Below are 72,089 nucleotides of genomic sequence, written 5' to 3'. Positions count from 1 at the left end.
ATGTTAGTGGAGAGAGACAGCCCCAGGAACTGTGCCTAACAATGGCTGTAGTTGGAAAGTAAACAATCAGACAATATGCCTTTTATAAGATTTTCTTTTCTTTCTTTTTTTTTGTCATGTTGAGGTTGAACCCAGAGCTTTATATATACTAGGCAAGTAAGTGCTCTACCACTGAGCCACATTCCCAGCCCTCTTATAAGGTTTTCTTAGCATAAGGGGACATCAATGAATATTATGACTAGAATATATTTGCGGCTAAGTAAAAGATAACACTTCTTCCCTTCTGCCCCCTTCCCCCAATGAACCCCACTACCTTAAATTTGTTTGAAAGAAGATTTTTCAGATCCTGAAAAAAGGACTTGTGTGCAAACATCCCAGGATGCACAAGCAAAGCTGAGAAGGTGAGAGGAACTGGAGAAGAGCCACCAGAGGGTGCACTGACTGCAGCAGGCTACCTCTGTAGGCAGTGGGGGCAGATTCTGCTGGGGGATGCTCTCAGGACTTTAGAAGTATCCCTATGGAGACAAGGAAGTTGGGATATTGACCCTCATTGGTTGAGGGTTGCTCCTTGTGCTGGACTCCTGTCATTTTCAGGCTTCCTAAAAGTATGGATAAAAAGAGGGTTATATGCAGTAACTTTGTACCATTTCAGCAAGAATATAGAAATACAAAACACACCTGAAGTGCAATAATTAAGATTTTTGTATTGTTACCTGTGCATGTAAGTGACCTGAGCAATCTCCCATAGGGCAGAGAGAGCCTGCAGGTAGAGAAACAGGGGTGAGTGTTTGAGGTGGGGAATTGTCAATATTCTCCATGACAGATTCAGGTCTTAACTGGGGACAGAGAGGATATGGGTGGTGGTCAGGCCACAGGGTTTGTTATGGTTCTTAAAATATTTAGATTTTTACTTGGTGGAACTTGATCAACATTTAGATTGATGCTTCAGATTCTCCTAGTGGTTGCTCTTTCCTGTACTGTCTGCACATTTGAGGGGGACTGTGCCTTGTATATTGTACGTGTGTGTGCGCTAAGTCTGTGCAGCGAGGGGAAGCGTGCCTCTGTGTGTTGGTGTTACAGGGCAAGGGCCCATCACAGAGCCAGGGAAGCTGTGTTGGTTCTTGTGATTCCACCTGAAGGAATTCAAGTGAAACACAGAGAGTAGCAAGCAAAAGTTTAATAGAGTGGGTGAGAAGTGAGGGTGACACACAGCATTGAAACTGCACAGATGACCTTGAAGAGAGGACAGTGGGGTGCTCACAGAACTGGTTTTTAAGATTTGAATCCTCCTGTGCTTGCTTGAATTTTCCTGCCCCTTTCATCAGCTTGTAATCAGTTTGTAATAAGCCTTTGAATAACCTCAACGAGTTTTCTTGGTGAGTGTCTTGATGTTCTGGTTGGCAGGGTGGTTGGGCAGTTGTCACATAGTTTCATAATGTCGTATCTTTTCCTAATGAGCTGGTTATGAGAGAAACTGATGACATGGTCTGGAAGCAGTAGTTTCCCTTGAGGGGTTAGAATTAACTATAGCTGAGGGAGGTCTTGAAATTTAAAAAAAATTTATTCTAATTAGTTATTCATGACAGCAAAATGCATTTCCATTTATTGTACACAAATGGAGCACAACTTCTCATTTCTCTGGCTGAACATGATGCAAAACCACACAGTATAATCATACATGTACATAGGCTAACAATTTCTGTCTCATTCCACAGTTGTTCCTACTCCCATACCCCACACTCCTCCCCTTCCCTAGTCCCCTCTGCCCAATCCAAAGTTTCTCCATTCTTCCTTAGCTCCACTCCCCATTATGGATCAGCATCCACATATCAGAGAAAACATTTGGCTTTTGTTTTATTGGATTGGCTTATTTGGCTTAGCATGATATTCTCCAACTCCATCCACTTACCTGCAAATGCCATAATTGCATTCTTTTTAAGGCTGAGTAATATTCCATTGTGTATATATACTACATTTTCTTTATCTATTCACCTGATGAAGGGCATCTAGGCTGGTTCCATTGTTTAGGTACTATGAATTGAGCTGCTCTAAACACTGATGTGAGCTGGACATGGTGGCGCATGCCTGTAATCTCAGTGGCTTGGGAGGCTGAGGCAGGATGATCGCCAGTTCAAAGCCAGCCTCAGCAAAATTGAAGCACTTAGCAACTCAGTGAGACCCTGTCTCTAAATAAAATACAAAATAGGGATGGGGATGTGGCTCAATGGTTGAGTGACCCTGAGGTCAATCCCCTCCGTATCCTCCCTCCCCCCCTAAAAAATTGATGTGGCTGCATCACTTAAATGCTGATTTTAAGTCCTTTGGGTATAGACAAAGGAGTGCGATAGCTGGGTCAAATGGTGGTTCCATTTCAAGTTTTCTTTTTTTTTTTTTTTTTTTTTTTTAATTTTTTATTGTTGGCTGTTCAAAACATTACATAGTTCTTGATATATCATATTTCACAATTTGATTCAAGTGGGTTATGAGCTCCCCTTTTTACCCCATATACAGATTGCAGAATCACGTCAGTTACACATCCATTGATTTACATCTTGCCATACTAGTGTCTGTTGTATTCTGCTGTCTTTCCTATCCTCTACTATCCCCCCTCCCCTCCCCTCCCCTCCCCTCCCCTCCCCTCCCCTCTTCTCTCTCTGCCCCCTTTACTGACATTCGTTTGTCCCCCTTGTATTATTTTTCCCCTTCCCCTCACTTCCTCTTGTATGTACTTTTGTATACCTCTGAGGGTCTCCTTCCATTTCCATGCATTTTCCCTTCTCTCTCCCTTTCCCTCCCACCTCTCATCCCTGTTTAATGTTAATCTTCTTCTCATGCTCTTCGACCCTACTCTGTTCTTAGCTACTCTCCTTATATCAAAGAAGACATTTGACATTTGTTTTTTAGGGATTGGCTAGCTTCACTTAGCATAATCTGCTCTAATGCCATCCATTTCCCTGTAAATTCTATGATTTTGTCATTTTTTAATGCAGAGTAATACTCCATTGTGTATAAATGCCACATTTTTTTTATCCATTCATCCATTGAAGGGCATCTAGGTTGGTTCCACAGTCTAGCTATTGTGAATTGTGCTGCTATGAACATCGATGTAGCAGTGTCCCTGTAGCATGCTCTTTTTAGGTCTTTAGGGAATAGACCGAGAAGGGGAATAGCTGGGTCAAATGGTGGCTCCATTCCCAGCTTTCCAAGAAATCTCCATACTGCTTTCCAAATTGGCTGCACCAATTTGCAGTCCCACCAGCAATGTACAAGTGTACCCTTTTCCCCACATCCTCGCCAGCACTTGTTGTTGTTTGACTTCATAATGGCTGCCAATCTAACTGGAGTGAGATGGTATCTTAGGGTGGTTTTGATTTGCATTTCTCTGACTGCTAGAGATGGTGAGCATTTTTTCATGTACTTGTTGATTGACTGTATGTCCTCCTCTGAGAAGTGTCTGTTCAGGTCCTTGGCCCATTTGTTGATTGGGTTGTTTGTTCTCTTATTGTCTAATTTTTTGAGCTCTTTGTATACTCTGGATATTAGGGCTCTATCTGAAGTGTGAGGAGTAAAGATTTGTTCCCAGGATGTAGGCTCTCTATTTACCTCTCTTATTGTATCTTTTGCTGAGAAAAAACTTTTTAGTTTGAGTAAGTCCCATTTGTTGATTCTAGTTATTAACTTTTGTGCTATGGGTGTCCTATTGAGGAATTTGGAGCCCGACCCCACCGACTGTAGATCGTAGCCAACTTTTTCTTCTATCAGACGGCGTGTCTCTGATTTGATATCAAGCTCCTTGATCCATTTTGAATTAACTTTTGTGCATGGCGAGAGAAAGGGATTCAGTTTCATTTTGTTGCATATGGATTTCCAGTTTTCCCAGCACCATTTGTTGAAGATGCTATCCTTCCTCCAATGCATGCTTTTAGACCCTTTATCAAATATAAGATAGTTGTAGTTTTGTGGATTGGTTTCTGTGTCCTCTATTCTGTACCATTGGTCCACCCGCCTGTTTTGGTACCAGTACCATGCTGTTTTTGTTACTATTGCTCTGTAATATAGTTTGAAGTCTGGTATCGCTATACCGCCTGATTCACACTTCCTGCTTAGCATTGTTTTTGCTATTCTGGGTCTTTTATTTTTCCATATGAATTTCATGATTGCTTTCTCTATTTCTACAAGAAATGCCGTTGGGATTTTGATTGGCATTGCATTAAACCTATAGAGAACTTTTGGTAATATCGCCATTTTGATGATGTTAGTTCTGCCTATCCATGAACAGGGTATATTTTTCCATCTTCTAAGATCTTCTTCTATTTCTCTCTTTAGGGTTCTGTAGTTTTCATTGTATAAGTCTTTCACCTCTTTTGTTAGGTTGATTCCCAAGTATTTTATTTTTTTTGAAGATATTGTGAATGGAGTGGTTGTCCTCATTTCCATTTCAGAGGATTTGTCGCTGATATACAGGAATGCCTTTGATTTATGCGTGTTGATTTTATATCCTGCCACTTTGCTGAATTCATTTATTAGCTCTAATAGTTTCTTTGTAGACCCTTTTGGGTCTGCTAGGTATAGAATCATGTCATCTGCAAATAGTGATAATTTAAGTTCTTCTTTTCCTATTTTGATGCCTTTAATTTCTTTCGTCTGTCTAATTGCTCTGGCCAGTGTTTCGAGAACTATGTTGAACAGAAGTGGTGAGAGAGGGCATCCCTGTCTTGTTCCAGATTTTAGAGGGAATGCCTTCAATTTTTCTCCATTCAGAATGATGCTAGCCTGAGGCTTAGCATAGATTGCTTTTACAATATTGAGGTATGTTCCTGTTATCCCTAGTTTTTCTAGAGTTTTGAACATAAAGGGATGCTGTACTTTGTCGAATGCTTTTTCCGCATCTATCGAGATGATCATATGGTTCTTATTTTTAAGTCTATTGATGTGGTGAATAACATTTATTGATTTCCTTATATTGAACCAGCCTTGCATCCCAGGGATGAATCCTACTTGATCATGGTGCACAATTTTTTTGATGTGCCTTTGTATCCGAGTGGCCAGAATTTTATTGAGGATTTTTGCATCTAGGTTCATTAGAGATATTGGTCTGTAGTTTTCTTTCTTTGAAGTGTCTTTGTCTGGTTTAGGTATCAGGGTGATGTTGGCCTCGTAGAATGAATTTGGAAGTTCTCCCTCTTTTTCTATTTCCCGAAGTAGCTTGAAAAGTATTGGTATTAGTTCCTCTTTAAAGGTTTTGTAAAACTCTGCTGTATACCCATCCGGTCCTGGGCTTTTCTTAGTTGGTAGTCTTTTGATGGTTTCTTCTATTTCCTCAATTGATATTGGTCTGTTTAGGTTGTCTATGTCCTCCTGACTCAATCTGGGCAGATCATATGACTTAAGAAATTTATCTATGCCTTCACTATCTTCTAATTTATTGGAGTATAAGGATTCAAAATAATTTTTGATTATCTTCTGTATTTCTGAAGTGTCTGTTGTGATATTGCCTCTTTCATCCCGTATGTTAGTGATTTGAGTTCTCTCTCTTCTTCTCTTCGCTAGCATGGCTAAGGGTCTGTCGATTTTGTTTATTTTTTCAAAGAACCAACTTTTAGTTTTGTCAATTTTTTCAATTGTTTCTTTTGTTTCAATTTCATTGATTTCAGCTCTGATTTTAATTATTTCTTGCCTTCTACTTCTTTTGCTGTTGTTTTGCTCTTCTTTTTCTAGGATTTTGAGATGAAGTATGAGATCATTTATTTGTTGGTTTTTTCTTTTTTTAAGGAATGAACTCCAAGCAATGAATTTTCCTCTTAGAACTGCTTTCAATGTGTCCCATAGATTCCGATATGTTGTGTCTGTGTTTTCATTAATCTCTAAGAATTTTTTAATTTCCTCCTTGATGTCTTCTATAACCCATTGATCATTCAGTAACCTATTGTTCATTCTCCAAGTGATATATTCTTTTTCCTTCCTTCTTTTATCGTTGATTTTCAGTTCCATTCCATTATGATCAGATAGGATGCATGGTATTATCTCTACTCCTTTGTATTGTCTAAGAGTTTCCCTGTGACATAATATATGATCTATTTTTGAGAAGGATCCATGTGCTGCTGAGAAAAAAGTGTAACTGTTTGATGTTGGGTGGTATATTCTATATATGTCAATTAAATCTAGGTTATTAATTGTGTTATTGAGTTCTATAGTTTCCTTATTCAACTTTTGTTTGGAAGATCTGTCCAGTGGTGAGAGAGGTGTGTTGAAGTCTCCCATGATTATTGTATGGTGGTCTATTAGACTCTTGAACTTGAGAAGAGTTTGTTTGATGAACATAGCTGCACCATTGTTTGGGGCATATATATTTATGATTGTTATGTCTTGTTGGTGTATGGTTCCCTTGAGCAGTATGTAGTGTCCCTCTTTATCCCTTTTGATTAACTTTGGCTTAAAATCTATTTTATTTGATATGAGTATGGATACTCCTGCTTGTTTCCGAAGTCCATATGAGTGATATGATTTTTCCCAACCTTTCACCTTCAGCCTATGTATGTCTTTTCCTATCAAATGCGTCTCCTGTAGGCAGCATATTGTTGGGTCTTGTTTTGTGATCCATTCTACTAGCCTGTGTCTCTTAATTGGTGAGTTTAAGCCATTAACATTTAGGGTTATTATTGAGATATGGGTTGTTCTTCCAGCCATATTTGTTTATTTATGTTACTAAACATGGTTTGTTTTCCACTTTGATTATTTTCCCCCCTTTAGTGTCCTACCTCCCACTGTTGGTTTTCATTGTTATTTTCCATTTCCTCTTCCTGTAATGTTTTGCCAAGGATGTTTTGAAGAGATGGTTTTCTAGCTGCAAATTCTTTTAACTTTTGTTTATCGTGGAAGGTTTTAATTTCATCTTCCATCCTGAAGCTTAATTTCGCTGGAAACACAATTCTTGGTTGGAACCCATTTTCTTTCAGTGTTTGAAATATGTTATTCCAGGATCTTCTAGCTTTCAGAGTCTGTGTTGAAAGATCAGCTGTTATCCTGATTGGCTTACCCCTAAATGTGATCTGCTTCCTTTCTCTTGTAGCTTTTAAAATTCTCTCCTTGTTCTGTATGTTGGGCATCTTCATTATAATGTGTCTAGGTGTGGGTCTCTTATGATTTTGCACATTCGGCGTCCTGTAGGCTTCTAGGATTTGGGGTTCTGTCTCATTCTTCAAATCTGGGAAGTTTTCTCGAATTATTTCATTGAATAGATTGCTCATTCCTTTGGTTTGAAACTCTGTTCCTTCCTGTATCCCAATGACTCTTAAATTTGGTCTCTTGATGTTATCCCATATTTCTTGGATGTTCTGCTCATGGTTTCTTAACAGTCTTGCTGAGCTGTCTATGTTCTTTTCAAGTTGATATACTTTATCTTCATTGTCTGATGTTCTGTCTTCTAAGTGTTCTACTCTGCTGGTAGTATTCTCAATTGAGTTTTTAAGTTGGCTTATTGCTTCCTGCATTTCTAGGATTTCTGTTTGTTTGTTTTTTATAACCTCTATTTCCCTGTATAGTTGATCTTTTGCTTCTTGGATTTGTTTATGTAATTCATTGTTGAAGTGATCTTTCATTGTCTGATTTTGCTGTCTGATGTCTTCCTTGAGACTCCAGATCATCTGAAGCATGTATATCCTGAATTCTTTATCTGACATTCCATCAGCTGCAGCTATTACCTCTTCTAAAGTTGAGTTGACCTGCAATGCTTGTGGTCCTTTCTTTCCTTGTCTCTTCATACTGTTCGCGTTCCTTTCTTCTTGGTGAAACTGTTGTGCTATTGAATTTTCCCCCTATATATTTATATTGGTCTTGTATAGTTGCAAAGTCTCCCTCGCAGGCACAGGCGGCGGCTCTGCCCCTCCGCCAATTGGGGCAATGTGCCTACCACGCCGGCAGGCCGCTGGGCCTGCTCTGCCAGTCGGTAGCAGGTCCGCCGTCCTTGCAGGCGCGGGCGGCGGCTCTGTCCCTCTGCGGGCCGCTAGGCTTGTTCTGTCGGTGGTCGCAGTTCTGCCTACTTTGCAGGCGCAGGCAGCGGCACTGCCCCTCTGCAGGCCTCTGGGGCTGTACTGCCAGTGGGTCGCAGGTCCGCCTACTTTGCAGGCGTGTGGGGGGGGGCGGCTCTACCCTTCCTCAGGCCACTGGGCCTGTTCTGTCTCTCGGTTGCAGGTCTGACCTGTTCTGATGGTGGTCTCAGTTCCGACTACCTTGCAGGCGCGGGGGGGAGGGGGCGGCTCTGCCTCCCAGCAGGCCGCTGCTCCTCTTCTGCCGGTGGGTCGCAGGCCCGCCTACCTTGCAGGAGTGATTGGAAGCTCTGTCCCGCCCTGGGCCACTGGGCCTTTTCTGTTGGTGGTCCCCCTTCCCCTACCTGGCAGGCGAGGGGGGTGGGGGGCGGCTCTGCCCCTCAACAGGCTGCTGGGCCTGCTCTGTCTTTGGTCCCAGTTCCCTCTACTATGCCGGCGCAGGGGGAGGGGGCGGCTCAGCCTCTCAGCAGGCGACTGCTCCTCTTCTGCCGGTGGGTCGCAGGCCCGCCTACCTTGCAGGAGTGATTGGAAGCTCTGTCCCGCCCTGGGCCACTGGGCCTTTTCTGTCGGTGGTCACCCTTCCCCTACCTGGCAGGCGAGGGGGGTGGGGGGCGGCTCTGCCCCTCAGCAGGCCGCTGGGCCTGCTCTGTCTTTGGTCCCAGTTCCCTCTACTATGCCGGCGCAGGGGGAGGGGGCGGCTCAGCCTCTCAGCAGGCGACTGCTCCTCTTCTGCCGGTGGGTCGCAGGCCCGCCTACCTTGCAGGAGTGATTGGAAGCTCTGTCCCGCCCTGGGCCACTGGGCCTTTTCTGTTGATGGTCCCCCTTCCCCTACCTGGCAGGCGAGCCATTTCAAGTTTTCTAAGGAATCTCCATACTGCTTTTCATAGTGGTTGCACCAATTTGCAGTCCCACCAGCAATGTATGAGAGTACCTTTTCCCTCACATCCTTATTATTGCTTGTATTCTTGATAACTGCCATTCTGACTGGAGTGAGATGAAATCTTAGAGTGGTTTTGATTTACATTTCTCTAGTTGCTAGAGATGTTGAACATCTTTTCATATATTTATTGATTGAATGTATATGCTCTTCTGTGAAGTGTCTGTTCATTTTCTTAGTCCATTTATTGATTTGGTTATTTGGTTTTTTGGTGTTACATTTTTTGAGTTCTTTATATATCCTAGAGATAGTATTCTGTCTGATGTGCATGTGTAAAGATTATCTCCCATTCTGTAGGCTCTCTGTTCACTTTATTGATTGTTTTCTTTGTTGAAAAGAAGCTTTTTAGTTTGAATCAATCCTATTTATTGATTCTTGATTTTATTTCTTGCACTTTAGGAGACTTGTTAAGGAAGTCGGGGTGTAAGCTGATGTGATGAAGATTTGGGCCTGCTTTTTCTTCTATTATTTGCAGAATCCCTGGTTTAATTTCTAGGTCCTTGAGCCACTTTGAGTTGAGTTTTGTGCATGGTGAGAGACAGGGGTTTAATTTCATTTTACTACATATGGATTTCCAGTTTTCCCAGCACCATTTGTGGAAGAGGCTATCTTTTCTCCAATGTATGTTTTTGGCTCCTTTGTCTAGTATGAGGTAATTGCATTTATGTGGGTTTGTCTCTGTGTCTTCTATTCTGTACCATTGGTTTACATGTCTGCTTTGGTGCCCTGTAGTATTGTTTTAGCAGATCCTACTTTTCTGAAGCCTGTGTGCTTCAGTTAGGGTTCTCCATGATTCTATGTAATAATTCCCTCAAGAGATTATAGTTATCTACTATTTTGGGGAGGTTGGACATTCCCAATGCTTGACTCTTTTGATTAGGTTTCCTACAGCTTCAGTTTTATGACTCCTGGATTTTTCTCGATGCATAGGCCTAATGTCTGTTCTTCAGTGTCCTTTCCCCTTCCCCACTTGTTCATGACCAAATAACCTATCTAATACTGGGACAGCCATAGAGACCCTGTGGAAGGCTCTCAGTGTGAACTGCATGAGGAGAGTCAGGCCTTCATTGCCAGAGCTCATCCTACCCTCAGTGCAGGCTGCCAGCATCTTGCTCCTTTAAGAATCTCTCTTAACAGAGAAGCATACTGCAAAGGTCACTGAAATTATTCTTTGTATAACTTTTCAAAGATTCTTACCGGGAATTCTTTACCTTTTAAAAATTAAACAAAAAACTTCTAAAAATTATTATTTTGGTCATTTTTGGAAAGCAGTTTAAAAACTACTTGTTGATATAAACACACTTTTAACTTCTACATAATTATGTGTGTGTATATAGATATATATTCACTCACTTGGGTAGCTATTTTTCAAAAAAACTTTTAGTATAAACACACATTTAGGGTGAGCATGTGAAATGGAGTGGTTAAAACTATTGTTTTTGTCTGAATGACAATAAACTATTAACAGTAATCCAACAAAACAAGTGTAGCAAGAAAAAGCATGATTTATAGGCGGAAAGACAATGCTGGAGCTGGGAGTGTAGTTTTGTCGCAGAGCTCTTGCCTAGTGTGCATGAGTTCCTGATGAGTTCCATCCCCAGTAATTCCTCCCCCCGAAAAGGCAATGCTTAAAACTCAGGATGCTTTTCCATAATTTGTGAGCAAGGACTGAGTTAAGGATTTTTTTCTTATGAAGAGGGATAAGATAAACACAACCCAAATATAAGATCTTAATGAATTCAGATTATATTCTTTTGAAAGATGATAATTTTATATGCAATAGCCACAGGTGGGCATTTATAAATAAACGTGTCTGTTTTTCACTTCCACACTGTCTTCCATAAATTCTTTTTATGCACAGGCAGAAATGAAGTTAATAGCTAGTCAAGACCATTAACTATGTAGTGATCTGTGCTACTGAAAATAACTTTATCCTATTTAACTTACAAGTAATATGTGGAACCTGCTGTTGACACAGTCCTCAATTGAAGAAAATTTTATGCAAGAGCTGATAAATATTTTCTGAAATAGGGTAGGAAGTGGTAATATCTAGCTACTGCTTCTGGGACAGGTTATTTAATGTATATTTATGTGCATTGGTAAAGATATGGAGATATAGGATATTTTAATCTTATTTGAAGAATTCATGGTATTTTTGAAATCAGTTTATTAGTTCTAATCAGTTATACATGAAAGTTGAAAGCTCTTTGATTCATTGTACACAAATGGAGCAGAATTTTTCACTTTTCTGGTTGTGCATGAAGTAGAGTCACATCATTTGTGCAATCATACATATACCTAGGGTAATAATGTCCATCTCATTCCACCGTCTTTCCCACCCCTCTGCCTCCTCTCCCTCCCCTTTCCCCCATCCAAAGTTCCTCCACTTATCCATGCACCCCTCACCCCCAATATGGATTAGCATTCACTTATCAGAGAAAACATTCAGCCCCTGTTTTTTTGAGGTTGGCTTATTTCGTTTAGCATGATATTCTCCAACTCCATCCATTTACCTACAAATGCCATAAGTTTATTCTCTTTTAATGCTGAGTAATATTCCATTGTATATATATACCACAATTTCTTTATCCATTCATCTATTGAAGGGCATCAAGGTTGCTTCCACAGTTTAGCAATTGTGAATTGTGCTGCTGTAAACATTGAAATGGCTGCGTTACTGTAGTATGCTATTTTTAAGTCCTTTGGGTATAAACCAAGAAGTGGGATAGCTGGATCAAATGGTGGTTCCATTCCAATTTTTCTAACGAATCTCCATACTGCTTTCCATAGTGATTGCACCAATTTGTAGTCTCATCAGCAATGTATGAGTGTGCCTTTCCCCCCACATCCTCGCCAATACTTATTGTTGCTTGTATTCTTGATAACTGCCATTCTGACTGGCATGAGATGAAATCTTAGTTTTGATTTGCATTTCTCTAAATACTAGAGATGTTAAACATTTTTTCATATACTTGTTAATAGATTGTATTTCTTCTTCTGAGAAGTGTCTATTTAGTTCTTTAGCCCATTTATTGATTGGGTTGTTTGTTTTTGGTGTTTTTTTAGTTCTTTATGTATCCTGGAGATTAGTGCTCTATCTGATATGTCTGTGGCAAACATTTGCTCCCAAAATGTAGGGTCTCTTTTCACCTTTGCCGAGAAGAAGCTTTCTAGTTTGAATGCATCCTATTTAGTAATTCTTGATTTTATTTCTTGGTGCTTTAGGAATCTTGTTAAGGAAGTCGGGGCCTAACCTGACATAATGAAGATTTGGTCTTACTTTTTCTTCTATAAGGCATAGGGTCTCTGGTCTAATTCCTAGGTCCTTGATCTACATTGAATTGAGTTTTGTGCAGGGTGAGAGATACAAGTTTAGTTTTATCTTGCTGCATATGGAAGAATTCATAGTACTTTAGGGGAAGCCAATATTTAATCTTTTTGCTTCATATTTCCTGTGGCTCAGTGATGAAAATATGGTTTCTTACAGGGCTTTAGGCTTAGGCCCTCAGGAAGAGAGCCCTTAGGAACATCATTTCATCCATGAAATCTGTCATTTCACAAAGACTTGAATCAAAAGACTGTTTTTACTGGGTTTTCCTAATTTCTCATCTTTTAAAATGACTGATTAGCCTGGTTGCTATTTAAGTTTTCACATGGATGTAACTTAAATGGCTGTAACATTGTAGTAACTTAAGTGGGCTAGGGGTAAAGGGTCAGGGAGAGTGAAAAAGTCTCACAAGAAAACGACTCTGGTTCCAAGTTTGGAGATCTCTTATGACCATGAACTGAATACCATATATGGTAGAGCACTTTTATTCAGGTCTAATGATATTTGTGTGTGTGTGTGTGTGTGTGTGTGTGTTTGATGGAGTACATACAAGTTTCACATTTCATCCTTTGAATAATCATTCATGTGACTAAAACAACTTGAATTTTTACATCTTAATTGATCCCTATTTTATAAATTTGTGTTACTCAGGAAGTTCACACAATTGCATACTAAAATCTAGGGAAAACAGAGGTTGATTTCACTTTATATCTGTATGTAGCGTACTCCTGCTATGCATATGATTAAATAATTTGGTGCAATTTTGCTTTGGATGCAATAGACACAACATTAGACTTGTCGGCAGCAGGTGAGCTGGAAAAACTTGCTGTGGGAGACCCCCGGGAGAGATAGATGTCTTATTTTATCATGTTTGGTATGCAGACTTCTTTTGATTTTTATTAGATTAGGCTTTTCTTTTTCACTTCTTTCCCCACAGCCTCTTTGTGAAGGCAATATTATAAGAACTTTAAAAATAACACAGTGAACCAGGAGAAACTAAGACACCACCATTGAGAGGTGGTTTGGTTATAAAATTCCCTGATCCAGATGAGATGCTTAGGACTAATTAACTTCACTCAGGCTTGCTCATTTAATATTGGCACTATTTCAAGTTAAAAAAAAAGATCTTTCCTATCTTTCAAAGGTTATTGTTATGATCCTTGAGATGCCAGTGAGGGTGAGGACAAAAGCTATGACATAGTTTAGCGTATCTGTCTGCCCCCTGACAAGGAATGGACAATGGGCATCCAGATTGTTATTCCTGCAGGCTACAAAGAACTCCTGGACTCTACCTTAGACAACCATCCAGACCCTGGAGTCTTTGTACTTGGTAATGCTATGGTTTGGTTATGAGGTGTCCCTCAAAAGCTCTTGTGATGATGTAGGAGTGTTCAGAGGTAAAACGATTGAATTGTGACTGTTGTAACCCAATGAGTCCATTCTTGTTTGAATAGATGACAACTGTAGGAGGTAGGGCACTGTTGGAGGAGATGGGTCGGTGTGGGCATGCCCTGGGAGAGTTGTTCTTCCCCGCAGCCCTTCTCCATGCCCTCTGTCTGCTTCCTGACCCTGCCATGAGCTGGGAAGCTTTCCTCTGCTGGGCCCTTCTGCCATGATGTGCTGTCTCACCTTGGGCCCAGAACAACGGACTCTGCCATGTATAGACTGAGACCTCTGAAACTGTGAGCCCCTAATAAACTTTCCTCCCTCTAAGTTGTTCTTGTCAGGTATTTTGGTCACAGCAATACAAAGCTGACTAGAATGGATAAGTATGCATAAGCCTGGGGAACCAAGATGACCTTGGAAGGGATGGGAGGTTCTTTTTGTACTTTTGTGTTCTAGTGCCTGAGAAATCTTCTAAGACAGATAAATGTACCTAGTACTTTCAGTGTATCAAAGTGCTGAGCCATATGCCTCATTATGTTATCTTATTTAATCCTCTCAGTGAGCCTTGGTAACCAGGGTTTCCCCAAGTCTTACCTGTCTGAAGGTACTGATGAGGCCCTGTTAACCTTACACCCAAATTGCAGTGGCACTTAGCTCCTCCCTGTGTGAGAGTCATGCTACCCACCTCTCCTCAAGAGGCCTTGAGAGCAAGGTTCCTTCCATTCCCCTACTCTAATCCCCACAGGGGTGTGACCAGCACTGCCACTGCTACTGAGCTCTTTTGTTAAGTGGGGTCACTCTGGGTTGGCAACTGCCCTTGGACCCCTCAGTACCAAATCTAAATTGGGGTCAGTGACAGCTTGGGGTGCTGTTAGGAGGCAAGAGGGGTTCAGGATAAAGGGGGGCTTTATTCTAGTCTCTCTATAGTCCCTGCCCTGTATGTGCACTGCTTTCACAGTTAAAGCACAGTGCCCCTGCCCCTCCCTGACCCCACCACTTATTGCCTCTCTAGTTTCTGTTCCTAATTCCTCTTTTCTCCGGATCTCAAAACTAATCCCCTGCTCCTGTGAGGAGACAGGCCATGTCCCTTTACTCCCTTCCTCTTGTGCCTTCCCTCTCAGTTGTCCCACCACACTCTTCACTGGTCCCTCTTCCTTCCTTTCTTCCTTCCTCCAATCTCCATCTATCCTCCCTCCCTCCCTCTCTTTCCTTCCTTCCTTCCTTCCTTCCCATATTTCTTTCTTTTTGTCTTATTTTCTTTCTCCCTCCTCCTCCCTCTTTCTTTCCTCTGAACCCAGGAGCACTTTATCACTGAGCTACATCAGCAGTCTTTTAAAAAACTTTTTTAACTTTTGAGAAGGGGTCTTGTTAAGTTGCCTAGACTGCCCTTGAGCTTTTAATTCTCCTGCCTCAGCCTCCTGAGTAATCGGGATGCCCACCATGCCCAACTTTATACTTCTTTAGATCAAAGATGAAAAACCCTCATGGGTCATGGATCTTTTGGCTCCACAGATGGCCAGGCTCTGACACCCATTTTGGAATCAACTAGGGAAGCTGGTTAAAACAGTCCCTGAGCCATGACTGAAGCCTGGGGCAGCATCACCCCAGAGCTTCTGTTCTTCAATAACCACACCACATTCCAACACTCAAGGCTAGAACTTTCCTTGTTTCCAAATACACTCACTTTAGAAGAATTTGGTCATCAAAAACCACTCTGTATACCTAATGGTAATGATTTTGAGGAGAAGAGCAGGAAGAAGCACAGAAAACTATTCTAAACTTTTATACCTGAAAACTTCATGCTATTTGAAGGCTAATCAGATGCAGGGGCTCCAAAAGACATCATACCCCAAAAACAGCACCCAAAGGACAATGGAGTCTATCAGGAGAAACTACCCATTTTCAAGAAGCAGTGACTTATTATTTCCAGATGTATGATTAATTTCTAAATGTTTTTAATTGTGCCTTTTTGTGTTATGCTGAACAATGCACATTAATCTACACATTTTAATTTGCCGGAACATCTGAGCTTGACTCATAACTCTTCCGAGTTTTCATGAAGAACATGGTGGGCTGTGCTGAGCCCTGGCCAAGGCTCTCCCATGCTCTCCCCGCAGCCTGGAACTGCAGCTCCAAATGCATTCAGAGTGAGGCGAGACCATCTGCAAAACCCTTCTCTTCATTCCTTTGAAAATGTTTGTATTGCAACTGCCAGTCTTCCTCCCACTGTGCTTAATGTCCCTGACAAAATATTAAGGCACTAGAAACCCCACTGTTTAATAACAGTACAGATTGTAATACTTCATTGATGCTTTTAACTTTTAGAGCACTTTGCTCACAGGATCATATTTTATGCTGATAACAGCCCTAGAGCTTGTACAGGAGACAGCGAGGGATTGATGAGAGGCTTGCTTAGGATCCCGCATTTTGTTGGTGTCCTAACTCACAATCCTGGGCTCCTTCACTGGACTGTTAACTTTAACAGATCTGCTCAAGAGGCCTTGACTACAGTTATGTTTCTACCATTTTGGAAAGCCATTGACAAAAAACTGACAATGAATATTATTCATGCATTAATTCTTGCATTGATTAATTAAAAATATTTGTGAACGCCTACTATTCAGGTCTGTGACCATATCTGGGGAAAAATAGTACAAAATTTCTGTTCCTATGGAGCTTACATTTTAGCAAGGAGCAAGTTCATACACAAGCCAAATAGGTAGATTATGTGTCTTCTTAAATGGTGACAAAAACTAGATGACAAAGTGGGACTGGGCTTGGCAGTGGATTGGACAAAGTGTCCAAGGATGGCTTCACTGAGAAAATGGCATTTGTGTAAATACTTGAAGGAGATTAGGCTCACATAGCTCATTTGTAACTTATCATTTTTAAATTATCTTCATGCTTTCGTCATTGGAACCTCATAGAGAATATAAGACTATTCACAGATGAGAAAAAGGAGCTTCAAGAATTTGGCAAGGGTCACATAGCTGATTAGAATCCAAGCTGGTGGCAGAACTTGAAAATCTGGGTCTGACCACTGTTGCTCCCACTGAATCGACTCTGCCTCTATAAACTGAGACTGAACATCTTTAGGGGTTCATAAAAAACTGGGTTTCCTATTTTAACAATACAGTTCAAAAATTATTTTAATTAAAGGTTTTTTAAGAACCTTTATCACACTTGAGTCATATTCAATTACCCAAATTTAGTACAATTAATTGTTTTAGTAACTTTTCATTTTGTACACTTAAATTCAATTACATAAATTATATTAAGTACCAGTTATGTGTGCAGGAAACTGTTCTGTTTTATGAACAGCAGAGAAGGTTCAAAAGGCCTGAATAGTTAAATGAACCCATAGGAATTCATCCAATTTTTTTTTGTTTTGTTTTGGGTGTTATTTTAACAAACTAGACCCTTTGGATCCTGGTTCTTGGGGTCTTGGTTCTGGTGATGGCATGCAGGGCAGAGGTAAGTTTTATTTCATATCCTTTATTTAGATCTAAGTCCTCATGAAGTTGTTCCTCAATTCTTGTTCATAAAACCTCAGAAATGTGGGTGTGGTTAATTCCCTGTTAGTACTTTTCTTAAGGTAACTGGAAAACAACAGTTGAAAAAGGTGCTTCTCAATTCCTTTAAATCAGAGGACAAGTAACAATGCTTTTATAAATAAGAAGACCAACTTATATCATTTTTAATAGGGAGAAGAACAAGAAATGCAGCTATAATTTTTCCCCCATGGCACCAAATATTAAATGAAGTTTTTAAAAAATTATTTTTTAATTTTTTAAAGGTAAGTTAATGACAAAGTCTTATTGGACTTGCACATTGCTCAGAATTTTGTGGTACCCAGTAGGCAGCAATTTGACAATTGGGAAAATTGCAGGGTGGCACAGTATTAGCCCTGGCCTCATCCCCAGGCCTGTGGTTGGAACCACTAGGAAACACAGGAGGTGATATTTTACTCCCTTGTTGCAGTCAAGAGAGCTGCAAATTGTATTTTTACAGGCTCTTTTTGAAAAACAATCACTTCATTAGGCAATGGGCATGCTCATCAACATCCACTCCGATGGTTCATGAAGCCTCCTGGCTTGCCTCTGTCTCTCCCTCTCCCTACAAAATAAGCAATTTTCTCTAACTGTGCCCACTGTTGTCCCTGTTTACTGAATTAAAGTTTCCAGGTTTGGTAATTGGTCTCCTGCAAATGTTGCAGCCACAAGTGGTTCTCATCTCTCAGCTGCTGCTGTTCCCATGGCAACAGACGTGTTTACATCCACAACATTATTCAACTTTTTTTTTTACCTCTGCAATTCAGTAAGAAGAAAAATTGATGCGTGAAAGAGGAAGATACTGCCATGAAAAGGGATAGAAAGGGACAAGGATTTTTAATTATAGGAATTAATAAATATTCGATAAAGGAGAGCATGTTTACTTTCAGAGGAAAGTAGTGAAGGCAGGGGCTGGTAGCTTTGTGGAAGTACTAGAAAATTTTAAAACCAGGAATAAACATAGATCTTATTTCAGGCTTGCAATGTGGATTAAATCATTTTTATCATGAAGGTAAAAATTGCTCTGAATTCAATGCCAGGAAAAGATGCTATGTGAAGACTGTTTTTACAACCTCCTATAAAGGTTTTCTCTCCCTGAGCTTAATTAAGCTCTTTGATTCCTTATGTGAGCCTGTGAAAGTAAATGGTTCAGAACCCACACGCTTCGTACACTGGAAGCAGGATGCTATTTCTGTGAAATATCATGGCCTCTGGTCCTAAGAGCTCTTCCTGCATGTCCCCCTAACTTCCATTCAGGTGAGGAAAACCTGCAGTTTGAGGAGCATCCTGGTTGTGTCTTGGGTCTGAGGTTTTTCTGCTCCTTTAGAACTGGAAATAGAGGCCAAGATGTGTTTTTTTCCCATTATGTGTTTAGTTGCTACAAGCAAGTTGCAGGTAAGGGAATGCCATAGAATTATTTTTCTTCATGTGGCTAGACAGGAGCTAAAATATTTAAACAATTAGTAAACTATTAACTTCCACTTAATTCACTTAAATTTTTTTTAGATGTTGATGGACCTCTATTTTATTCATTTCTTTATATGTGTTGCTGAGATTTGAACCATTGCCTCACCCATGCTAGGCAAGTGCTCTACTGCTGAGCCACAACCCCAGCTTAATTTACTTTTTAAGGAAGTGGCTACTGGAGAGGACTCTTTTTTTTTTTTGAGTGGGGTGGGGAGACGGAGAAACAGATAAGGGATAGCAGGATAGCTTGCTAGGATATAAACTTATTAAGAAAAACAGGTGCAAGGAAGGAGCCAGGGAGAAAGACAAGCAGGGGCCTGTCAGAGAGACAGAGGACGAGAAGTGAGTAGAGGTCTGGGGTAATGAAGCCCAGCAGTGGGGTATGTGGGCAATATCTAAAGAGGTTTTCAAAGAATGTGTGTTTGCTGCATGATGTGATACTTCTTTTCCTTCTTGTTGCTGCCCAGACTGCAACGAGGAAGCCAAATATCTCCTGTTTCCACAGGCCTGGGGATGAGGCCTGGCTTAGTACAGTGCCACCCTGCAATTCCACAAACCATTGCTAAGTTGCTGCCTCCTGGCTACCACAAAATTCTGAGCAATGTGCAAGTCCAGTAGGACTTTGCCATTCACAAAGCTTATATTAAAAAAAAAAAACTTCATTAAATATTTGGTACCATGAGAAAAAGCTATAGCTACATCCCTCATTTTTTACTTTAAGTGCTCTGAGTGAAAATCTACATTAGTTTTCAGTATTTTTCTTGAAGTTGAACATGGTTTTAAAAATTATGACAGTATGGTGAGATCTACAATAAGATAAACTTCAAACTTTCTTTATTCATATTAAATGCAAAAATTTCGGAAAAGATGGCCGCTGCGTACGGGGGTTGCTGAAGTGCTGAGCGTAGTCACGCTCAAAGCAGCGGCTTTAATAGAGATTTCTGTTAGAGCTCATTTCACCGATAATCTGTAGCGGACCACTTTGCCAAGGAGCAGGAAGAACAAAGAAATCGAAAAAGAGACGCTTGGCTGCTCAGACCCGCGGGCGCTTTGCTCCCATCTGCTTCCTCTTTCGCTTCGCTCCGGGCGGAGAACCTGAATGTGTAATCAGCAGTGGATTGTAAGTACCCGAGGCAAAGAAAGCTCAGTGCGCCCCGCCTTTTTTTTTTTTTTTTTTGGAATATTTTTTATACAGGGAGAGTTTGTGGATTGGCTTTGTTGGCGGGGCTGTGGTTTCTGTGCCGAAAATCCACTCCGCGGGAGCCGCCATTTGCTTTCTGCTTGCTGTCTTGATGGCTCTGTATACACTGTCCGGCAGCCGCACCTAGAGGTTGGAGCTCGGCTGCGTGCCGAGCCCTGTCCTCCGAAGGCTGGACTGCAGCCTCGAGCGTCTCGGTGGCCTGTTCGCCGCTGCACCTTCGGGCAGAGCCTGCTCTGGGGTCGTTCTGCACCCCCCTGCCAGGGGACCCGTGCTCCGGAGGAGGGGGACGGAGAGCCGCGGCGGCAGCCGCTTGGGCCCCTGGGGCCGGGCACAGGGCTGAAGAGCTGCGGAAGCCAGGGCGGCTCTGCTACAGTCGCAGACAAGCATGGCCCAGAGACAGCGACAGCGGCAGGGTTTCATTTCTAGAAATCTGGACTGGAAACAGAAGCAGCAGTTTGTATAATCCCAAGAACTTGCTTATATCAGGAAGCTGTAAGGGCAACATGAATAGCATTGAGGAGATGTAACATGGTGGCAGGCGCAGAGAGATCAAGTCTCTGACATCTTCAACTGCGCGGGCATAGGGAGTCGTAAACTGTCTAAATGCTGTTTGCTCAGGATCACTAGGCAATGCTGAGCTGACGTGGATCTGGGGTGTACAGGCTGGGCCCCTCAGAACACACACACAGAGCCCGAATTGGAAGCAATTAAGCTCCGGTTCGCCTGCTTCATGTGACTCAGCACTAACGATCCCGCTGAAATAATTGGCTGGCCCTTAGGAACTTACAGAGGTAAAAGCCAACCGAGCCTTCATAGGCAGTGGCCACAGGACTGAAACGGGGATTGGGAGAGACAGTCAGGACCCACCCGTTGCATTGGTCACCTGGCAAAGGGAACAAACGGTCACAATTTGCATGGGACATCACCATGGCAGAGAAACGGCGTCACGGGCGGAGGAGATAACTGCATTGAAACCAGAGCGACAGGTGTGTAATCCCCTAGTCATCTCTCTCCACACAGCAGGGAAAACTTAAGGGCCACTCCCAGCTCTCCTGTGAACGCAATAACCAGACCGAGGGAATCAGGAGTGGCGCGGGACTCGCGGCGCGGAACTCCCGGCTACCGCTCCCACCAGTGCTGACAACTGAGGTCTCTTGCACCAGCTACCGGGGGCGTGGCTACAGGAGGGCAAGCAAATTCGCTGGGGGATCTCAGCCCCAAGCTCTACAAACTTAGGGTCTGAGGGAGGCAAACAGGGAGAGTGAGCCCAGGTGTTCATGAAAACAGGGCTCCCAGGAGCAGCAGACCTGGCGTGTAGCCAGTATTGTGGTGAGCGCCACAGGTGAGCACGGCCTGGCTTGAGGAAACACAAGACAAGGCCCTAGACACTCAGGATTGGAGACCCGCCCAGTCTAGGAGAAAGAGCGGCTGCACAGTGAATGGTTCCCACCTATTGAGAGGAGAAGCTTGGCCCAGTGGGCACAGCTCCACCTACTGGAAGAGAAGTTAATAGAACTCTAGGACTGCATTGATTATTATTATTATCATTTTTTTTCTTTTTTCTTTTTTGTGTTTTTTTTTTCTTTTTTTCTCTTCTTTTTCTTTCATTTTCAATTTTTATTTGTTGTTGTTCTTTAACTTTTTTTCAATGTTTCTATTTTTTTTTAATTTTTTTTTATTTTATTATTATTTTTTTTTATTTTAATTTTCATTTTTTATCATCACTATTATTTTTCTTAAAATTTTTTTTTCATCTTTCCTTTCTTTCTTTATTATCTAATCTTTGTTATTCTTGTTTCTTTTGTCTTTTCATTTCTTTTCAATTTTCTTATTCCCCCTTCCTTGAATTCTACCTGCCTACTCTCATTCTCTTTAGTGACTTCTTCCCTTCCCTTCTAATATCTTTCCTCTCAAGCATCAAATAAATCTATAAGAGTAAACAGTAACTCAGCAGTCAAACAGAACAAGAAGAAACATGAGCAGCATAAAAAAGCAAGGAAGAAAAGTAGTACAAACAATGAAGGACAGCCTAAATATTCAGGAGGACCTAGAGTCAGCAGAAAAATGGTCATATAAAGAACTCAAGGAATACCTTAGACAGATGGAATGGAACCTTAAAGAAGATACGAGACAGCAAATCCAAACAGTGAAAGAACACTTTGAAAATGAATTACATAGACAGATAAAAGAAGAAGTTAAGCATCTTTATCAGGAGATTGAGATTATAAAAAAAAACCAAACAATAATTCTAGAAATGAAGGAAACGATAAACCAAATTAAAAACTCAATTGAGAGTATCACTAACAGAGTGGAGCAAGTAGAAGCCAGAACATCAGATAATGAAGACAAAATATATCATCTTGAAAAGAGCCTAGCCAACTCAGAAAGGCTGGTTAAAAACCACGAGAAAAACATCCAAGAGATATGGGATAACATAAAGAAACCAAACCTACGAGTCATCGGGATAGAAGAAGGTACAGAGATTCAAACCAAGGGAATGAGTAACCTGCTGAAAGAAATAATTACAGAAAACTTTCCAGAAATAAAAAAGGAAACGGATATACAAATTGTAGATGCATACAGGACACCGAGCACACAAAATCACAGTAGACCAACGCCAAGACACATTGTTATGAAGATATCCAATATACAGAACAAAGAGAAAATACTAAAAGCTACAAGAGAAAGGAGGCAGATTACATTCAGGGGCAAACCAATAAGGTTAACAACGGATTTTTCATCACAGACGCTGAAAGCGAGAAGATCCTGGAACAACGTATTTCAAACACTGAAAGACAACGGATGCCAACCAAGAATTCTGTATCCAGCAAAATTAAGCTTCAGGTACGATAACGAAATAAAAATCTTTCATGATAAACAAAAGCTAAAAGAATTTGCAGCCAGAAAACCAGCATTGCAAAGCATCTTGAGCAAAACACTACATGAGGAAGAAATGAAAAACAATAACCAAAACCATCAGTGGGAAGTGCCTCTATAAAGACAGAGGGCGGGGGGAAAGCTAACCATGGAGAAACAAACTAAATTAAAAAAAAAAAAAAAAAAGAAGAAGATAAACAATCAAACATGGCTGGAAGTACAAACCATATATCAATAGTAACTCTAAACATTAATGGCTTAAACTCTCCAATAAAGCGACATAGGCTGGTAACATGGATTAAAAAAACAAATCCAACAATATGCTGCCTCCAGGAGACACATCTGATTGGAAAAGACATACACAGGTTGAAGGTGAAAGGCTGGGAAAAAATATACCACGCACACGGTCCTCGTAAGCAAGCAGGGGTGGCCATCCTCATATCGAATAAAATTGACTTCAAGACTAAATTAATCAAAAGGGATAAGGAAGGACATTATATACTGTTAAAAGGAACCATTCACCAACAAGACATAACAATTATCAATATTTATGCACCAAATAATGGTGCTGCGACGTTCATAAAACAAATTCTCCTCAAGTTCAAGAATCAAATAGACCACAACACAATAATTATGGGTGACTTCAACACACCTCTCTCACAATTGGACAGATCCTCCAAACAAAAGCTGAATAAAGAAACTATAGAACTCAATATCACAATCAACAACCTAGACTTAACTGACATATATAGAATATATCAACCATCATCAAGTGGATATACTTTTTACTCAGCAGCACATGGATCCTCCTCAAAAATAGACCATATATTATGCCATAGGGCAACCCTCAGTAAATATACAGGGGTGGAGATAATACCATGCATGAATGAAACTGGAAATCAATGATAAAAGAAGGAAGGAAAAATCCTACATCACATGGAAAATGAACAATATGTTACTGAATGATCAATGGGTTACAGAAGACATAAAGGAAGAAATCAGAAAATTCTTAGAGATAAATGAAAATACAGACACAACATATCGGAATCTATGGGACACAATGAAAGCAGTTTTAAGAGGGAAATTCATCGCTTGGAGGTCATTCCTCAAAAAAAGGAAAAACCAACAAATAAATGAGCTCACACTTCACCTCAAAGCCCTAGAAAAGGAAGAGCAAAACAACAGCAAATGTAGCAGAAGGCAAGAAATAATCAAAATCAGAGAGGAAATCAACGAAATTGAAACAAAAGAAACTATTGAAAAAATTAACAAAACGAAAAGTTGGTTCTTTGAAAAAATAAATAAGATCGACAGACCTTTAGCCATGCTAACGAAGAGAAGAAGAGAGAGAACTCAAATCACTAACATACGGGATGGAAAAGGCAATATCACAACAGACACTACAGAAATACAGAAGACAATTAGAAATTATTTTGAAAACCTATATTCCAATAAAATAGAAGATAGTGAAGACATCGATAAATTCCTTAAGTCATACGATTTACCCAGACTGAGTCAGGAGGATACTCACAACTTAAACAGACCAATAACAATAGATGAAATAGAAGAAGCAATCAACAGACTTCCAACCAAGAAAAGCCCGGGACCGGATGGGTATACAGCAGAGTTTTACAAAACCTTTAAGGAAGAATTAATGCCAATACTTTTCAAGTTATTTCAGGAAATAGAAAAAGAAGGAGCTCTGCCAAATTCATTCTATGAGGCCAACATCACCCTGATTCCGAAACCAGACAAAGACACCTCAAAGAAAGAAAACTACAGACCAATATCTCTGATGAACCTAGATGCAAAAATTCTCAATAAAATTCTGGCGAATCGGATACAAAGGCACATCAAAAAAATTGTGCACCATGATCAAGTAGGATTCATCCCTGGGATGCAAGGATGGTTCAATATACGGAAATCAATAAATGTTATTCACCACATCAATAGACTTAAAAATAAGAACCATATGATCATCTCAATAGACGCAGAAAAAGCATTCGACAAAGTACAGCATCCCTTTATGTTCAAAACATTAGAAAAACTAGGGATAACAGGAACTTACCTCGACATTGTAAAAGCTATCTATGCTAAGCCACAGGCTAGCATCATTCTCAATGGAGAAAAATTGAAGGCATTCCCCCTAAAATCTGGAACAAGACAGGGATGCCCTCTATCACCACTTCTATTCAATATAGTTCTCGAAACACTGGCCAGAGCAATTAGACAGACGAAAGAAATTAAAGGCATAAAAATAGGAAAGGAAGAACTTAAATTATCACTATTTGCAGATGACATGATTCTATACCTAGAAGACCCAAAAGGGTCTACAAAAAAACTACTAGAACTAATAAATGAATTCAGCAAAGTGGCAGGATATAAAATCAACACGCATAAATCAAAGGCATTTCTGTATATCAGCGACAAAACTTCTGAAACGGAAATGAGGAAAAACACTCCATTCACAATATCCTCAAAAAAAATAAAATACTTGGGAATCAACCTAACAAAAGAGGTGAAAGATTTATATAATGAAAACTACAAAACCCTAAAAAGAGAAGTAGAAGAAGATCTTAGAAGATGGAAAAATATACCCTGTTCATGGATAGGCAGAACTAACATCATCAAAATGGCGATATTACCAAAAGTTCTCTATAGGTTTAATGCAATGCCAATCAAAATCCCAACGGCATTTCTTGTAGAAATGGATAAAGCAATCATGAAATTCATATGGAAGAATAAAAGACCCAGAATAGCAAAAGCAATTCTAAGTAGGAAGTGCGAATCTGGCGGTATAGCGATACCAGACTTAAAACTATATTACAGAGCAATAGTAACAAAAACAGCATGGTACTGGTACCAAAACAGGCAGGTGGACCAATGGTACAGAATAGAGGACACAGAGACTAATCCACAAAGCTACAACTATCTTATATTTGATAAAGGAGCTAAAAGCATGCAATGGAGGGAGGATAGCATCTTCAACAAATGGTGCTGGGAAAACTGGAAATCCATATGCAACAAAATGAAACTGAATCCCCTCCTTTCGCCATGCACAAAAGTTAACTCAAAGTGGATCAAGGAGCTACATATCAAATCAGAGACTCTGTGTCTGATAGAAGAAAAAGTTGGCTCCGATCTACATATTGTAGGGTCGGGCTCCAAATTCCTTAATAGGACACCCATAGCACAAAAGTTGATAACAAAAATCAACAAATGGGACTTACTTAAACTGAAAAGTTTTCTCTCAGCAAGAGAAACAATAAAAGAGGTAAATAGGGAGCCTACATCATGGGAACAAATTTTTACTCCTCACACTTCAGATAGAGCCCTAATATCCAGAGTATACAAAGAACTCAAAAAATTAAACAATAAGAAAACAAATAACCCAATCAACAAATGGGCCAAAGACCTGAACAGACACTTCTCAGAGGAGGACATACAATCAATCAACAAGTACATGAAAAAATGCTCACCATCTCTAGGAGTCAGAGAAATGCAAATCAAAACCACCCTAAGATACCATCTCACTCCAGTAAGATTGGCAGCCACTATGAAGTCAAACAACAACAAGTGCTGGAGAGGATGTGGGGAAAAGGGTACCCTTGTACATTGCTGGTGGGACTGCAAACTGGTGCGGCCAATCTGGAAATCAGTATGGAGATTCCTGGGAAAGCTGGGAATGGAACCACCATTTGACCCAGCTATTGCCCTTCTTGGACTTTTCCCCGAAGACCTTAAAAGAGCGTACTACAGGGATACTGCTACATCGATGTTCATAGCAGCACAATTCACAATTGCTAGACTGTGGAACCAACCCAGATGCCCTTCAATAGATGAATGGATAAAAAAAATGTGGCATTTATACACCATGGAGTATTACGCAGCACTAAAAAATGACAAAATCATAGAATTTGCAGGGAAATGGATGGCACTAGAGCAGATTATGCTTAGTGAAGCTAGCCAATCCCTAAAAAACAAATACCAAATGTCTTCTTTGATATAATGAGAGCAACTAAGAACAGAGCAGGGAGGAAGAGCAGGAAGAAAAGATTAACATTAAACAGATAGATGAGGTGGGATGGAAAGGGAGAGAAAAGGGAAATTGCATGGTAATGGAGGGAGACCCTCATTGTTATACAAAACTACATATAAGAGGTTGTGAGGGGAATGGGAAAATAAACAAGTAGAGAAATGAATTACAGTAGATGGGGTAGAGGGAGAAGATGGGAGGGGAGGGGAGGGGGGATAGTTGAGGATAGGAAAGGTAGCAGAATACAACAGTTACTAATATGGCATTATGTAAAAATGTGGATGTGTAACGGATGTGACTCTGCAATCTGTATTTGGGGTAAAATTGGGAGTTCATAACCAACTTGAATCTAATGTATGAAATATGATATGTCAAGAGCTTTATAATGTTTTTAACAACCAATAAAAAAAAAATAAAATAAAAAAAAAAAAATAAAAAGTTTAGAGTAAAAAAAAAAAAAAAAAAAAAAATAGAAGTTTTTTCATTGCAGATTAAGTTTCCATATGAACTTTGTGGAGTACATTCAAACCAAAGCAGTGCCCAACACAAAAAGAAAATCTGTTGATATTGGACGCTTAGCTTGTATTTCCAAATCCTGGACTTTAGACAGCAAATAAAAATAGAAATGCTGACTACATAAAAAAAAAAAAAAAAAAAAAAAAAAAAAAATTTCTTGACCTCCCATGTTCATGGGGACTTGACTGAGTCAGTTCTCCTCATATGTGAGATCTGGCTATTCCAAAAAAATTGATATGTCAGACCGGAATTTTACATAGTGCTCTTGCCTTCTTAATCTTGGTTTATTGCCTCTCTGACTACTAACTGCCTCATTTCTAAAACATCAACTATCACTGTCTCGTTTAACCTCAGCCCAGATCTGCATTGTCTCTCTCCGTTTCATCCACCCAGTGGTTCAAATCCCCATCCTCCCACTGCAAAGCCTCAGCTTTTCTTGTTAAAAAACAAAAAACAAAAACCAGATGTGTATAAATTATTTGTGACTGCTGTCATCAAAAGGTGGAATTTATTTCTCAGCCTCTTGATCTGCCCTGCCTTTGCAATACTTTGACTAGTAGCAGGAAGGGAAAATGGTATCAAAAGGGTTTTAAGGCCAGGCCTCAAGAGACCTTGCTCCTTCTACTCTGCTGCTGTTTTTTTTTTTTTTTTTTTCCAATCTTGACATTCTCCACATTCTAGACCAGATAACTCTTTGCTATTGGGGCCTGTCCTGGACATTGCAGGATGTTTATTAGTGTCCTACAACTGGAGGCCACTAGTAAGTGTCCTCTACCCTGCCAATTGTGTCAAACAAAAATATTCCAAGAAATGGGGCATAGTTACCCAGGTAAGAAACACTGCTCTAGTGGAAAACTTCTGCCATGAGAACGAGGCTGGGCTGGATTAACGGAAGAGGAGACCCTGTGGGCAGAGATGAGCAGTCCCAGCTGAGGCCTCCCAGTCTGGCCAACCTAGATGATCAGTCTTCAGTGTTAGTGGAGACACCTGCACATCCTTCAGATCAGCAGGACTAGCTGTGTACGATCTGAGGTTGGATTACATTTCATTTGTTTCATATAGTAATGCAATTGTTTCAGCACCATTTACTTTTTCCTAGGTGACTGATTGTACATACATATTAATTTGGTCTGTTTCTGGGTTCTATGTATTATTCTCTTGGACCACTTGTCTGTTTATTGTAAGCCTTGCTACATGGTAGTTTATGTGTTCTCCCTGCCACCACACCTTCTCCCTTTTTTTCCCCCAATGGTGTCTTCACCATTCTTGATTCTTTACATTTCCCATACAATTTAGGATCAACTTGTTACATTATACCAAAAACTTTTTGGAATTTTGATTGGTATTGCACAGAAACTCCAAATCAGTCTTAGAACTGATAGCCTCATAAGATGAAATACTATGATGTAGGAACATGCTTTTCTCCCATTTAGTTTGGTCTTTAATTTATCTCCATTATATTTTATATTTTGTATGTCATTCTTCATGTGTTTATTAGATTTAGTCTTAGGTGAAATTTTGATGCTGTTGTAAATGGCATCATTAAAAAGTTTATATTTTCAGCATTTTGCTGCTGGCATGTATGAAGGCAACTGATTTTGGTATTGTACTCTGCTAAATTCACTTATGAATCTTAACATTTTAACTTTAGGTTCTTTTGAATTGTTTTACATATATAATTATAGCATGTGTAAACAATCCTTAGAATTTACATTTTTTTTTCATGGCCTAACTTCACTAATTTGGAACTTGGTACAGTTTTTAAATTTTTTTTTATTTGTTCTAATTAATTATACTGTAAATGGAGTATAACTTCTTATGGTTCTGGTTGTACATGATGTAGAGTTACACTGGTTGTGTAATCACATATGCACATAGGGTAATAATGTCTGCTTCATTTCTACCCTCATACCCCTTCCCCACCCTTCATTCCTTTCTGTCTAATCCAAAGTACCTCTATTCTTCCCTAACACCCTCCCTCCCACCTCCCACGTTCATTGTGAATTATCAGAGAAAAGCATTCAGCCTTTGGTTCTTTGGGATTGGCTTATTTTGCTTAGCATGGTATTCTATAGATTTTTTTGAGTCAGTGCTCTCTAAATATGACTGCACATCAGATTCACTTGGAAAGTTGATGTAAAATAACGATGCTAAGCCCCATCCCAGACCATATCCATCAGGTTCTCTGGGGATAGGGCTTCAACATTGCTACTTTTGCTTTAAATAATTTCAGATTATTCTAATACACAGCCAAGGTGGAGTACTATTTTAACTCCCAAGCTATTTTCTGATAGCGTCTTAGGCCTTTGAGGAGCTGCACTAACTCTTCCAGGCCTTCATGATTACAGTTAGGATGTCGCAGCAGGATTGATGATTGGTCAGTATCAACAAATGTGACTGTTGATTTATATTTAAGATTTCAAAAATAAGTGAAGCACTTGGGAAGGGGAGGGGAAGGGAAATGGGGATGGGAAGGATGATAGAATAAAACAGACATTATTACCTTATGCACATAAATGACTGCATGACCGATGTGATTCTACAACATGTACAATCAGAAAAATGAAAAATTATACCCCAACTATGTATTATATACCAAAGTGCATAAATGTGTTCTACTGTCATGTATAGCTAAGTAAAACAAATTAAAAAATAAAAAAAATAAAAAAGTGATCAACCTGTGAATAGAGGAAGCTACTGGAAAGAGGGCAGTATGACTGAGACAAGTACAGTGATCAAGTTGGATTTTGCAGCTCTAGTAACAATAATAATTACTGTAAAACATTTGTTTCAAAAATAATTTTCTTCTTAAAACTTTAACCATATCATTTTTGTCCCCCAGATAATTGTCTATAATCCAATCAAAGTGTTCAGTTTCTACCTGTCATAATCTGTATTTCATTTCACTTAGTAACAGGGAAAGAGGAAAATATGTTTTGTAAATTATCATTATCTATATCAAGCTTTCTCAACTTTCATATGGGTTGAAGTATTAAAAAATTCATAATCACCAGTAGCCTCTGTTTGTTGCTTTTTCTACTTCAGGAAAATTTTATGAAAAGTAATTAAGCCCAAACTATCAGAAGCTCCTCACAAGAATTCTTTTCAGCAGGGACTTTTGATAGAGCCAGTCTGAAAATTAGACTCACTTTAATCAGGGTAATCTAAAATCAATTATACCCAACAGCATTGAACAAATGTCTCAAACTTTGTTGGCTTGTGAACTGAGAATTCTTGCAACATAGGTGCCACTCTAAATAAGTTGATATCAAAGTCCCCTCTTGGTAAGTATTTCCAGGACTGGTGGGTAATGTGTCCTGGATAAATGGTCATAATAATGCACCTCCGAGTGTCCAACTTGACGTGGGAAGAAAGACCTCAAGCTTTCAATGATTTTGATTTTCTTTTCTATGTGATTTCTACAATATGTACAGTCATCCTTTAGGTATCCAAAGGGATTGGTTCCAGGATCCCTTTTTCTTTCTGTGGTGGTGCTGGGGACTGAACCTGGGCCTTGTGAATGCTAGGCAAGCACTCTACCAACTGAGCTATGTCCCCAGCCCCTCAGGATCCCTCTTGATAACCAAAATCTTCAGATACTTGAATCTTTTATATAAAATTGCATAGTATTTGCATATAACCTATGTAATTATCTCATACACTTCAAATCATCTCTGGATTATTCATAATACCTAATGCAATGTAAATGCTAGGTAAATAGTTGTTATACTGTATTGTTTAGGCAATGAGCAAGAAAAAAGGCATACATGTTCAGTATAGACATAGTTTCTTTTTATTTTATTTTTTTTTCTTAATTTACCTTTGTATTAGCACTTAAAATACATATTTTTCTTTCAAGATAACATTTAAAAATTATTCTAATACAACAGCAAAAATATAATTCTGCAATTATAAAAGAGCTAAAGTGGAACCAATAATTAAATTATTATGTTTATAAGTGTGATTCTGAAATAAATACTACTTCTTTTTTTTTATTGGTTGTTCAAAACATTACAAAGCTCATGACATATCATCTTCCATACATTTGATTCAAGTGGGTTATGAACTCCCATTTTTTACCCCAAAATAAATACTACTTCTATGCAGTTCTGTTGTGAGCTTTACAGGTATGGTTTAAACACACACACACACACTCTCCCTCCCTTCCTCTCTCTCTCTCAGTTGTGGGAAGATTTACAAGTTATATTTCATGCACGTTTGTGAAATGTGAAATAGTTCTTTAAGAGCCAACTAACACTAAAAAACTGAAATTCTTAAACCAGTTCACAAGGCAGGTAGAAAAAAGTTAAATTAACTGGGTTAAGTAGGATTCCCACCCAACATTCAAAATATGTGTATGATATTCTGGAGTAAACTGGGAGTAATTCAGGCCTGGCCTTTTGTCTTCTTTAGAAGTAATTTCTGTCATAAGCATTTAAGAAGGTGAGTGTTGTAACACTACCCAGTATATGTTTCTTTTGTGTTCACTTGACTTCCCTGAATGATCCAGTCAATGAAGTCATTAATAATTTGATAACCAGGCAAATCAAGTGGGCAAGAAAAGAAGCCATTATTCAAAATACCGTGTTACAGCCTGAACCCACTCAAGGGATTTATTTTTTGACATGAACATATAACTTTAACATAACAAAAACAAGCACTTCCAACAAGACCAAGACAGCATCTCTTCTTCTAAGGTTTAGGTTTTGCCCAGAATTCCTTATACAGGGAATAGCCCATACCCAGAGTCATCGCTCCTACAACAAAGCCTTGGGCTGCCACACGCATGTGAATCAGGTGAACAGACATTTTAGTATTTCCCCTGTTCTTTAATTTGTATAATCCATATGCAACAATTGCTGCAAAACCTGTCATTCCAATAGGCACAAATGGTGCTTCTTTAGCTTTTCAGATAAATTTAGATCCCTGATCTTCATCATATGAAGAAAGAGAAACATCTGTGTTAGTTGACATAGTGATTGCTTGAAGAAACTTCCGAAAGCGACAAAACCCTTCACCACTGGACCTGCTTGTGTACCCCCATAGTTTCTTTTTAAAAGTATTTTTGATTCATGGTTGGTTGAATCCATGGAGGAACTTGCAGATATGGAGGGCCATCTTTATCTTCAATATCAGTAATTCTATAATTGAAATGAAGATTTTATTTCAAAGTCTGTTGTTTAAGCATATTTAATGTCAATCTTGGATGGGCCCTTCAAATGTATTCTAACTGTAGATGGGGTGGCTTGGCCTGCCTCTACCAGTTTGTATATCCCAACTCACCCCATGTCCACTGCTCTCGTATACATTTTGAAGTGGTGAGGGAAGAGTTTTCATATAGCTTAGCATTTACACATCTTCCTAAAAACATCTTCATATCTTGCTCGCTCGGCCCAAAGTTTCCTGCTGCAGGTAACTGTTCCAACTCTCCCTCTTTGCCTCCTTTTTCATAGCACTCTCACCATTTTGCTGTCTTTTTCCTCTTCCTTTCCTTGTTCTCTGCAGTTGTAATGAACCACACTCCTGATAATTGTCCTTTTCTATCCCAAAGCTTCCTGGCAATCATGGTTTATCACCTGTTTTCCTTATATGAATCAGGCCCCCCCAAGCCCCTGGGAATTCTCCTGTACACAATTCTCTACCTCATTACATTTTCCTCTAGCAAAAAAATCCCTGTAGCACTCCACAGAGAGGATATATATATATATATATATATATATATATATATATATATATATATATATATATATATCTTCCTGGGGTCTCTTTGCATTCCCAGACCAATACCCCCTCCCCCCTTTTTTTAGTTCTCTGAGGTGAGATATTCCTCAGTTTCATCTGGAAGGTATTACCAAGCTCTCTCTGGTTGTTCTAAGTGATTTTCCTGGCATATCTGTGAGCCAACATATTTATATGAAATTTAATTTTCTCTTCCTTTAGGGGTTCGACTCCTATAATTAGGGTTAAAATCTTCAAGATGTAGGTTGTCATTCAAGGTCTTTCTGCCACAGCTGGAGCCAGCACATGGCTATCATTATCCCTACTGGGGACTATTGAATGGCTGTTGATAGATAACTGGGTACTAAAAGCTGTGGGCAGTGTGCCATACTGGAAGCAGATAAGTGAGTCCTGTTTCCAAGTGGAGCCCTATGTTGACTCAGGGAATAGGAAGATAACAATCACCTTAGCTGGGATGGATGCCCTGATCTGTCCCTCCAAAGATATCTTTCCTCTCATAAGTCCAATTTTAATATGTTGAAGCATACTAGTGGCACTCAATCAACACTCCTTTACTCAATATCACTGTTTTTTTTTTTTTTTTTTTTTAAAATTCTATTTTTTTGGTGCTGGGATTGAACCGTGGGCTGCATGCATACTATGTACATCCCCAGCCCATCACTGTCATTTTTATTCCTTATCAGTCTAACCAACAGTGAGCATTTAGGAAGACCTCCAAAGCTCATAACTTTAGTCTCTTAATTCACTCTAAAAAATTTGGTGCAAAGGTGCCTGATTTTCCAAGTTTTTTATTATTCTTGGTGGCAGGCTCTTATTTGAACACATAGTGGGAGGAACATTTCTTTCTTATTGCTCCCAATTATGAGTTCAACCTACAAATCCAAACTGCTCTTCTTCCCATAATTTAATTTCCCCAAGGAAGTGGGATCATCAACCACCAATGTGGAGATTCTGATCACTTTGTGTCCATTAATAACCCTATTACTAGAACCTACAAACCAGAAGTCTCCACATGCAAACAAAATGGTTTGTTTGGACTGTATGTTGTTTTAAAATAGAACAGTTTCATAGTCATTTTCTAGACTGTTGGTGTCTCTTAAAGAAATAGTACTGCCTGACACTACAACAGTCCTCCCAGGGAGTGACAGTTGGTCAACACAGAGCAGTAGTTTCCTCCTTTAGATGGGTCCTCACTTTCCCCAACCAGCTGTCCTTACCACTCCGAGTTTTGGACATTGGACATCTGACCTGCTTCAGTCTTGTATGTTTCTTAATTGGAGGTTAGTGAGTTCTCTACTCATGGCATACTAATGTAGACTGAAGTATTTTCATCTCCTGAGCGTTCCATTTTCTTTTGTATGTTTTATATATCACTCAATGTCATTTTCTTCCATTTCTGACTTTTTAAAAAAATTTGTTTTGGTACTGGGGATTGAACTCAGGGCACTTGACCACTGAGCCCCATCCCCAGTCCTATTTTGTATTTTATTTAGAGACAGGGTCTCACTGAGTTGCTTATCACCTCATTTTTGCTAAGGCTGGTTTTGAACTTGTGATCCTCCTGCCTCAGCCTCCTGAGCCACTAGGGATTACAGATGTGCACCACTGTGCCCAGCCATTTCTGACATATTTTTGTAGAAGAGAGTCTATATTGGTAGGTTCAGATCTGCTTAGTTATAAGTTTCCCAGTCAAAACAAGATGGAGGACATTTGGTGGCTCAAGATAAAGATTTGAAATATGCCTTAGTATATCTGCCATCAGTACTATCTCCCTCCCTCCTTGCTACATTTTTTGTCATGCAGTATTAATCAGAGGCTCACTGAATGCTTTCTTTGTGTCATACGTGTTCTGGCATAGGGTGATGAACAGACCAAGACAGACTTACAATCACAAATTTATGGTGAGGTGAGGGTGAGGTGAGAGAAAGACAATTAAGTAAGCATATTAAGAAATACTAGTAGCAAGGGACAGGAGCACAGGGTTTGTGGGTTATTCTAAGACTTTAGAATGCAGCTTAGCAGTCAGGAGAAGGTGTTAAGCTGTCAGCAGTTGTAAGTGTGTGTGTTTGACAGTGTTTATATGTATGTATGCGTGACATGATAAGATCTGCATTAAAAATTCATTTTTATTTTCGTTCTTTTTAGTTATACATGACAATAGAATCTATTTTGATATATTTACACAAACATGGAATCAAAACTAGGACTGGAAACACGATTTGACCCAATTATACCACTCCTCAGTATATATCCAAAGGAGTTAAAAAATCATTCTTGACAGCACATAGGAAATGGTTTCTAAAGGATACAGGTGGTTGAAAGCAGACGGGTCATGAAATTAGTCTGCCACGTTGAGAAAGAATAGCAGTTTGGATGAGGGTGGAAGCAGTGACAATGAGGGGGGTGGAGATGAAATGGAGATTTAGCAAGAAAGTCAACGGCCTTTACAACGTGGGATGTAAGACGCAGGGAGGGACCCAGGATGGTTCCAAGGCTTCTAAGAGGAAAAGGGCGGCCCCCAGTGCACTAGGGAGTCCTGCTCAGGTGTGAGGGGAAGATCGTCACGTCAGTTTCAGAGATGTTAAGTTTTAGGTACATTTCTGTTTTTCCTGTGCAGCGGGAGTGTAGGTGATGAGCTGGACCGGTTCATTTCATTTCAGTTGCAAAATGAAAACACAGAGCCTCTTGTTCAAGTATTATTAATAATTTCAATATGGCTATAGCAGAGTATCAAACCAAAGGATGGCCCTGGGTGACCGCACAGATTGCACACTCTTGAAGGTGTTATGACTCTGAATATGAATTTGAAGCTCAGAAGAGACGTCTGGGCTGGAAGTATGCTGCTGGGAACCATCATGACTTTGACAGTTACTGAAGAAAATGTATAAAGAAATTTTAATGAGTGAGAAGAAAAGAAAGCCCAAAGAACTCTATAATCTTATAGCTGAAAGAGAGCCTCCTATGACTCTAACTTAAGAAATTGGAAGTCCATTTATGCTGAGTTAAAAACCAGTTGCAAGGAACTTACTTAAAGAAAAATTTAAAAACTTCCTCAATCTAGTGAACTCACATAATGGGGTGCAAACCCAATTTTCTGCCCAATACATGCAGTTTAAAGTGTGTAGTCTGCCCACAACATTAATTCTATGTCAGTGTAGACACCACAATATGGTACCATTTCAAATAAACAATGGCTTAAATATTAACTGTGCTTGCTCTTATTATCCAGGTCCTTCTGTAGGCTTGAAGCCCCTTGGTAGCTGGAGAAAGGGATGTGACTAATGAGTTCTCTTTTTTTCTGCTCTTACTAGTGAACCATTGATTACTGTTTCTGAACCCTAGGAGCTATACTAAGGAAGGAAGACGAGGTAAGATGGCAAAATAGCTCCTATAGAATGGTCTGTGTTGCAATTCATTTTGATACCTATTATCTATTATCTTAGAATATTGACTGAGACTTCCATTTAATCTCCCAGTAGTGAAGAACATAACCCCCATGTCTATAGGGATTCTGTGAGGGCTATGTCTGGGAGTTTCTGATTAGGAACTGCTTGTTGGAACTTTAGTTACTGAATTGCTCAGTACTTAACTCATTCAAATAAGAGATACTACAGGATCAGGGAGATCCAATTCGTGTCAGCCTTGGGAAAAGCTCTATGGAGTATGGGTGAATGTTATCAGGTGAGAAGGCAGGGAGCAGGGGTCACGAGGTTGGTGCTGAGTGTGTTGGAAAGAACACTCAGCATATTCAAAGGTATGGGTCAGGGAACATAAGCTTTAGGGGACCCTCAGGCATTCAGTACAGCTGCTCAGGGAAGTTTGAGAGAGAATGTGGTGGAAAAAGGGACTGGAGAGTGAAGCAGGATCTAATGGGTAGCAGAGTCAGGTGAATGTGTTAAGGAGCAATGGGGAGTCATTGAAAGTCTAGGGCAGAGATGTGTTATGAATAAAACCGAGTTATTTTCCATGACCCATTATGGAAAATAGATGGGAGGAACTAGGGAGAAAAGTGAGAAGGGTCTTTCAGTCATTTCTTTTGCATCAGTCTGCCTCCATAGTTGCATTTATTACAATGGCCAATTTTCCAACGTGGTAGTATTGTTTTTTTCTTTTTTAAAACTTCCAATGTCCTGTGTTACGTAAATTTCCCCTCACCTCCTCCTTCTCCTTCTCCAGAGAACAAAACAAGCATAAAGATTTCCCCAAAGGGTCCTTATAATGGAGATGGAACAAGATCCAAAATACAGAGGTTCTTTAATCCCTTTCTTGACATCCAAAGCCCCTAAGGACAGAAAGTGCCACTGATGAGCTCTTGTTTGCACAATGTGATCTCTTCTTCCATCAGGAGCAGCCAGGGAAGAGGCAGCCAACCAATTCTTTCGTACCTTTTTCTAAGGATGAAGGAGAATGGGCCTTGGACTTCAAAGAACTTACCAATAAACAAAAGCAGTAATCCTGGTTTTCTCATTTTGAAAACACGCTTTTAGCTAAACTCTTTCATTTCTTTAACTCAGTTTTACTTGACTAATTGACAAGTTGTTTATGTAATAAACTTTCCTCATCCATAGAGCCCAAATTAATGAGTTTCACTAACTGATGATATATATATTTGGTGTCGTTTTCTAATATTACATCAATTACATACTCTTGAATTTCCTTCCAGTCATCTCTTGGCTAATTTCCTATCTTCATATTAACCTTGATATTTCTTATTCCCCTTTTTATAAGGCTTAGAATGTTATAATATGATATCTGAATTTCCAGCATTGCTGCTTTTGCAACTTGGGGCCATTATTAAGTAAATAAGAGTTACTTGAACACAAGCACATCCCAGGTAGGGTAGAGGGGGACAGTGCAAGATTTCACCAAGCTACTTAGGATGGCAAGCAATTTATAACTTACAAATTACTTATTTCTGGAATTTTCCATTTAATATTTTCAGACTGTGGTTGCAGACTGTAGATAAGGGAGAATACAGTATTTGGGTAGACAGGGCATAAAGAAACCTTTAAAAATAGTCAGATAAATTGCTTGGGATTAAAAATTTATGTATCCTCATAGTACAACTCTGAATTCAAAAGGAACAAAACCACCAACATTGTATCAACATCATGAGGACCCCTGACATTAATAGAAAGCATGTAATATTTTGAGAGCCTTGAAATTTATTTCTGTAGGACCATTGCTCTCTTAATCCATGGAAAATCTTAACTGGATAAGTTATTTTCTAATTGTCTACTTCTTTCAGAGAAAAATTGAATGACACTTACTTGCCACAATAAATAATAAATATTAACATGACAAACTTAAATCCACTCATCAAATTCTAATTAATAATGCTTCATAAGAGGGTTAGTCTTATGTTAAAAAAAACTCATTATCACAAGAGGGTGCAATTTATTACTAAATTGGATTTCATACTTTCACACTCATGAAATGTTTAAAAATTATACATTAATTTTTTTTTTTTTGTGGTGCTGGGGATAGAACCAGGGACTTTTTCATGTTAGACAAGAGCCATGCCACCGAGTTACATCTCCAGCCCTGTGGATTAAATTTTAAATGCAGTGAAGTAACTAGAGTATCACGTTAAAATAGAAATAAACATTTTGAAATGACAATACTTGCTTTTTCTTTGATTTGGTGCATTCAGATGCCTTTTCTCCGTGGAAGATTTATATTTTCAGCTATCTCCTGTGGACAGTTCTAGAGTTTCCTTGGGATTCATGCTGAGTAAATTGGAAAACCAGTGGGAAGATACTGAGCAGAATTTTAAAAAGAAAGAAAATCAGTCTGGTATAGGGGATAGGATATTGGAGAACAGCTTTGCTGGCAGTTAGCAGTGGTGTGATCTTGGCCAAGTTTCAGATTCTTGTGATTTGCCTTAAAAACAAGAGGTTGTAGTTGAAGGAGCCCTTCCACACTCAACACACCACATACTCCATGTTTAGCTGGCTCCATTTTTCTAGCTCCAGAATTCCAATTCCTTAGTAATGTGAGAATGTTTATAGAAACAAATTGAATTATTTTGGTGTTACTTATTTTGAAAAAAAAAAAAAAAGAGTAAACATGATATTTCACACCAGGAAAAGGAGAAGAGTAAAAAGGCCAGGTACTGAGCCCAGTTAGCAGTTCTGAAGAACCTACACCAGAATGGGTAGGGAGAGAACTAAAAGATGAAAGTGTGCTTCAAGGAGAGGGCATCATGAAGGGAGCAGCAGGCAATGATAAGAATGATTGAAGGTTATGGGAGGGTCCTCAGGTGACTAGAGAGCAGTCAAAATTCTGTGCTAATTAAGACTGGGAGGATGTGTAGATCATCCATTCAAATGCGAAATTGTAAAAAGCTGAGACTAAAAAGAAGGTGGTGATTTTAAGGGAAAAATAGAGTAAATACTTTTTTTTTTTCAATAATTTGACAATTGGAACTGGTTCAATAGTTAAAGGAATTAGAAAGGAATGAACACGATTTGGAACAAGGGTTATCAGAAAGAAATAGAGGATAGACTCCAGCACATAGGCTGAGGAGATATACTAAACAAGTAAATGTCAACTACTTACAGCAGAAAATAATTAGGTTAGCCATGTGATTTCTTCTGGAGAATAAATGTAAGCAGAGTGATTTGTGTCACTTATGGGACAAGGACAAGGTGGTTCACTAAATGGTAATTCTGCTCCACTCTCTCTCCTGTCTACATGTTCGGGGAGAAAAGGACTGTGGGATAATGGACCACTTAATGGAAGGGCCGGCCCATCAGAAGATGGAAGGAAGGACTACTCAATAGTGAAGGAGAGGCATTAGACCTCTCAGGAGTACCACTAGACCACGCAGGACTTCGCAAAAACGAGAACAGCATTTTTATTGTAAGCCCCTGAGATTTGGTGGGTGGCTTTTATGGCAGCTAAAGAGCTAACCAAAACAGAAACTGGTACTGAAGAGGAGACTTCATAAATATGCAGCATTGATGGTGTGTTCAGGTTTTGCTTGTTCCAGGCTTGTGCTATGCTGAATCTTTTTAAATCTCAGCTTTCTAATTGGGGTGTGGTGATATTTCATTGTGTTTTCAATCTGCATTTCTCAACTGATAAATGATGAACTTTATCATCTCTTTATGTGCTCATTGGCAATATTTATCTTCTTTGGAGAAGTGTTTGTTCAAATCTTTTGCTTTTTGTAAAAATTTTTGGCTTTGTTTTTTTCTTATTGTGCTTTGAGAGTTATTTATATATTTGTGACACAAGCTTTTTAAGAGATATATGACTTGCAAACATTCCCTTCCAGTCTGTGGCTTGTATTTCCAGTTCTTTTAACAGTAGGTTTGGAAGAGCAGAAGTTTTAAATCTTGATGAAGTCCAACTTATTATATTTATTTAATGGGGATTAATAAATATTTACAGTGTACAATTTGTGTGTATGTCAAATATTATCAAATGACATACTTTAAATACGTGCAGTTTATTGTTTGCAAATTATACTTCATTAAAGCTGTTTTAAAAAAGGAAGGGGAATAGAGAAAGCCCAGTAATTCAAGGCCTTCAAGGATTTACTGCTAATTGCTTCTAGATCCCACCAGTAAGAGAAATAAAGGCTTGTAAATTTTCAGATGAATGATATGACTCATTCCAAAGGAAGACTAAGGATGTGGTCTTCTTATCCATTGTTCTATAAAGTCTCATATAATTAATAAGAAAGATAGTGGGATTCAGGAAAGAGAAATGAACAAGATAAATTAGCTAGGTGTGGTGGCCACAACTGTATTCCCAGCAACTCTGGAGGCTGAGGCAGGAGGATCACAGTTTGAGGCCAGCCTGGGCTACTTAGCAAGACCCTGTCTCAAAAATAAAAGAATAAAAATAGCTGGGGATGTAGCTCAGTGGTAGAGTGCCCCTGGGTTCAATCCTCAGTCCAAAAAAAAAAAATTAGTCTGAGAATTGGATCTAAGATAAATGATGAGTGTGGCTATTAGCACATAGAACTAATTGCAGTAATAGGTGAGAAACCTACTAGGTTTTCAGAGGCATTATATTGCTGAAGAAGTCAAGATCTGGGGTAAAAAGCCTTTTACTATTTAAGACTTAATTGTTGTATCCTAGCCTTCTATAAACAGACAATAAATTTGACAACTTTGAAAGCATAGTCTTCAACATTCATTTTAAGAGTGGCCAAGAAGAATAAGGGGTAGGGCCCTGCAGTCACAGAACAAGGCAGATTCTTGCAGAAGACAACATCTGCTGAGTCTGACAGTTTCCTTCCTGCTGGAGCAGGAAGAATTCACCATGTGTTTTCAGAATTCAGAGTTGCTGTGAGTGAGTGACTGCTACCTGTCTCTATCCTTCCCTTTTTGGAAACATTTCCAGTGTCAGTATTTGCCCCTGCACTACTGTTGTATACTGAGCATGTGTCTGGAGGGATGTAGCCTAAATTTCAGTTCACAGGAAATACCAAGAAGCACTGTATCCTTGTCTAACAGATAGTAGTTGGAGACTAGATTCTTGTAACCACTCTCTCAGATGTGAGTGATGATTTTCCCAATAGAGCAGAGGAGAGAGGGTGAGCAATATTTCCATAGTCCATGCATCTGGTGAGTGGACGCTGGATGGTAGGTTTAGCTGGCTGGGTCTTTGGGTGGTCTACCTTAGGAGGGATGTTTTCTCTAACTGGGAAGGAGAGATCAAGTGGATATTTAGTAAATAAGGGACAAACTGTGACAGGGACTCTTAATGATCCCATGGTGATGTCCGTGTGTTGTACCTTCATTTTCCATGCTCCCTTGCAGTCAGGTTGGACGTCTGACCAGTCAAGACAATGGAGCATGACCAGAAGGGACAAGTGCACTTCTGAGCTAAGCAGGTTAAGCATCCGGTGTACCTTTCCCAGGTGTACACACACACTCTCCCTCATTTGAGTGCCTACAAGAGAAGGAGTACAGATGGTTTGATCATATAATGGAGGGATCCTGCGTCCATAAATTTTGGCTAGAGGAATATATTGCCTAGCCTTCTCTGGACTTTTTGTATCAGTGAAAAATAAACCAGTGCTATGGTAGACCACTGAGATTTGGGGCTGATATCACAGTGACTAGAATTAATTACTGTGATCAATATCAATACCACAGAACTCGGATAAAAGTGCCTGCCACATTTCCCACATTCCACCATATTCTCTATACCTAATCACTTGGAGATAAAGGCTGTGAAACCATCAAATCTTCATATTTTCAAAGAATTTATCACTTGTTTGTTTTTATTTTAAAAGGAAAAATAGGACATGTGGCCCTGATTTAAACTACATTTATTTTTTACACATGAAAAATTTGGATGTTATTATCTTTAAGCTGGAAAGTAAGGACATGGTAAGTCAGAAAATTTTTTTTTATGACTTTAGATATATAGTTTTTTAAAAATCAGATTTCTAAACAAAGGCCAAATTATTCAAAGATGAAATATATAGCATTTAAAAACACAGGGTCTGAAATTAGAGTCTATTTACTAGCTTTGTGAAGTTTGGAAAAGTTACATAACCACCCTCTGATCTGTAAAGTTGTGAAAATAAATTTTTATACTTCAAAGATAGTTATAAGAATAAAATGAGCTAATGTTATGTAATCAAGAATATAGCTGGCCTTTGTCTCTTGGAGAGAGAATCTAAACCCTTGGAATTTCCTAAGTGAGAGAAATGTTACTATTATTCATAGTCAGCCTGGGACTACACCTGAGTTTACCTAATGAGGTGATGTATGGTGGGTCCCTGGGTAGTCAGGATGGGGCTTGGTCTTGCCAAAAGACCAATGATATGATTAGAGGGGTGGGGCTTTGAGTCAGGCGATATTGACTTGCCCTCCTGACCTGTGGGGAGAAGAATGGAGATTAGGCTCATTCATGTGGTTAATGATCCAATTATGTAATGAAACCCCAATAAAAACTCTGGGTACCTGAAACTCAGGCGATCCACATTCATACACTGATGTGCCAGGTGGGTGAAACTTTGTCCAGGACCCTCCTAGACCTTGCTCTGTGTGTGTCTCCTCATTTAGCTGGTTCTGATTTTTATCATTTATGATGAAAGTATAAGTAGAGACTTCCTCAGTTCTTTGAGTTGTTTTAGAGAATTTTCAAAACTAGGGGTGGGGAGGAGCATATCTAGTTGGTCAGAGTGCAGGTGGCCTGGGAAACCCTGAGCTTGCAGCTGGTGTCTTGTGAGGGACTGTGTCCTTAAACCATGAAGTCTGACATACCTCTGAGTAGTTAGTGTCAGAATTGCATGGTAGATAATATATGTAAGTCTTTCAGAATTGTATTTGGCCCAGAGTAACTACAGGGAAATCAGTTAAAATTATTAAGCTACAAAATATTATTCATGTGGGAACAACGACCATTTCAAGGACCAATCTTAGATGAACATAGAATTACTATGTTTTAATGCTGGAAGGAACTTGTAAATCATACAGCCTGAGGGTGACTTTTCACTTGTCTTCGTTCAAAAATATTGTTAGTGCCAGTGTAGAGGCTAAAACACCAGTTTTTTAAGACAAGACCATTATATAAAAAGTGCCTTCATCCATGCTATGTGCCCATAGAAATATACCACAGGGAATTTTAACTTCATATTAAGTAAAATCAACCTGAAATAAATGAGTGAAAGGAAAATCAGTAGAATAGAGGAAGAAGAATCAGGGTGGGAGAACGGGAGGAATAAGGGGGAAGAATAGAAACTGAAATCAAATTCCATGCGTGTATGAATTTGTTGGGATGAACCTAATTACTATGTGTAACTATAATGCTCTAATAAAAAATAATAAAATGCACACACCTGTAATCCCAGAGCCTCAGGAAGCTGAGGCAGTAGCATCGTGAGTTCAAAGCCAGCATCAGCAAAAATAAGGCTCTAAGCAACTAAGGGAGACTCTGTCTCTAAATAAAATACAAAATAGGCTAGGGATGTGGCTCAGTGGGCAAGTGCCTCTGAGTTCAATTCCCAGTACCCCCCTCAAGTAAATAAATAAATAAACAAAATGGGACTAATTTAAAATAACTTACATCTCAAGCATTTTAGGGAATCTTTCTAGCATATATCTAGTTTGTCATACAGCTCTTTTCCTGTGTTCTCAATATAGGATCTTAATAGACTTGTCTGAACTACATAACTGGATCCTTGGTCACAGTGAAAGGACTGGGGCACCTAATTGACCCAGGTGCTGTGAGGTACTTAATTCTTGGACTTTGGCATTCGATTGGAAAGAACTAGTTAGTTTTGTGACCTGAAGAAGAGGCCACTGAGGACCATGTGCAGACTGACTCCATGAAGTCAGGAGTGAAGCAAGGGAAAGATGGAAGGAACTGCTGCACCCAGGGTCAAGAATAGTGTGATGGCCAGTGTTACTGGGTTTTGGGACGTGGACCCCATGAGAGATCCTCAGCTCCTGCTCTTGGGTTTTGTGATCCTCTATGCCAATAAAATTCCCCTTATTTGTTTATGCTTGTTTGAAACATTTTGTTAGTTGCAACTCATAGTCTTGGTTAAGAGGATCCTTGAGAAGGCTCTTAAGAGGAAGAATGTAACAAAAGGTGCAAAATCCTATCAGCCATGATTGCTACAGTGAAGGTGGTGAATGAGAGGGGAGGTGGGAGGGACATGGAAAACTGAAGAGTAAGTGGGCCAAGGGCTTAGATTTATTAGGAGCCTTGTAAGGAGCTCTTAAGAGAAACCTTCAACTTCTTCAACTGAAATACAATTGCATTAGGCTCCTTTGTGGATGAAATAATGGTAGAGATGTGAAGGAATAAGGTTAAGCAAGCAGTTGACAATTCTGCTATCTTGTTCAAGACAAAAAAATGGGCTAAGCTATAACTGTGGCGAGCCAGTGCCATTATAAAAGATAATGTAACTGCTGGCAACAAACAGAAAACACCACAGGACCAGATCTTGAGTGACTGCACTGTGTCACAAATAGCCGTTTTTACAAATAATGTTATTATTTGGAGAGAAAACCAATGGCCATCACAAACCTCATGTTCCTTTGCATGTTTGAAAGGAAAAGAAACCTACCTTCTCGAGTTGGGGGTCCTCATCAGGCTGAAAAAGCCACTGTAGACAATGGATTCCAGACTCCACCTAGGAAGAGAGATGTTTGCCAGGATGCCTCTCTTCCCCGCTGGAGAAGGGTCAGATCTGACTGTGTTTAGTGAGAAAGCGTTCAAACAAAACACACCAATAGTATTTGTGACCAAAGGAACTGCTTTTCTAGGCACTTGGACTACTAAAAGAAGACAAGAGAGCCCCCACCTGTCGTTTTTATCTTCACAGGACAAAGAGATCAGTTTTTAAAGCACAGCCAAACAAGAGAAGTGGGTAGTTGCTCCCCATGCCTCTTTCTCCCACCTTCTTTCCATGTTTTAGTCATTCTTTCTTTCATTTTTCTTCTTCCTCAGGCTTTTTCTAAAATGTAAGCAAACATAGGAGATTCCATCAATATGAAGACATCTTCCCGATTGGCACATTATGAGGGTATTTCTTATATGCAGGTCAAAAAGGACTAGAAAAGTTGAACCTCTTCAGCTCTGTAAATCATATAACTAAAGAGTTCTCTTTATGAATATATAGTTTTTTCCTACCTTACTAAATGTAACCAGATTTTAGAGTGAAAGACACAGGAAACATGGTTAGCTATCATGTTCTCAAAGAATTCATTACCCTAGGTACATGTATGACTGCACATATGGTGTGATGCTACATTGTGTACAACCAGATAAATGAAAAGTTGTTCTCTCTTTGTGTACAATAAATCAAAATGCATTCTGCTGTCATATATACCTAAATAGAATAAATAAATAAATAAATAAATAGAATTCTATGGAAAAGTTTGAAAGTTTGCTTGCTAGGGTATTCTAGTCAGAAACATCTTTTTAATAAGTAGTTCCTACACTTCTTGCTCTCATCAGGATGTATTCATTCAACACAAGGAAAGCATCTTCTTTGGAGCAAATCAAACTCAATGCTGTGGTAAGGGACTAGTACCTTAAGTAATCTAAAATAATTAGAAATTCCCTAACATGTTAACTTTTGCAATGTGACTTTGTATGTTACTGGGATAAAGTTGAGTTTGATAACCTGAAATTTAAAGCAAAACAAAATTACATTGTGAAAGCTCAGTTGGAGGTTCTGGAATTTTGTGCATATGGATTTCAGACTTGGAATTCTTCCTTGCTTCATTATCTGAGTGATGGACACAAAATAGAATTTTCTGCCTGTATTTGTATTTATTTACACATTTTCTTTGCTTTGGAGAAGAAATATAATGTTTTGGGTTAAAAACCTTGTTTAGCTCATGGGAAGTTGGAGAAGAAAATGAGTGAAAGTAATCTTAAATGCATTCCACACGTTAGGAATTTAGAATTGCAATAAAATGAAAAATAGTTACATATTACCTGCCCATTGTGTACTTGTTAGGCCATATAATGCTGAATTTTCATGTCTTACTGCTCTTAATTTTATATACTATTCTGATTTCTGTAGATTTTTACTTCAATTACCTTATCTTCACATGACAGACTCAAACTGAACATGGCTTTTGAATGAAGGTCTTACTAGCATCAAGAATGAAGGGAAATTCTTTATAACTGTAACATATGGTAATCCTAAATAGAAAAAAAACTCAAGCTTTTTAGAATGGTATATCTATATATTGATATTCAAATTGTTGTCATACAAAATACAAAAAATTATATTTTTTAACATTTTAGTTAAACTACACATTAGACAGTTTTAGAAGTTTGGGGATGTAGTGCTTTTTTCTTCATGGTACCATTTATATTGTGAAGTACACGATCTCACAGATTTATGATTTTTAAAGAACTGGGAGAAATGTGTTAAATTCTTTCATTCCTTTATGCTCTACATAAAGTTGTTTCTTCTTGCAAACTATCCAATTGAATCAGAAAATTTCAGGTTTCAGTAAATATTATTATAGCTCTTTTACAGAAAAAGACAGAAGTGGAGGAAACTGCTGTGTTCATATCACTAATGAGAATTGGGTTTGGGATTTAGGCCCAAGTTTGATTCCAAAGCCAATGTTCTTTACCCTAAGCTACATGGTCTTCTGATTTAATTTGTATTTTTTTTTTTTTACAACCTTGGGGTAGGTTCCCATATCATTGCTAACAGTGCAATGAGCTGTGAACAGATTTCAAGAGACAAGTTCTAACCATCAGCAATGTGAGTGGATGAATACATGGGTCCTTAAGGTTTTATTAGGAAATTAGATGCTTCCTGGTGACATGGTGTGTGCATGCTTCATCTCTGTCTGTCTGTCTTGCTCTCTCCCTCTCTTTCTCTCCCCTCTCCCATTTCTGTGGAGTGATGATTCTTGCCTAAGCTTTCCAGTCAAATTCAAAAGGAACTGTTAACACAAAAAGATGTGGCCAGATGCAAACTTCACAGATCAGCTCAACTCTTTATTTAGGAATGGATGAAGTTTCACACAGGAATGGGGTATGCAGGGATGAGGTGCTGCTCCTTTGATGGACCCACTCTTCATGTGGAAAATGAGTCACTGGACAATGGAAGAGTCTGGGCTTATATAGGGTATACTGAGAGATGATTTAATCAGTGAGCCGTCAGTTTGGGTACTCAGGAGTTCTGGGTCTGTTTCACTAATGAATGAATGTGTCAGTTTGAGCACTCAGAATTTTTTTTTTAACTAAACTGTGGAGGTTCTGAGGTCAGTGGTCAGTATCTGGGATCTGTTTTTACTGGGAAGGGTGGAGGGTGGGGGATCTGTGGCCAGTATCTGGAACGAATTTATATGAGGAGAGATCAATGCTTAAGTCTCTTCCCAGAGACTATCATTCTAGGTTTGATGGACACCTTTTCCCCAGGGTTTGTTTTGTCACTGGGAAGGAAAGTATTGGAAAAGGATCAATGCTATCAATGTATGGATTCCTTTTTCATTCCGTTTTCCCAGGCCACATTATTTTGGGGGTTTTCATGTCCAACAGGAAACATGATTATGTTTCACTTCCCCCCTTTGTAATATATTCAGAGAAGTGGAAAGGGGTGTGCTTGGTATTGAAATGGTTAACTTGGCTCTTAGAAATGACAGAAGTTGACAGAATTGGTATTTTAACCTTCTTGTCTAGGGTTTTCTTTTTTCCTTTTTAAAGGGATGCAAATCCCATTTCTCAAAATCTTTTATTTCATTGTCTCTGATAGACAGCCTGCTGTACCAGTCTGAATTCAATAAGGAAGAGCGTAAAGGTAACAAATGACAAAATCATTGTTTTACAGAAAGAAACATGACATTAAAACCCAGAATAACAAATGACTTCAATATAGTTGAAGTATTCCAGAGAGGTTAAAAGCTTTAAACAATTCTATTAAAAGTATAAAGGAAAAAGCCACTTTTATAATTATTAATGTTTGTAAAATCCCCTAACAAATATTTAGTGACATATACTTTCCCTTAGAGTAAAATATGGGTTCAAAAAATGCTTCACTTTAAGTATACAAATATTCTCTTGTACAAATAAGGATGGAATATTTGAAGGAGGCAGTTGGTGAAGAGATATCTGTACAACACTACAAGGTAAGCTCAGAAATCAGTTCTAAACATCTTGCAATTGCAAATGTGAATGTAGATGTCTCATTGGCACTAAGATTGTGTTACCATTTGCTGATGAAAATAATTTCTAGTTGTTTTCAGAATTCTTAAGGGAATTTTCCAATTATTTTTTTCCAATAATTAAAGTTTTTGAAGGATTAACACATTTGCCTGTTTTAATGAAAAGCTCTTAAAATGTTTTTCTTGTTTCTGTTTCTATTGTTTTTGAAAAGAATTTTTTTTTATTGGTTGTTCAAAACATTACAAAGCTCATGACATATCATCTTTCATACATTTGATTCAAGTGGGTTATGAACTCCCATTTTTGCCCCAAATACAAGTTGCAGAATCACATCGGTTACACATCCACATTTTTACATAATACCATATTAATGACTGTTGTATTCTGCTGCCTTTCCTATCCCCTACTATCCCCCCTCCCCTTCCCTCTCATCTTCCCTCTCTACCCCATCTGCTGTTGTTTAATTCTCTCCCTTGTTTTTTTTCCCTTTCCCCTCACAAACTCTTATATGTAATTTTGTGTAACAATGAGGGTCTCCTTCCATTTCCATACAGTTTCCCTTCTCTCTCCCTTTCTCTCCACCCACTCGTCTCTGTTTAATGTTAATCTTTTCCTCATGCTCTTCTTCCCTGTTCTTTTCTTAGTTTCTCTCTTTATATCAAAGAAATTGAAAAGAATTTTTTAACAACACAGGTTTGTTGTTATAAAAGTCAGTTTTTACATCACATGGAAATATAGTAATATAATATGGTGCTTCAAAGTCCATTTTTCATATTTCAATGCTTTGAGCATATTGTTTAAGAATTTTTCCACAACCTTTTCTACCCACTCTTAGATCTTCAACCTTGCTTCTTGCTGCTGCCAGTGTGGCTACTCCTACTATTTTTATGAAAGCCCTTTTTGTCTACTATGATTGGGAGAGAGAGTTGATTGCTAATTGGAAAATTAGTAAAATAGGACTTACAAAATGCTATATACAAATGATAAATATTTTACCCTAAAATGTATGAACATATTTTTCTTGGCCAATCGTTCCATCTTGGGTTGAGGTTTATTTCCTTTGTAAGGATTCTCTTTGGAATTCTTTTTTTTTTTTAACTGAATGTTCACCATCTTGTTATTTTAAATGGAGGATTAGCACATCTATTTTAAAAATCTTTATATTTATTGTATTAACACATATGTAACTTCAGATTAAAATATTTTAAATTTATACTCTAGTAACATTAAGTACAGTCACATTGTTGGAAAACAGATGTCTAGGACTTTTTCATCTTGCAAAATTGAAACTGTACCTTTTTTTTAAAAAAAAAAAAAAAAAAAACAACACAAAAAAGTCTCCAATCTCCTTTCCCTCTCATCCTCTGGGCACCACTATTCTATTCTTTGTCCTTATGAATTGACCATTCTAGGTAGATCATATCAATGGAACCATACAGTATATATCCTTGTGACCAGCAATGTCTTCAAGGTTCATCTACATTGTAGCATGTTTCAGAAGTTCCTTTTTAAAGACTGAATAATGCACCATTGTATGTACATGCCTCATTTTCCTTATCAATCTGTTAATGGATGCTGGAATTTCTTCCGTCATTTGGCTACTGGGAATAGTGCTACTATGAATATAGATATACAAATACATCTTTAATACCTTGCTTTAGATTCTTATGGGGAAACTTACATTATTGAGTTCAATCTTAGGCACTCTTTAAATATTTGAACAATGTGTGAGACATAACAATGGAGGTAAGGAGGGAACAGTAACTCTAAAAATTAGGCAGATGATAATGTGTTAGCTATTTAAGGCTTTATTAGTCTGCTTTGGTGTTTTTTAAAAATTAATTTGTTCTAATTAGTTATACATGATAGTGGAATGTATTTTGACATATATGTAGTATAACTTTTCATTCTTCTAGTTGTACATATGTAGAATTACATTGGTTGTATAATGATCTATGCACATCGGAGAGTGACATTCAATTCATTCTGCTATCTTTCCTATACCCATTCTCCCTCCTTTCCTTTCATTCTTCTTCCTTTCATTCCCCTTCCTCTAATCCAAAATACTTCTGTTCTTCCCTAATACCCACCCGCCCCACTTACTGTGAATTAGCATCTGCATATCAGAGAAAATATTTGGCCTTTGTTTTTTGGGGACTGGCTTATTTCACTTAGCATGATATTGGAATTCTTCATTCTTTCTTACATAAACCAGATACGTCATTGATGACTGACATTTCCATTTTGATGGTTCAAAATTTCTGTTGACCAATTATGGGACTAGTCATGTTTGCTATAATTGTATTGAGGCACTAGCAGTTCCTAAATAAAGCAGCAAAATGTTAAGCAGTATTGGTTTACATCCAAGTTCCAAAGATGTGTAACTATTTTCTAGTGTTAGGATGAGAATTTGCCACAAAGTTAGTGGCTTAAAACAGCACTGATTTATCATCTTATGGTTCTGTATGTTGGAAGTCAATACCTCTATCCCTGAGCAGAAACTGAGGGGTAAGCATGGTGCTCTGTTCCTCTCTGGAGGATCTAGGAGAGAGTGTTTCCGTTTTCAGCTTCTACAGGCTCCTCCCATTCCTTGGCTCCTGCTCCTTCTTTCAATGACCTTTTCTTTTTGTTTATTAACTTAGAATATAAATAATTTTATTTTTATGGTACTACTAAAGGTAGTAAAATGACAATCATTCTTAAGGTAATTATGGCATTGTTTGATGATAATGCAAAAAATATTTAAAAAAATATTAGCTTTCTTGATGACATTTGGATTCCCTGTCTAATTAGAGATATAGAAAAAATGGACAGGGTTCAGACACAAATCACTCAAATGCTTTAGAGATTATATTAAATGACCTACTTGGCATATATTAGGAAAGGTATGTGAAAGTAAGCTTATTTAGGTCTTGCAAGAGAGAATTCAGGAACAATAATAAATAACAGAATATGGCAGTCATGATGTAGAAACCACAGCCCTTGTTCTCACACTTCACTAAGGATTTAAATGTACATAAAGAGAGAAGGAAAAGTCTGTATAAATACATGAAGCTGAATGTCCTTCAAAAGTTTGCTAGATCATTGTGAATTGTTTGGAATGTTGTGAAACCTTTCTCTGCTTGAGGATGAACAAACAGTAGGGTTACTTCTCTGCAAAATGATTGAGATGTGAGATTAGCAGTAAGTTAAATAAACTACCCAGGTTTCTTTCAGGCCTCTGATTCTACAGTATTAAGGAGACTTTTCTTCTGTCTCCTGACAGCTGCCTTCCTAGATTTTATGAAATTGCTCCCATTTTTTTTTTCCAGAAAGAAGATCCTGTTTTTTGATATTCTCTTTTCAGTTACCTGGGTTCTTTGACAAAAATGGCAAAACAAGACAGTTCTCGGTCTCACTGATTTCCTTTTTCCGAACAGGAAGGTACTTGCAAAAAATAAATATCCGTACCTATATTTGCATGCAAAATCAAATATATGTGGAGCTATTGCAGTAGAATCGAGACAAATTGTCTCTATAATTTAATTCTCAGACAAAATTTTTTTCTTGAAAGAAAAATGATGAATTCATATGATTGTTGTTTTCTAAATATGAAAATAAGAAAAACTTCTAACCTCTTCAGGTAGTAATTTCTTTAGATTTTTTTTATAGTGAGCCCTCTGGCTGTGAAAGACAAACAATAAGATTCTTTTAGTGCCCCTTGTGAAATTATATCTATATATTTATTTACCTGCTCCCTCCCAATGTTTTTGACAGTTGTTCTCAGGGAAGGATCAAGTTTATATCATCTCCTCAGAGGATAGATAAAGCAGAATTGGATTTCTGAAGAAAAGGCTTTTAGTCATAACAAAGGATAGAGCCCTTGACTTATTACGGTCTTCTCATTAGTGTTGCATTTTCTATATATATGCACATGCATATTGGCCTTTCCTTTATATAACAATATGAATGGATTGTGAAACTCCTTGTTTTCTCAAATATCTCCCCAATTATTACTGTAGCTACCTAATCTCACCATTTAACTCATGTAAGTCATCCCTTAAATTTTTAGGGGAGAGGGGTTAGATAAAATGTTACAGGTGGAGTGGCTTTTAGAATGCACCTTTACACTTTAGAAGTGGAAGTTGTTGGCAGGGGGTAGGAGGCCCAGGTAGATACCTTTGCTGTTCATTTCTTACAAATGATTGGATTTTACTTTACTGGATTGTTACTAATTGCTAGTTGTTACTTAGTAAGTCACCTGTAGAAATTGAGCCTGAGGGCAACATACAATTTTAAGACAGGCCTATTTTGAGAGAAGTCCTAACTTAAAAAGGTACCCCTATGTACCCACAGAGATCAGAAAGAACCTGGGTAAGACTGGTAGGACTTGGTGAGAGGGTCCTAAAATGGCATTTATTTTATTTTATTTTATTTTTATTTAGATTTAAATCTAACATCAATGGACTAACAATGATGTTAGGTTGGTCAGTGGTCAGTCTAACACCAATGGACTTAGTTGTAAAGGAAGAGCATTCCTAAACAGACAGCAGAGCATTCATTATTGCTGTATTTCAAGAGTATGTATTATATCCAACCTAGTTCTTTGAGAGCTAGACTGAACTGCTGAGAGTTAGAGATGGTGTTTTATTAATCAGTACATTCTCATAGTGCTCACTCCAGTGCTTTATTTCTGGAGGGAGATCAATCAATAATTTTGGAATTGAATTGAATATATTATGCTGCCTCCTGCCCCTTAAGCCCCAAATCACTTAAGTAATGCAAAGTAATAATGGTGCTTGGTGCATCCTATTGCAATAGAATCCAAATTTACAGAGGTGTAATTTATAAGATGTACAGAATAGTGACTGAAAGTATTCAATCAGTGACTGGTTTATTTAAAAAAATACAAGCAAGACTGAGAACCATTTCTTGGAAAGGCAAAATAAAACTAAAAATTTCTTCTTCCTCCCTTGTAAGTATAAAAATGGGTGAAAGTTTTGGTGTGTGGGTAAAAAAGTTCAGCTTCATTATCTCTGTTCTTTTAATATAAAATAAGGTAGTAGATAAACTCTTCATATTCTGGAAAACTTAAGTTTGTTCTTAAATTTATTTCTTAATGGATACATTAAATTTAAAGAATATTCATATTAATGGGGTAACGTGATGTTTCAATACATGTATATAATGTGTTATGTTTAATTCAGGTGAAACATATGAGCTGGGTGTGGTGGCACACTTGTCTAATCCCAGTGATTCAGAAGGCTAAGGCAGGAAGATCGCAAGTTTGAAGCCAGCCTCAGCAACTTAGTGAGACCCTAAGCACCTTAGCAAGACCCTTTCTTAAAATAAAAAGGGCTGAGGAATGTAGCTCAGTGGTTAAGCATCCATTGGTTTAATCTCTGCTACCAAAAAAAACAAAACAAACAAACAAAAAAAAAACCCAAACAAAAAAACCCCCAAATTATCTCCCTAAACATTAATCATTTATTTATTGTCAAATCTTTTAAAAACCCTTTCTTCTAGCTTTTTGAATTGTATATTACATTTTTGTTATCTATAATCACCCTACTGTGCAATGAATATGCACCAGAGCTTCTTGCTTCTACATATCTGTAACTTAGGACTCATTGCTCGTCTTTTCCCTCTTCCTCCCTCTCTTCTACTCTGGTAACCATTATTATACTCCTGACTTCTAGATCAACTTTATGAGTGATCTAGTCTGCTTATGAGTGATCATGTGGTACTTGTCTTTCTATTCCTGGCTAATTTCACTTAACATAATGATTGATCCCTGTTTCCATCTATGGTGCCACAAGTAAAAGGATTTTATTCCTTTTCATGGCTGTTATATGTATGTTATCTGTATCAAAACATCTTCAAATCATCAGTTGGTGGATACTTAGGTTGTTTCCATTCCTTGGCTTCTGTGAATACTGCTGCAACGAACATGGGAATGCAGATACCTCTTTAACATATTAACTTCTTCACCCAGGAGAGGGATTGCTGGATCATATGGTAGTTTTAAATTTACTTTTCTGAGGTTTCCATCATGACTGTGCTAATTTACATTCTCACCAATAGTGTGCAAGTGTTCCTTTATTTCCACATCCTTACCAGCACTTGGAATCTTTAGTTTTTTTTTTTTAATAATAGCCATTCTTTCTGGAGTGATGTGATATCCGATGGTGGTTTTGATTTGCATTTCCTTGATGATTAGTAACACTGAATGATACCTTTTGGTCACTTGTATATTTTCTTTGAGAAATATTTAGATTTATTGCCTTTCTTCTTCTTTTCCGTCTCCTTTGTTTTTAGAGTTCCTTACATGTTCTGGATATCAACCCATGGTCAGATATATGTGTGGCAAATATTTGCATTCATTCTTCTCGTTGTTTTTGCACTCTGTCAATTGTTTCCTTTGCTGTGAGAAATAGTTTTAGTTTGGTATAATCCCCCTACTCTATTTCTGTGTTTGTTTCTGAGGTTTTATTTAAAAAATCCTTGACCATTCCAATGTCCTGAAGTGTTTTCCTCCAGCAGTTTCATGTCTACAATTGATTACTTAACACACTTTAAGTTAATTTTTGTACATGGGGAGAGTTAGGGGGCTAGTTTCATTCTTCTCCATGTGAATATTCAGTTTTCAGCAGCATAGCCAGGAGAGAGACGCTTCTTGGACCGTCCTTTCTCTAAAGTATGTTCTTAGAACCTTTGTAAAAAAATCAGTTGCCTCTATGTGTGTGGGTTGATTTCTAGGCTCTATTCTGTTCCATTGGTCTATGTGTCTGCTTTTATGCCAATACTGAGCTGTTTGGAAAACTGTAGTTTTGTAGCATGTTTGAAGTCAAGTGGGATAATTCCTTCTGCTTTTTAAATTTTGATCAAGATGGCTTTGGCCATACAGAACTTTTTGTGGTTCCCGAAGAAATGCCCTGGGCTCACTCCAAGGCTGGAAATGAAGCAGCTAAAACTCCAGTCTGTCCTGTAGGTACAAAGGTTTCCACCTGCTGCCTGGGCTTGTATACAAACCCAAGCTCCATCTGTGAACTTGAGCTTTTATATAAGGCTTTCCTTTTCTATCAGACACTGGTTCTTACAGCAGCAGGCCTGGCATACGCTGCAAGAGGGAGGATTTGTACTCCTTTTGGTGCCATGTCCCAGGTGGGTGGAGTCCTGCTGCTAGTTCTGCTGCCTAAGGTTTGGGGAGGGATGGGAGTCAGTTAGCCACCTGGCTGAGCAGTTCCAGTGGCTGCATGGATTTTGGCCTGGTGGGAGGGTTTGAGGGGCCATGCCCAGCACGGGTTTCTCCCTGCAGGCCTGGTACTTGGGCTCAGGTCTAAGGCCTGGACTTAATTCTCTCTGTGTTCTCCAAGGGAGAGGCATCTCTCTCCATGGCTATGCTGTTTGGAGTTGGGGGAGGGATGATGTTATAGGGGACTCTTTCCTTCCTGCCTTCTTCAGTGCCCCTTTTTGTTATGCTGTACTGAAGCAGGTACTATGGCCTCTCACTTGATTTCCTTAGCTCTTGTTAAGGTGGTTTGGTTCATGAATACCTGGTCAATTTGGTGTGTCTGTGGGGAACTGATCACTGCAGGGTCTTACTCAGTTGTCATCTTGCTCTTCCCACAGTTATCTAGTTCATGAACAATAGCAGTATATTCTGCAAAATCATGTTTAAGACTTCAAGCAGTTATTTTATGTATAAGAGAGGAAAGCCTATATTACAAATTTAAGTATTGAAATGTAAATCCGAGAAGGGCAATAGCTGGGTCAAATGGTGGTTCCATTCCCAGCTTCATTTCAAAAACAAAACAAAACAAAACAAAAAAGAATGAAATGTAAATCCGGCAAAATAGTCTTTATCTCTTTGTTATATTGAATTGCTGAAAATATATAGTAAGGAAATTTGTTTAATTATGATAGAGCAGAATTTAGTATTAATTTACTTGTCTGTTTCTTTCAATCTAATTATTCATACATTTCTTGTTTAGGTACTTTGGTAACAACGATTCTGAATTTAGGTTTTCCCTGGTCAAGTGAGTTAGTCTCTATGACCAGACTATAAATTCCTTTAGGAGAGGTCTTATTAACTACTCCCTTCCTGTTCAGAATGGACCCCAATAATTATTTACCTGAATGAGTAATCTAGAAAATCACAGAAATTTCAAGAATGCTCCTCATACTGTCCTGAGCCAGTCAAGTGAGAGCTTGTATTATGTGGTTTCCTCAGTCCCTAAATAAAATTAGATTTGTACTAAATTCCACAGAGGTCTGAACTTATTAGCTTTGTGGTCTTGGGCAAGTAATTTGACTTTTTGAACTCCCATTTCCTTATCTGCAGTGTGAAGGTAATATTTAGTTTGCAAGGTAATTATGTGTATCAAATAATATAATATTGAAATTCTTAGAGCTCAGGAACATAATGATATGTAATAAGTATTATAGCCCTTCAAATTCTACCCTTTATTTGTTTAAACATTTTTATTACATTTCTAACATAATTTGGCTAAACCAGTTGGAAAACTTAATGGCAATTGGGTACAGCCTGTTTCTCTAAAAAGTGCTTCTTTATATTTAAGAGAAATAATTTGGAGCAGGCTTTCAATGAAATTTTTAGGCACAGTGTATTTCCTCAAGAGACACAAAACTCAAGTGAGAAGCCATTGGGTAAGAACATTTCAAATGGAAGTTATCCTGCAAAATTTGTTTTTGGCAACTTCTCACTTGTTACTGTCTTCCACCTTCAGTTTTTTGACACCTTCTCCCTTTCTTGAATTATTACATTAAGAAAAGTCATGTTTCTTTGCTGTGGCACTTTTCACAAAAATGGACAGAAAGGAATTGAAGTTCGCTGGAAGTAGGAATAGAAGTAAAATTATTTTACAGAGATTGATTGGTGAGTTAAACATCAAACCAACTCTTCAATATTAGAAAAGAGATGTCTCTGATACGGGAATCTTGAAACATTCCATTGTGTTTTAGTTAAGAGTTTTCATTTCATTTGTTACAGTGGTATATTCTTTATCAGATCTTCTCTGGATTTGTAGCAAGTCTCTATTCCCCCCTTCCTCCCTCACTTCCTCCATCCCTCCCTCCCTCTTTCCCTCCCTCCCTCCTTCCCTCCCTCTTTCAAGCTGGGTATTGAACCTCCACCCCTTGAGTGGTGCCAATGAGTGATGGCATCTGATTATTGTTTTTGTCTCTTCTGATTCTGGTGTCATCTGCTAACCTACTGTATAAAAAATAATAATGATAGAAAATACATACACAACAGTATGTAAAAGGCACTGTTCAAAGTTATTTCCTCATATCGATTCTTTTAATCTTTAAAACATAGGTACTTCCCTTAGACAGTGGGTACTTTTGTCATCCTTTCCGTTTTACAGATGAACAAACCATGTCACATCAAAGTTACTTGCCAAGGTCAGTCGTAAGTAGCAAATCCTGGACTTTAATGGAGGCATTTTGGTTGCAGAATGTTGCTGCTTGTCCATGACTGTACTGTGCCCCCAAATGGATGAAAGATGGGAGCAGAGGAGAAAAGGGTGTGCAATATACATTGACTATAGAAAGGACATTGACATCTTTTCGACTGTGCTATGTAGGAAGACAGGATGGCAATTCAAACATTGGAAGAATGAAACTTATTTTCTCTTTTAGTGTAGCAAATTACCTGATCAGATACAGGGGTTTGGGATCACATGACTGAGTAAATCACTTAATCTGTATTTCATTACTGAAATTTTCTGATTTAAATGACCATTGGGGTTGTTTGGGGACATTGAAGGTGAAAGTGTTTTGAAAAATAGGATATATGTACAATCTGGGAAATTGATTTAATATTAAAAAATCCCACTAATAATGGGTTGTTCTTGCAGCTCAAATCTGTTTTATTGGTATCCTTGTTTATGAGAGGTAGAAAATAAAGGTATTTAACTCATAAGGTCAATAAAGGTATACATCTGTAGATATTTTTAGGTACTTTCTATCTTCTCCTTTCTATACTTCAAACTTATTTTATTTCAGTGGTGATGTTATTATATCAGGTGTACACATTGAAAAAACAGTCTGTACTTTGTGTTTTTACTTCTTCATCTTAAATCATGCTTAAACTAATTAGTGTCTGGGTCTCTTCCCACTAGATGCTGTTACTGTTCTTACCAGTCGCCAATATTCTCCTAATTGTCAGGTTCTACAGGTGTATTTCAGAAACTCTTTACCCACTGGCAACGGGGTTAAAGTTTCCTTGCTACTACAAATATGTTTACTATTGTTTGGCCATTGTTTGATTATATGTGTCATTTCTCTCATTAAATTCTGAGCAAGAGTCATTACTGCCCCCCTCCCACAATCCTCACTGAATTCCTGGAACACTTTGGACAGTTGCTAAATATGGATAAGTGAGTAGTGAGCAGTAGGAGGTAAATCATGTATCTGTTTCCTATTCATAATCCATTTGCCTAGTATCACTGAATGGTCCCCATAAAGCATAGGTAGCCTGCTATAAGCAGGATCTTTACCCGGTAAAGATGAGGTATACAGAAATAAGCCAAGGAGAAACAGAGACGGTTTAGTAGAGCATCAGTTCAAATCAATTTTATGTTGTGTCAAGTTAACATTATGCTCAACCAAGAAACCACAAGTGCCTCTCCCCACATCTGTCACTCCCTCTCTTTGTATTGATTTATGAGTGTAGCTTAGAGAGCTGTTGCTAGGGGACAGATTTTCTCAGGTTTCTGTTGAAGAGATATTCACAAAGAAGCCATGCAATTTGCAAGGGAAAAAAAATGCAGAGTCTTCTTCCATTATCAAAAACAGCATATCACCAAAACTATACACGGCAGTTCAGTTGTGTTTTAATCCCAGTGAAGGCGAATAGACCCTAAAAGTAACTTGAATTTAGGGCTCAGGACAGTATGAGGAGCATCCTCGAAATTTCTGTGATTTTCTAAATTACTCATTCAGGCGAATAATCATTGGGGTCCATTCTGAACAGGAAGGGAGTGGTTAATAAGACTTCTCCTAAAGGAGTTTATAGTCTGGTCATAGAGAATGACTCACTATTTTTATTGGCCAATATCAGCCAAAATAATGGGAATTTCATTTCAATGCTATTATGTAAGTCAGCTTTATTTTTCTTGCTAAGACAAAATAACTGAGAAAATGCTTAAAGAAGGAAAAATTTACCTTTCTTTACGATTTCATAGGTTTTAGTCCATGGTCATCTGGCCCCATTGATTCTGGGCCAGTAATGAGGCAGAACATCATGGTGGAGGGTGTGGAGGAGCAAAGTGGCTCACCTCATGGCATCTAGGAAGTGGGGAGAGGGAGGGAAGGAGGGAGAAGGCAGGTAGGTGGAAAGAGAGAGAGAGAAATAGACAAAGACAGAAAGACAGGTGGACAGACACAGACAGATAGGCCATGGACAAGATATACCCTTCTATGGTATGCTCCCAGTGACCTACTTCCTCCAACTAGACCCTACTTCCTATAGTTTCCTCCACCTTCCAATAATGCATCAGATTATGAATCCATGGTTAAGGTTAGAGCCTTGGAACCAATTACCTTCTTGAAAGCCCCACCTCTGGATACTGCTGCACTGGGGACCAAGCCTTCAACACATGAGCCTTTGTAGGACATACCAGATCCAAACCATAATAGTCACTGATACAATGTGGATTGTCCTGTGATAGAGACAGCTGAGGATAGTGAATACAGAATATCTTGGAAGAGGGGTTGTGGCTAAAGAAAAAATTCTGGAGATGTCTGAGTTAAGATTCAAACAACGTGCATGAATAAGAGAGCAAAGAAATGGAGAAGGGAGACATCCGCATTCTAGACTGAGGATGAAGAGGGAACTTGGTCTCAAAGTGAGAGATAAGAGAGTATGTATAGGACACATTGCCCACCATTTAATGTTGTGGTATGAAGTATGAGGCAGGGAGGGAGAAAAGGAGAACCTGGAAAGAGCAACAAGAGTCAGGCCATCTTTGTCTCTTTTCTGTTGCTCCCAATACAACATCATGGACTGAGTAAATTATGAAGGAAAGTTAGCTGGGTATGGTGGCACCTGCTTGTAATCCCAGAAACTCTGAAGGCTGAGGTAGGAGGATTGCAAGTTGGAGGGCAGCCTTAGCAATTTAGTGAGGCCCTAAGCAACCTAGTGAGAACTTGTCTCAAAATAAATAAAAAGGGCTGGGGATATAGCTCAGCAGTAAAGTGCCCTTGGGTTCAGTCCTCAGTACCAAAAACAAACCAAAAACCCAGAAAAGAAGTTTATTTATTTTGGCTCATTGGCTCATGGTTCTGGTCCAAAGTTAAGGAACCACATCTGGTGATGACCTTCTTGCTGACAGGGTCCTAAGGTAGTGCAGGGCATCTTATGTTGAGAGATGGGGGTACACAGTAGACCTGGCTGATTTGCTTTTATTGCAGACCTACTATTCAGATAACCTACTAGCCTACTATCCATACATGAATGGGTCAATCCATTCGTGAGTGAAGAACCCTAATCTCTCTTCAGGTTTCTTCCCATACAATTTCTTAACATTTCTTTATGGGTATTAACAATTCAACTGAGCTTTGGTGAGGACAAATCATACCCTAACCACAGTCACTGAGGGGCTTTTATTCCATGCTGTGTTGGACCCCCAAATTTACATCATTCTAGTCTTCTTTGGCTGGGACCCACATCTATCTATCTTTCTTTCTTTTCTTTTTCTTTCTTTCTTTCTTTCCTTCCTTCCTTTCTTCCTTTCTTTCTTTCTTTCTTTCTTTCTTTCATTCATTCATTCATATTCTGAATGCATTCTCTTGTCCTTAAAACAATGGGTAGATAGAAATGCACTGAAATAAGAACAGAGGTCTACATTTCAGTCTTCAGCAGTTGATCAGTGACTGTCTTAAATATAATAATCTCAGTTTTTCCACTTGTGAAAATAAAGCTTTTAATGGTATTTTGAGAATGATTTGTTCCATGTGAATAAAACAATGATAATACTTTCACTGAATTCCTATAAATTGGAACAAAAGTCCAAATTAGGAGTTGCTTATGTGTACTGTGTCCATTATTATACGTATCCATTATTATATGTATCCTTAACCTTAGTTGTTTCTACAATTTTATGTATTCAAGGGTTCTTCCAGGAAACAAAAAAAGCAAAGATGAAATATCAAATATTTCTATTACGGAGTTTAACATTATACATATGTATGTACATATGTATCTATTTAGCATATACACTTGAACTTACATTTAGCAATCTATACATGTATACAATACTCAGATGCACATATGATAAAGAAAACACAAAAGTAAATATTTAGAGATTTCACAAAATATTTGCAAATAAAAAATAAATTTGAAAAAATAGGGAAGTATCACATTAAATATAATACAAATCAATTAAAATAAAGAATACTTTCCATGCTACAATAATACCTTGTGATCCTAACCTTGTCATTAAATTAGCAATATTTATGACTGTACCTAACACTTTCAGCACTAACACAGAGCTTCCATTATGTTAGGAGCTCAAAAATATTTGTTTATGAATGTTGGGGAGAGATTCCAGTCTTCTTCTCTGTTCTAAAGCATCTTTCCTTTGCTGACTGTCTGTTTCACATTACACTTTACTGTCATATTCTTTAGATGATTGTGTGATAAAGTCAAAAGTGGAAATATCTTAGGTATTTATTCACTTTAAAAGTGAGTGTAGTTGGAACTGGAGCAACTTTGTTGTTAAAAAACAAAACAAACAAAACAAAACAGAAAGTTGGAGCCTTACAAAGAGATGAAGTGAAATAAATCTGCTGATCCATGCCTTTGCAGCCTGACGACTTTCTGTCTTTCTCTTTTCTCTCATCTCACAGCCGTGGCAGCCAGGACCGTCCACTGCGTCGTGGCATTGTGTCTATTCTGTAAAAGGACACTCCTGACAAGCAGTCATGTAATATCTATTGCTGAGATTTTCAGAACAGGTTGCAGCTTCTAAAAATGCTCAGAATATTGCATAGAAAACAAGACATTTTTCACATATAATTAATGTGCAGTTTTTGTCTTTCGTATAATTAGATTGGAATTCCTCCTCTTATAGATGCAATCAACTCTTTTTTTAATTTAAATTTTATTTATTTATTTATTTATTTTAGTTGTTCAAAACATTACAAAGCTCTTGACATATCATATTTCATACATTTGATTCAAGTGGGTTGCAATCAACTCTTAACCGGCATGATTCTGTTTACTGTCTGCCTCTATATCTCCAGGCCTGAGGAATTTCTTCAGAGATAGTAAGTGCTCTATAAATATTTGTTGAATGAATGAACAAGTGTGAGACCAATAGGTATCATAGAAGTCTCAAGGCAGAAAGTCAGAAAAAGCTATGCAAATGAAGAGAAATCGTTTCTTGATGATAAGTATCTATTGTGGTCTGGATGAGGTGTCCCCGCAACACCCCCCCCCCAAAAAAAAAAAAAAAACAAGAAAAAAAAAAACCCTGAGCTAATGCAGGAGTATTCAGAGATGAAATGATTGGATCATGAGAGCTGGAACCTAGTCAGTCCATGCTAGTTTGAATGGACTGAGTGGGTAGTAACTGTAGGCAGGTGGGGTGTGGCTGGAGGAGGTACTCTGGAAGGGTTCATCTTGCCTTGAAAACCTTCCCCTTTTTCTTTTTGTTTCCCAGCCACCAAAGGGTAAGCAATGCTTGCTGTCATGATGTGCTGCCTCACCTTAGGCCAGAACAATGGACCCATCTGACCATGGCCTAAACCTCTGAAACTGTGAGACAAAAGAGAATTGCCTCCTCTGAGTTTTGTCAGGTAGTTTGGTCACATGAGGAAAAGCTAATGATATTTTCAAGTGGGTATAGGCAGAATTTGTTAAAAGCAGAGGAAATATGCCCCTCACCTTTGACCAGATTTAAAGTCTGCCATTTCAACCACTGATAGCTAGGGATGTAGAAATAGTGTTTGAAATCATCCTCCTCCACACATGAACTTGGACTTGTAGTTGGAAATATTGTAAATTGTCTGCAATCAGTATTAAAAGTCCTTGTACAATCAAGTGCCCCTTCCGGACTGGCATGGGACCAGAATAACAAGGAAGAGAAGAAATTAGCTAACAATTTAAAATTTATGTGAAAAGGAAATTTTGGTAAGATGGGTTAGACACATTTTCCTTCATTACATCTGATGAAGAGTTTCTGATTCCTGAAGCAAGGAAGATTTGAAAAGCAATAGAAAGATCCCATTAGGTACTCCTAAGGTCTGCTGCGTATGTTTATACAGGATATAAAACCATATACAATTCTCATTTCATAGAGACTTGTATTTTTTATAGACATTTATAAAAATATAAAAAATTGGATGCAACCATTATTTTAGAAAGATGGTCTCCAAATAATTGTTTCATTTGTGTGCCCAGAATAGCCAGAGGGAATATATGGTGTCTTTTCTGTTTTCAGGGGTTAACAATACTGGTTTCTATTTGGATGTGCATGTTCCAGTCAGGGAGGAGATGAACCTGCACTGGACCCATTAACATTTATTTATTTACTTATTTTAATTTTTTTAAAGAGAGAGAGAGAGAGAGAGAGAGAGAGAGAGAGAGAGAGAGAGAGAGAATTTTTTTTAATATTTATTTTTTAGTTTTCGGCAGACACAACATCTTTGTTTGTATGTGGTGCTGAGGATCAAACCCGGGCCGCACGCATGCCAGGCAAGCGCACCACCGCTTGAGCCACATCCCCAGCCCTTATTTTAATTTTTTAAATTAGTTATACATGACAGTTGAATGCATTTACGTACTTTGATATATCATACATAGATGGGATATAATTTCTCATTTTTCTGAGTGTACATGTTGCAGAATCATATTGGTCATGCAATCACATATATACATATAGCAATAATGTCTGAAACATATAAAACAAACATATAATGTCTGTTTCATTCTACTATCTTTCCCATTGCCATATCCCCTCCCCTCCATCACTTCCCTCTACCTAATCTAAGGTAATGCTATTCTTCCCTATTGCCCCCTGCCTTATTATGCATATTAGAGAAAACACTCTGCCTTTAGTTTTGTGGGATTGGTTTATTTTGCTCAGCATGATATTCTCTAATTCCAACCATTTACTGGTAAATGCCATAATTTCACTCTTCTTTAAAGCTGAGTAATATTCCTTTGAGTATATATACCACATTTTCTCTATCCATTCATCTAATGAGGGACACCTAGGTTGGTTCCATATTCCAGCTATTGTGAATTGAGCTGCTATAAACATTGATGTGGCTGAATCACTATACTATGCTGATTTTAAGTCCTTTGGTATAAATCAAGGAGTAGGATAGCAGGGTCAAATGGTGGCTCCATTCCCAGTTTTCTGAGGAATCTCCATACTGCTTTCCATAGTGGTTTCACAAATTTGCAGTCCCACCAGCAATGTATGAGTGTACTTTTTTCACCACATCCTTGCTAACATTTATTGTTGCCTGTATTCTTGAAGATTGCCAGTCTGATGGGAGTGAGATTTATTTTGTCTGGTTTTCATATCTGAATTTGCCAGGCTAGGCATGGTTGTTTAGATGGCAGTAATGCTAATATTAAAAGTCACTATTTTTATTAGTCACTATGGGGAGCCCTTTCAGATATAACATAAAGTGTCTCATTCTCTTAAGAGCCTTGCAATACTAGCAGTAATAATAGCAAGATATACAGTATGTAATATATGTCAAACATTGGTTCCCCTATCTTTATGTTTTTTAGCTCATTCACTTCTTGGAGTAGATGTAAGGAGGGATATTATCCCCCCATCTTTATTTTATTTTTTTTGTAGCACTGGGGATCAAACTCAGGTGTGTTCTACCACTGAGCTACATCCTATTTCTTTTTATTTTTCATTTTGAAATAGAGGCTGAAGCTGGTCTCAAACTTGCCATCCTCCTGTTTCAGCCTCCCAAGATGCTGGGATTACATGCAAGAGCCACCACACCTAGCTTGTTTATTCTGCCCATTTTATAGGTGGGAAACTGAACTACTCTCACATGGATAATAAACATCAGAGCCAGGATTTAAATCCAGGCCTTTGGGTTCTATAGTCTAAAATTCTAGCTATAGATATTTCTCTCATAATCTATAAGGCAGTTCTTGTTCAAGAATTGCCTTGTTTTGTTGATTCCTAAATCTTTTCCAGCTGATATTTTCAGATATCAAGATGAGCCAATCTGTTTATGTTTCAGGTTATCCAGGAAATCTGTTTTCTTACAATTTTGTCTCAGAGTTTGTCAAATGAGTGCAAAACTTTTGGCCAAAATATAAAATCAGAGCTGTTTTAAGATTTATAAATGTTATTTTATGTGAGTTGAAATCAAGTACAAGTTCTGTTTTGAACTAGAGTATTTCCAACAGCTCAAATACTTGATTTCTGAGACACCAGTCAATGGTTGATTCTGAATGGATAAATCTCCAAGTCTGTATACTATCTTAACATGAATTTACCTATTTTCAATACAATACAATTTAAATTCATCAGCTTTTCTTTGTTAGCTTCTTTGCATGTTCAAAATGGAAGTGGTGGTTACTTACCTTTAAAATACATTTTGAAGACAGTAGGTCTCAACATTTAATTCTCCTGAAAAAATTGGATTTTACTCATGCACGTTTGGTATCTCATTTCCTTCCTCCTCATCTTGTTTTATGAATATATTGCTTAAAAAGAAAATAAGTATCCATGTAACACATTGACGTGTGGTGTCCCCATGACACATGCCAGTGAAAATCTGCTTTTACAGTTTCATTTTTATGGCTCACACTTATGTTTTGTTAGCCCTGGGGTCTTTTCTCTCACTGATGAGCTTTTCTCTTTTTAATGAGCTGCCTCAGCTATTTGCCTTTGTAGCCTTGCATATACCGTATTCTCAGGATATAGAATATTACTTTTATTACCAGTACATATAATCTGTTTTCACAGAAGTCCTACAACTCAATCAGGAGTTCATCTGGAGAATACCTATCTGAGGTAGGTACAAAATAAGTAGAAGATGTCTTTAAGAATATTAGAGACTTACTGGGCGAGAAAAAATGTTTAAATAAAAACAACTCGAGAAGATTTGTTGTTTTCCCGTTCTGGGAGTTCTCTTCCAGCAGATGCTCATAATACTTCTATGATTTAGTTAGATCTCTGCTCCAGGATCATCCTCACAGAACTGTGTTTTGATCTACCTTATCTGTAATGCTATCCACACTCTCCCCCGACTTACCTTGCTTCTTCCTCTAGCAGTTCTTATCGGCTGGTTTGATAATTGTCTGCTGGCTGTCTGCACCTAGTTATAACTCTAGGAGTCAGGAATTTTGTTTGGCTTATCATTCTGTCCTTATCAGGTAGGGCACCAATGGTTCATTGGAGGTATACAGCAGATATTTCATTTGTTGAATGAAGATTATAATGAGTGTAAAATTTTAGGTTGTTTTAGATAGGAAAAGAAGTGAGAGGTTGGTGTGAATTAAGCATATTTTTACTTTTCTAATAGGTATGTACTCTAATCAGGGACATTACATTATGTTGATCCTTCTAAAAAGTTTGGCTGAAAAGTGATACACTTTCCATAGCATTGTAACGATGAGAACTTATCACAAGGACACACATAGATGCAAGCAGTATAGAGGGCAGGGAGGGTTGGTGGTGGTGGTGGAAAGTATTCACTGGCTAGGCAACTACATCCTACTAGTGATATTGAACCTTGGAAAGAAGAGTGTGCACCTTGCCACAGTCATCCCTGTTACAGGTTGCCCCTCTCTGCCACCAAATTTCTGAGAAGACCATCTTTTGCTACGTCAAACAAACTCAACTCCTGCTCAGGAGGAATGTCTTTACCTATTGCCTCCCAGGACTTTGGATTGCTCCCATGTCTTCACTTGATGTGGGTCTGGGAAGCTACCTCTCCTTGAGGCTGTTTTTTTTTTTTTTCTTTTTGGTACATATCAGGAGAAATGGAGTTTGAGGCTCAAAGAGTTATAGACTTACTCAACTAAAATCAGTAGATAAAAGCCAATACACCTTCTGGTTCTGTCTATATACTTTCCCCAGAGCCACAGGTTCAATAGGCAGATGGTCTGCCTTCTATATTTTTATTGATGAAAATTATTGATTTTGTTACACATCATGTGGGGCACTAACTTTTCAGTTTATGGTATTATATATTTACATGCCTTGTGTTATTTCCTATGTTAAGCTATTTATCACCTATTTCAGATTATTGTTGTGCCAGAATTGTAATGTTTATTATTAGTTAACTTTGCCTTACTATAATAAAATATCTGACACATACTTCTTATGGATTATTAATTCTTAATTATTGTTTAAAATTCTGTCATGGAGAGAGATTTTCTCATCTGTCATTCTGTTCATTCCCTTTGGTCAATAAAGTTGGTACAAGAAAGACAAATGTGGGGCTGGGGTTGTGGCTCAGCGGTAGAGCACTTGCCTCACACATGTGAGGCACTGGATTCAATTCTCAGCACCACATAAGAATAAATAAACAAAATAAAGTTTTTTTTAAAAACATCTGTCTTCCTGCTTAGCATTGTTTTTGCTATTCTGGGTCTTTTATTTTTCCATATGAATTTCATGATTGCTTTCTCTATTTCTACAAGAAATGCAGTTGGGATTTTGATTGGCATTGCATTAAACCTATAGAGAACTTTTGGTAATATCGCCATTTTGATGATGTTAGTTCTGCCTATCCATGAACAGGGTATATTTTTCCATCTTCTAAGATCTTCTTCTATTTCTCTCTTTAGGGTTCTGTAGTTTTCATTGTATAAGTCTTTCACCTCTTTTGTTAGGTTGATTCCTAAGTATTTTATTTTTTTTGAAGATATTGTGAATGGAGTGGTTGTCCTCATTTCCATTTCAGAGGATTTGTCGCTGATATACAGGAATGCCTTTGATTTATGCGTGTTGATTTTATATCCTGCCACTTTGCTGAATTCATTTATTAGCTCTAATAGTTTCTTTGTAGACCCTTTTGGGTCTGCTAGGTATAGAATCATGTCATCTGCAAATAGTGATAATTTAAGTTCTTCTTTTCCTATTTTGATGCCTTTAATTTCTTTCGTCTGTCTAATTGCTCTGGCCAGTGTTTCGAGAACTATGTTGAACAGAAGTGGTGAGAGAGGGCATCCCTGTCTTGTTCCAGATTTTAGAGGGAATGCCTTCAATTTTTCTCCATTCAGAATGATGCTAGCCTGAGGCTTAGCATAGATTGCTTTTACAATATTGAGGTATGTTCCTGTTATCCCTAGTTTTTCTAGAGTTTTGAACATAAAGGGATGCTGTACTTTGTCGAATGCTTTTTCCGCATCTATCGAGATGATCATATGGTTCTTATTTTTAAGTCTATTGATGTGGTGAATAACATTTATTGATTTCCTTATATTGAACCAGCCTTGCATCCCAGGGATGAATCCTACTTGATCATGGTGCACAATTTTTTTGATGTGCCTTTGTATCCGAGTGGCCAGAATTTTATTGAGGATTTTTGCATCCAAGTTCATTAGAGATATTGGTCTGTAGTTTTCTTTCTTTGAAGTGTCTTTGTCTGGTTTAGGTATCAGGGTGATGTTGGCCTCGTAGAATGAATTTGGAAGTTCTCCCTCTTTTTCTATTTCCCGAAGTAGCTTGAAAAGTATTGGTATTAGTTCCTCTTTAAAGGTTTTGTAAAACTCTGCTGTATACCCATCCGGTCCTGGGCTTTTCTTAGTTGGTAGTCTTTTGATGGTTTCTTCTATTTCCTCAATTGATATTGGTCTGTTTAGGCGGTATAGCGATACCAGACTTCAAACTATATTACAGAGCAATAGTAACAAAAACAGCATGGTACTGGTACCAAAACAGGCGGGTGGACCAATGGTACAGAATAGAGGACACAGAAACCAATCCACAAAACTACAACTATCTTATATTTGATAAAGGGTCTAAAAGCATGCAATGGAGGAAGGATAGCATCTTCAACAAATGGTGCTGGGAAAACTGGAAATCCATATGCAACAAAATGAAACTGAATCCCTTTCTCTCGCCATGCACAAAAGTTAATTCAAAATGGATCAAGGAGCTTGATATCAAATCAGAGACGCGCCGTCTGATAGAAGAAAAAGTTGGCTACGATCTACAGTCGGTGGGGTCGGGCTCCAAATTCCTCAATAGGACACCCATAGCACAAAAGTTAATAACTAGAATCAACAAATGGGACTTACTCAAACTAAAAAGTTTTTTCTCAGCAAAAGATACAATAAGAGAGGTAAATAGAGAGCCTACAACCTGGGAACAAATCTTTACTCCTCACACTTCAGATAGAGCCCTAATATCCAGAGTATACAAAGAGCTCAAAAAATTAGACAATAAGAGAACAAACAACCCAATCAACAAATGGGCCAAGGACCTGAACAGACACTTCTCAGAGGAGGACATACAGTCAATCAACAAGTACATGAAAAAATGCTCACCATCTCTAGCAGTCAGAGAAATGCAAATCAAAACCACCCTAAGATACCATCTCACTCCAGTTAGATTGGCAGCCATTATGAAGTCAAACAACAACAAGTGCTGGCGAGGATGTGGGGAAAAGGGTACACTTGTACATTGCTGGTGGGACTGCAAATTGGTGCAGCCAATTTGGAAAGCAGTATGGAGATTTCTTGGAAAGCTGGGAATGGAGCCACCATTTGACCCAGCTATTCCCCTTCTCGGTCTATTCCCTAAAGACCTAAAAAGAGCATGCTACAGGGACACTGCTACATCGATGTTCATAGCAGCACAATTCACAATAGCTAGACTGTGGAACCAACCTAGATGCCCTTCAATGGATGAATGGATAAAAAAAATGTGGCATTTATACACAATGGAGTATTACTCTGCATTAAAAAATGACAAAATCATAGAATTTACAGGGAAATGGATGGCATTAGAGCAGATTATGCTAAGTGAAGCTAGCCAATCCCTAAAAAACAAATGTCAAATGTCTTCTTTGATATAAGGAGAGTAGCTAAGAACAGAGTAGGGTCGAAGAGCATGAGAAGAAGATTAACATTAAACAGGGATGAGAGGTGGGAGGGAAAGGGAGAGAGAAGGGAAAATGCATGGAAATGGAAGGAGACCCTCAGAGGTATACAAAAGTACATACAAGAGGAAGTGAGGGGAAGGGGAAAAATAATACAAGGGGGACAAACGAATGTCAGTAAAGGGGGCAGAGAGAGAAGAGGGGAGGGGAGGGGAGGGGAGGGGAGGGGGGATAGTAGAGGATAGGAAAGACAGCAGAATACAACAGACACTAGTATGGCAATATGTAAATCAATGGATGTGTAACTGACGTGATTCTGCAATCTGTATATGGGGTAAAATTGGGAGCTCATAACCCACTTGAATCAAATTGTGAAATATGATATATCAAGAACTATGTAATGTTTTGAACAGCCAACAATAAAAAATTAAAAAAAAAAAAAATAAAAACATCTGTCTTAAAAAAAGACTAATGTGTGCTGATAAAAAGTTGGCAAATTCTCTGAAACTACCCTTTACAAAATGACTTACTGGCACTGGGTTGTTTTATTATATGACTCCACATATTTGGCTTGAAATGATTAATATCTGCTTTTAAGGCAGTTGGGATAAAAAAATCTTATTTATCAATTCAAAGGTAAAAACAGTCTTTTAAAATAAAACACACACCAATTTATTTATTTCATGTCCCATTTTGACATGGAGAAAAATAAAAGCTAGTCTTTGTGAGTGTCGGATTCTTCTCCTTTCACCAAGTGACATGGATCATGAAGGTGGCCTCTGTCAAGTCCTGCCTGTGGTGGCTGGTGGAGTGAGCATGGAGGAAGGCAGTTGTACCTGATTCTCAATATCGTGTAGCCATAAGGATATCCCCTGAGATGTATGGCACCCCTTCTGATCCTTGCCATCAGTCTATGGAGATTGTCCTAGAGTCATCCGTTGTTTCCGTCTGCCTGATTTCATCAAGGAATCTGGTCCTTTCTATTTCATCAGTGTCACATTCAAGGCCGTGGGAATCTGCAGGTCTGTCCAGGTTCCCATTCACTCAGCTGTGACTCTGTGGTCTTCACTCAGAGGGCTTTTTCCTATAAGAGTATGAAGGATCTTTCCCACGGAAACTTACAGACACCTAAGGGCATTTTCCTCATCTACCCTCTCCCTCAAGGCTTAGGGGAAATTTTTCTTCTTTCAAATGGCTTTGCTCTGTCCAATAGTTGTCTCCAAAACCTTTATATATATATTTATTTATTTATTTTTTAGTTGTATTTGGACATAATACTTCATTTATTTGTTTTTTATGTGGTGCTGAGGATTGAACCCGGTGCCTCCTGCATGCTAGGTGAGC

The 72,089-nt window shown here is 38.4% G+C and overlaps 1 pseudogene; it reads right to left on the bottom strand.

Annotated features, from left to right (window-relative positions):
* Positions 1–31,931: 31,931 nt before the first annotated feature.
* On the bottom strand, positions 31,932–32,378 carry LOC114091731 (HIG1 domain family member 1A, mitochondrial pseudogene; annotated as a pseudogene).
* Between the last annotated feature and the right edge of the window lie 39,711 nt (positions 32,379–72,089).

Source organism: Marmota flaviventris, chromosome 3 (assembly GCF_047511675.1).
Source record: "Marmota flaviventris isolate mMarFla1 chromosome 3, mMarFla1.hap1, whole genome shotgun sequence".
Lineage (NCBI taxonomy): Eukaryota > Metazoa > Chordata > Mammalia > Rodentia > Sciuridae > Marmota > Marmota flaviventris.
This window is presented reverse-complemented; position numbering and strand designations above follow the sequence as displayed.